We start from the raw sequence: 72,089 nt of genomic DNA, 5'->3' as shown, positions 1-72,089 counted from the left end.
ACTCCTCTGGTATTTTGGCAACTAGACATTTGATAACACATTATTAAATATTAAAAATTCCTTAGAAATAATTTCTAGGTGTCAGATCCACAAAATACACTATTTCTAGATTCTAAAACTCAGCTTATTCCTTTTCCCAAATAATGCATTACTTCACTGGTTACATTTTCCAGTTTCACTAAATGAAGCTAAATAGGAGCATTTGGAGCATTTAATTTGAGTTTGTTTGCAAGTGAAGGGAAGCTTTCTCAGATTCCTGTTTGTATCTACAATGTCTGTGTGTATTCAACTGAGGATTGCTTGAGCTGTCATATAGCCTATACTGCATGAAGTAAGCAGCTGTGGCCATGATTTTAGTATCTGGTTTTTATATTTTTTAGATTTATTAATAAAACAATGTGGCCAGTGTTCTCACTATGAATGAAGAAACAACTTCCTCAATATTTGACTAATTTAATTCTTTTTGGATTAATAATAATTCAATTTGAGAACCAAATCCCAGATGAAATGTGTGTTTTGCAGTCATACAGCTTCAACAGGGACAAAATACTGATACCAAGGGTGAAGGTGTCCTACCTGTGCTACGGCAAACTCAAATGACCTTAAATTATGTAGTTAAAGACAAACGTGTTAAGCTGATAGGTTTCTGTAAAGTTACACTGAAATGCATTTATTCCCTTAGAGAACAATTTCAAATTTAGATTGGCTTCTGCTGATAGTAAAATGAGTGAATGAAAATAGAGTTTGTATTGCTTCATTATTTATATATTTCCTCTGCATTAGGAATAATGAAGACAAAAATCTAGACTTTAAAATTCAATGTGAGATACTTAGGTTTCAACATCTTTTTTTTTCTGAGCCACATCTTTGTGCTCTAATGCTGTCTCTGCTCTTAAATTCAGGTGTTGATTAGTCATATTTTCAGATTTATAACCAGGTACCTGTCCAAAGGTTTCTCAGGATTCTTCATCTAGATAAGAGTTCTCACACCTACTTGCTACCTGAACACAGCCACTGCCTCTCACACAAAGATTCAGTTCTATGACATGAATATTCATTGAAGGAAACTGGGTGGAGTACTTCTAACACCCAGGTGTGGCTATGGAAGCCCGTTTTGATTCTGTGTCAAATTACTGGATTAAATGAGTTTATTCTATCGCTGCCTTTGCCATATTCCTGAGACAGCAGATATGCAGATCCCTAATTCCTCCTGCTCTTTTAATTCATCTTTCAAGATGATAGTTCATCAAGGTCTAAGATATTTTCATGTTAGGATTCCTCATCTGCTTCTTTAATTTTTGTCTGCCTTGCTCAGAGAAATATTAGCAAGACATTCAGCCTAGCTCGTCATACTGCTTTTTCTTACAGTGGTTTATTTTCTCAAGAAATAACAAAACCTGAAATCTGTTTGGGATCCATGGGGTTACTAAATTACCTCCCAGAGTGATGTTTAAATGGCAGAAACAATGCATTTTATACAGTCAGTTGATAAACTTCCATACCAACTAAGTGAAAAAGCAGGTGAGTCACTTTGCAAAGTAACAGACAACAAAATTATCAGTTCATGGATAGGTGAGAGGAACCTGTCCACAGGAGAACAAGTCGCTGCCTTAAAGTTCACCCCAATTTTTAATAGATAAGTCCTTTCAGTGGTTAACCAATCTCCTCCCAGAATGTGAGACCAAAAGAAGAGAAGGCCTCCTTCTCCAGCTTGGAATGAGAAAGCTAAACAAAACCTGGTAGCCAAGGTCCTACAACATGAGTAATGCAGGGGCTGAGAATATTTGCTGGTGCTGGTTTTCTCAAAGGAGAAAAAACCTTCACAGTTTCAGGAGAACACAAACCTGCCTTGTGCAAAGAGTGAAGGGAGAAAAGGAGGGGAAATTATATGACACTGCAGTATCTTTTTCTTTTGAGGTGAAGGGGAGTTAGAGGAAGGCAGTCACTTAAGAGAGGCAGGGGGCTGGGTTTCTCCTTGGTTTTGTTTTGTTTTCTTTTACAGTCTAGATAGTTTCTCCCTCAGCTGTTTGGAACAGGTTATATCTTTCCAGATAACTAAATGTTGCAGCAGGACAAATTTTTATTGTATTACCTGGAAAAAGATAGGGGAAAAAAGCCTGCTCAGTGCTGTGCTGTGTGTCTGGATTCTTGCCAGAGTTTCTATGCACTTAACTACAGTTATGCTCAACCTTTTTTTTTTTTGTTCCCTCTTCTTTGGTGTTACTGTTGTGTTATATAAATTACTGGTAAATTTACTGTTATTCCTTGTGTGGGAAATACGGCAAGGGTCCCTCAGGGTGGTTGTGCATCTCACTGAGAGGGCGTGTTCAGTGCAGACAGGTTGTTTGCTGCCCAGTGGTGGTTCCAGCCACCATCCTTCCCCAAGTGTAACTTGTTTCCCTGAAATAGTGGTCACACTTTCTACCTCCTTTCCAGGCTTAACCATTTGCATAATTTTCCTTTCCTTTTTTCTTTCTTTTCTTTTTATTTTTTTTTTTTTCTGCTAGGAATTCCCCCTTGCTAATAGATTCAAAATCCCTTGATAATCCCTACACAAAGCTGGCATTCACTTACTCCCTTTTCAATTACTCATATTTGTGCTCACTCTGCTAGGGCTACTTTTTAATCATGTTGCTCCCTATTGTCATCCCTACAGATGAGACTGTAGCTTCCCATGTTTTAAATTTAACGTGTAACTTTTAAGGTCTTTATACAGACAGGTCTACTTTTGAGAGTTACCTACATGTGATGTGCCTCTGGTTCACTAATTTATGGGAAATCTGAATAAATACATAGCTTTCATTTAAGTCAATCAAAAATACGGCAATAAATATTTTATAGGCTAAAATATGTGTAGTGGTTTTATTTACATTTTTATTTATAAACATATACAGATATGTATGTATGGGTATATATTTAAATGTAGATATGAACTGAAGGATTTTTGGACGATGTTATTCATAAGCTATGACTTTGGGATTGCTGTCCTGACATATTTGTATGAGTTGAAGAAAAAAGTATATAGAGAGAATGGAAGAGTATATAGAGAAAAAGAGCAGATGTGGTGCAGTATGGATCACATGAGAGTTCTTTGACACACCCAGAACAACTACATTATTCATTGTCTGTATGGCTTTTAATAGGTTGTTGTAGTGCTGATCAGCACAGTAATTCCTTATTGTCCTTTCAGTGTAATTTGTTCTTATTCTTGGGCTGCAACTATGATGTGATTTGGACAAGAAAGTGATGTTAATAGGAAAAGAACACTGAAGTCTTTACTTTGAAATTCATGGGGGGGAAGTAATCAAATTCTCAAACCAAACCAGTTGAGTAGGGTGGAGAAATGTGGGAAGGGAAAAACAATGCTTCATTTTGCCCTGGCCATGCCAGCATTTCTTAAAGGGTTGACAAAGCACTTATACACTTAACAAATATTTAATTTGCTCTGTCCCTTAAACTTTTAGAGTTTTTTAAGATGTTTAGCTCTGAGTCACACTGTTTTGCAATAGTGTGAGATAATTAATACACAAGTATTTTTTCAGATTTATTTAGTTGATAAGTATGCAATTCATAATTAAAAACACAACATCACCATAAACATTAAGAAAAAAACATAATTTAGAGAGTACTGAAATCATTATGGAAGTCAGGAAATACAGAACTGGGACAGAATTTAAATGCGGACAATTTAAGTCACAGTGATGTCTCCCACAAACACTTGTATTTCAAGAAGCCACTGTATATTAATTGACTTGTCCACAGTGTTTCATGAGTAGTGTCATAAACCAATAAACTGAAATGGCATGGCAAATGTTAAAGTCCACAAAGCACAGGGGGAATAATTTGCATATAGCTTCTATCAAACATTTTTCTGCAGAGAGAATATTTAGGAGCATGGTCTACAGAGACATAATGGCAGTGTTGACTACCATAAGTATATTTAACTGAAAGGGGTGCTCAGGATCATGGAAACAAAGCAAAATTGGTCCCAGCATGTCCAGATAATCTTTTTAATACCACCTGCCAGCAAGAACGCACATGTAGGTGAGCTCTTCCTAAAGAATAGCACTAAGTAAGAGTGGAGGACTGAACTTGGCTTTTGTTAATTCTTTCAGTTTTAATAACACGTGGTACTGTCCTTTAACACAGACCTTCCTCAACATTAACATGTAAAAATATCGAAGTAGCAGAGTCCTTATATTACTTTTAATAATGCATGGGTGCTGTTGTACCTGTAGGAATGCTGAATCAGGACACTTGGGCGGCCAGCTGCAGCTGTAAGTCAGCATTAGTAAGGCTTATTGCACTGATAGAACCTAGATACCATGTCTGGTTTTATGGAAAATAATAAAGAGACATGTGATAGGAATTTGTGTACATCAAGCCCATTTGCTTTTGGGCTGTGATAATTGCACATCCATTGCTTTACCTGTGTCTGTTCTTTGTTAAGGACTTGATAGGAGAAGGGAAGAGGGGATGAGAGGAAGGCCAGAGAGGAGAGATCAAAAAGATGGCACAAAAGCAAGCTAAAACCATAAATCAAGAACAATTAATTATTAATAGATTAAATTCACAGCAGATAGGAAAGAAAGCTAACCCAAAAATTGAAGTAGGAGTGTTGAGAACACTGAATAAGCAGTTTCTGTCTTTTAAATGCTTTCATTTACATGATAAAAGGTTTGTGCTTTTCTAGGATTCTGCTGTAAGTCAGAACTACTACTCTGCTTAAAGAACTACAATTCTGATATTTGCATCCCTAAAAGATTAAGCGATTAGTAGTAGAATTGCCTTTCCAACATGATTGATCTGAGACACACAACAGAATTAAGGATTGCTTAGTTTAGAGTATCCATAATGATACAAACCTTTGGTCAAGCATCATTTTGCCCAGGTTTCCCAGGACACAGCAAGCTGCAGCAGAGATGCTCTGGATACAAAGATATGATTCTTTAACAGAAGATGATGACAGGTGTCCTCAACTCAGCCATGTTTCCTAATAGTGAAGAGAGAAGAATCAAGCAACTAGTTATACATGCAGTGTCATACTCACTGTGTAGGCAGAGAACCAAAATTCTGAGAAGTCACGATGTCAAAAAGCTTGGGCATCAGGTCCACTAGAAAACGATCTGACTATTGTGATTTGGCTTTAGCCTGCTGAAGATATGCTCATCCTTTTGTCTTCCAAAAAGTCTGGAAATCTATGGCTAATTACAGCACAAGAAAGGTTCTCAGCTATCCATGACAAAACCTCTCTGAGTATTGCTCAACAAAATTACTTCTCGGCTTAATAAAATACTGTGCTGCTGACTAGACTGATGGCATCATGGCAATTTCCTTGTCGGTTAATTTTTTTTCCATATTCCCAGCTCATTATTCCTCTTATCCCCATTTGAACCACAAATTCACTTCAGTATTAACTTACAAAGGTTTTCATTTTGCTGTTTCCAAAGACACCAACTCCCTTATTTCCTAAAAATAACATCTAGGTTAGATTATGTCCCATTATTATGGCTGGCTCAGAGAGACCTTGAAAACATCTCTTATATTTCTGCTGCTTTTTGGAGATTAATATGAGAGCATCTGAGCTGTGGTTGATTGTAAGTGTACAGGACTACAGCTGTCAACGAACATGGGCCTTAGAGAAGGGCAAAACACAGGAGGGAAAATGGCATGGGGTTATGTATCATTTTCATAGAAGGAACATAGGTCCTGGAGTATTGGTGCAGGAGGAATCTATGTTACAGGCTAATACTTTGGCATTCAAGATGGCAGCGGGTGTACTGAGTCAAGAAGGCTCCCTTCACCCCTTTAGAATATATTTGAAGGTGGGGATACCAGTAAATTCTTACTCTGATAGACATCTTTCAAGTACTCACAAGGTTTATTGAGCAGATTGTTGGGGTTTTATATATACAGTTAAAAACACCCAAACAAACTTGAACTTGTGTCAGACAACTTGCATGTATTTATTCTTGGCTGGCAACTTAAGACAGCTGTTACTTGGACAATTGTCCTTCCGAGCAATTCAATACATTGACCTTGATGCAGGTGAAGTATAAAAAGGTTATGTTCAACTCTAGTTTGGATCTGAATCCTGAATAGTAGTCATATTCAGCTCTGTTTGGAATTGAATTTCATCTGAGTTATTACATGCTCCATGTAATATTGTGAACAAATTCAGTGGAAGCAGTGGATGAAAATGTGTTTCTTATAGAGAGGATTAATGATGGCCTAAAGTCATGTGAGCAGTCGTCCTGGAATGTGATAGTGCTGAGGTCTTCAGGGCTGGGCTGCTGAATAAACTACAGTCGCCCAAGCAGGAACAAAATAAAAGGTCTATCAAACCAGTACACGTCTGTGCTTTGCACGAGTGAGATAATGTGGACAGCCACATACTCAGTGTGGTATTGCCCAGGGAAAGCAATGAACCCTTCATGCATTGCAAATTATTTAGGAGGTCTGTCATCAATGATCAAGCATTGACAGTACAAAATGACTGTGGTAATGGTGACATGGGAGTGTGCACCAGGCAGTCTGGTATTATCGGTGACCATCCTTTATCTGCCCCACCTCTGTGTATCATCATGCCAAACACGCAGCTACATAGCATTTCAACATTTCACAGGTATTACTTATGCTAGTATGTAACTTTTCCTTAGGATGACAGCCGGCACTTTACTGCTTTCTTCCCAAGGGTATACTCCTCCCTTCTCTTTCCCTTAGTGAGTACAGTCCTGTGAAGTTGCTCTTTGAGTCACCAGGGATTTGTTTCTGGCCTCCATGCTGGGCTGCTGTGCAGTAATCTGCACTCTGGAGAGCTGAGGACTTGTCCTGCATCGTGCTTTTCTTGTACCATTTCCACACTTGTGCAATGTGTTGGAATGGTTTTCAGGACTTTGGCAGCTAGCTCTGCTCTCTCCTTGGGTGTGGCCCTCTTTCCATTTTGCCATGCTACGTGACCAGGTGGCTCACAGTACACCTGAGCACCCTCAGATCTGAGCAGGTTGCGACACACAGCTTTTGCTAATAGTCCATTCCTCCTGACCAGGCTTTTGCCACTTTTTAAGCTATGTAAGGTGTGTGACAATTAGAAATGCGTGTATGCATACATATATGTGTAATTTATTGCTCTGTAGTGCCAGCTGCAGTGTAATAATGGGTTTGAAGAGGGTAGTCATGAAAAACTTCATCTTTCTGGTTTTATTGTCTCAAAGACTGAATTAGAGTGAATAAGCTGGAATGCTTCTTCACTTACCTCTTTAAAACAAGCACTCGACCTGCCATGGCTCAAGATCTGCAAAAGCAAAGCATGACCCACTTAAAAAACCAAACTGCCTAAACTATAGTTTCAATAAGATTTAGAGATAGTAAAAGAAATCTACCATTCCTACAAATATAATTTTCAAAATCTCAGGAGGGTAACATTTCACCAGATAAGTTTTCAGTTTGTTGTGGTTACACATAGTAGCTAAAGATTTAAATAGAATGTAATGTTTTCTACTACAGACTTTGTTTTTTATGATGGAAGTTTGACATCTTAATTTCCTCTGAATCATATCTTATGACGTGCAAATGAAAATTTATCGTCTTTTCCTCTCCTGTCTTTATAATTCTCCTCTCCTTTTTTTTTTTTTTTTTTTTTTTTGTTTTGTTTTGTTCTTCTCCTTTTACCATTTTGCTTTCTAGGATATATTTGCTGGGGGAAAAAAAGAAGAAAAAAAAAAGAATAATTGTCTCAGAGGAAAATACAGATTAAAAAGTATAGCTTTTGAAAAGGCTGAAAAATCTGACAAACTACTCCATAAATGTTTAGCAACCAGAGTTCAGATAAAAAGAACATGAAGATCTGTTTAGTTTTTTTGTTTCCTCTGCAGAAATTTGTGATTTTAAATGGGCTCATCATAGGTAATTCTGGATATTTCCCCTCCCTCTTCTCCTGGGGAGCTTTGATGGTTTTGCTCCTGGAAACATGAGGGGTATGTTTTTTGTCTGGTGTGTCAGGCAGTTTTTATTAGATAAATTTCTGACTCTTGGACCTGAAAAAGACTCCCGCTTTCCAACCATGGGAGATGTGTAGACAGTTTGTGAGGGTTTTTTCCCAAGTGTCTGCCGAGCAAAAGAGAAGCTCCCCCCTGCCTGTTGCTGGCTGCTGTTCAGAGCCTTGTGCACAGCTGGGAAACTGAAAAGCTTTGTCAGGTTCACCATGTGGTCAGCTGAGAAAGCCTGGGTTGCAGAAGAGAAAAACGATGGAGTCACCCACAGAAGAAAACGGTAGGTAGCTAGAGAAAAACCCTACAGAGTAGGAGAGATTTGTATTCCCAGCCTTTCTCAACAGGTGCCAAGAAGGCGTGGGAGGGAAGCGGTAGATTAGGAACAGGGGAGAAGACTCACGCCTGCCTTCTGCATACAGGAAACACTTGTTGTCTACCAGGTTTTAATGGTCGACAACCACCTCCCTCCTGCATTCCACAGCACCAGCAAGTAATGGAACGACTTTATGCAAAGGGGACTCCAGGAGTTGCCAAGGGAGTGGTTTTGCTATCCTTTATTTAGAAAGTATCTAAAATAGTTTGAGCCCAACACTAGGATTATTGTAGCTAAAACTGTGGTTAGTTATGATGCTTTAAGGGTTAGCTTTAGAAGTACTTTGTCAAATCTGTTGTTCTAAGCCACAGATACCAAAGCCGGTTGTGGAGTATGTTGGATTGGCCTATATCCAAACTAGCAACTTCAGAAATTCCAGCGCAGGATCAATAACTCTCTGTATTTCTTTACATTTCCTGGAAATCTGGGTATTTCTGAACTGTACAGTTTCAACCAGTTTCATCTAATTCCCTTTTGCATTATTGTTCATCCACAATATATATTTTTAGAGGAAAGACATGATTTGGGTTTTTTAATACCAAGTAGGAATTAGAAATTTCATTCAATTATCCACCAATAATAGTAGTGCTATTTAAATGCTGTTGTAGTTGTATCTCCTCAGTAGCTAACATTTAGCACTTTGAGTGCACAGTAGCATAATGCAGCATGACTGTAGTAATTCATCTGTAATAGCAGGAAAACATGTATCTCTCTTTTTTCTTCACAAGTAATAATATATCCGTTTTCTAGACAGATGCATTGTTTATTTTAATGCTTTCTGCATTAATTAGTTCTGTTTGTAGCCTAAAATAAACACATCTAAGAATAAAAATGCATTTCATGAGAACATTTTCTCTTAGAAGTTTCTCTTGCTTAATGGGAGGGTATTGCGATATGGAAGTAATTGTGGGATTATAAGCAAAGAGTTGGAAGGACTATTCCACTTAATTTACATTTTTGCCCACAACACTATAGGGAACCAGTGGGTTTGGAGTCATTCCCATTTTCTTCATACTGGTTTCATAAAGTTTATTCTAACCAATATTGAGGCACTTCTCTGTAATAATTATTGTGAGAAATAATGTAAATTACTTCCAGAAGCCTTAGGTGAACACTGTCATTTGGAAAAAATGCCAAGTTATAGTACTGTAATTCAGATGTAGAATGAGGTATCCAGCTGATTTTTACAAGTCAGGATAAGGTATTTTAGTAATAACAGTTCCTTGTACTTAAAACTCTTCATTTGTAAATGATGGAAAATCTGTACATCAAAGAAGTTATCAAGGAGTGTAAGCACTTTATACATTTCATAAAAGGGCTTTTTGAAGCGCACAGGCTATCAAACGCAAATTTTCCAAAACAGCTGCTATGTTGGGCACCTCGATATTGGGGGCTGACTTGAGATACATTTCAGTTGAAAGGTTCCAAATGAAACCCTGGTGTAATGTGTAATAGGATTTACATTGCATGATTTTAATCTATTTAATGAGAGTTCTGTGCAGAAGAGAGACTACATTCATTTCATATTTAAATAAACTTTGATTAAATATTGTCTCTTTTTTTTTCCTGCTAAATGGTTTTCAGGGTCAGTACCATTTTTTTTGTCACAGGACCATCGCATCAACTTTCCAAAGCCAGCATGTTAAACATGTTAAACATTTCGTAAACACTTTGTTGTTTATGAAATTTGGCTTTGATCAAATTAGCAGTCCAATTTGCAGTTTGTTTACTGTCTTTATTATTTCACGCCTTAACAACCTCACCTTAGTAACACAGTGCTCACAAGGATGGTTTTCTGCCTCTTGCCCTGTGACAGCCTATATTCTACTGTGCCTGACCTGGGGATAGTCCCTGTGTTGCTAGCAAAAGGCTTTTCCATTTATAGTTTCAGACTATCTGCTACCCAAGGCAAAAATCTCTGGTTTTATAAATTTCAAATTACATAATGAGTTACTTTTAGGTATCTAGAGGTAGACCTGCTGAAAGACACTTCGGCGCTTTAGTTAGTTTAACTAACTCCTGGGCATCTGTTCCCTGGACTGAATTAAAACTGCAGGTGAGACCTAGGTTTCCTACCTAGTACTGTGAGACAATCTATAGCCTTCCTCTGCTGAGCACTTACAGCCAGCTAAAAAGAAACACTGGGCACAGGAGTGTATTAGAAATTCTGCCTTACTCTTGAGATATATAGAATCATAGAATATGATTGCAAGGGCAAAGTCCAACTCCTGGCCCTGCACAGAACACCCCAAGAGTCACACCCTGTGCCCCAGAGCATTGTCCAAACGCTTCTTGAACCCTGTCAGGCTTGGTGCTGTGACCACTTCCCTGGGGAGCCTGTTCCTGTGCCCAGTTATCCTCTGGGTGAAGAACCTTTTCCTGATATCCAACCTGAACCTCCTCTGACACAACTTTAGGCCATTCCTTCAGGCCCTGTCACTGGGCACCTCAGAACAGAGATCAGTGCCTGTCCCTTCTCTTCCCCTCATGAGGAAGTTGTAGACTGCAGTGGGTCTCCCCTCAGTCTCCCCTTCTCCAGGCTAAACAAGCCAAGTGACCTCAGCCACTCCTCATACAGCTTCTCCTCAAGATCCTTCACCATTTTTGTAACTCTCCTTTGGAAGCTTTCTAACAGCTTAAGATCCTTGTTATGTTGTGACACCCAAAAATGTACACAGGACTCAAGGCGAGGCCATGTGCAGTGTCATATAGAGATGCCCAGGAAAAGCCAGCTCAGTTAACCAGCACAGAATAGCCACATCAGTGCCCTCTTTGGCAAAGACTGATAATACACGTGGCTCTGTAAGATTATTTCCTTTTTGCCCTATAATCATTTAATGTAATGCTGCAAGACTTTTTCAAGTGCCATAGATTTTCCAGACTGCTAGGTTCCTATTGACAGCAACACTGTTCTGTGAAAGCATGGGGAAGAGATGAAGATTGATGGTGCTTAAGAAAGAGCTGATTTCCAGAGACTGATTGCTCAGTCTGTGGTACAGATACTCTTAAGTTTGCAGAAAAATAATTGTATTTCCTGTCTCTGGTAACTATATACAAATACTTCAGCTAAAAGGAGTAAGTGTTGCAGTAAGCTGTAGATCTAAATTAGACAATTTATGTTAAATCTATACTAACCAGTACACACCATTTAGAGTTAGTTACAGGACACCGTACACTCACAAAAGAGATGAGAGACCTACAAGCATAGAAGAAAGAGACCTGCTAAATCAAAACCACTTACGTAATAGATTCTTTATCATTGTGAATTGCATTCAGAAATGAAAAAAGGAAAGGGGTTACATTTGTTTGTTGTGGCTTCTGATTAGGGGAGACTTAAAATTAACTCCAAGCCATTCTCTTCCTCTCCAAAATGCTTTTGCCATTTATGCTTTATTGCTTAACAGAAGAAGTACTTTCAAGTTCCTATCTCTTAAAACAAAACATGCCTATGTTTATTTTCACTCTTTACTTTGAAAGAGATAGTTTTGATGAATCTTTACACTAAGAAGATTATCTAGTGATACAGCTCTGATCCAGCAGCAAGATTCAAAATCCTGAGAGTGAGGATGTGAGACTAACTCACATCAAACTTCCTCACTTTCTCTTGTACTGAAACACAGAGAGTTGCAAGTGCAATCATTTATGTTAATACTATTTTTTGCATATAAATTTTTTCTGGATGTCTTTCAGGTTCAGGAGAGTTTAAATATTCTCTCAGTTATTCATTGTTGAATAATCCCTGCTCCTGCTTTTGGTGCTAGTTCTTTTCTATTTTTTCAAGTCCCTTTTTAGTACCATTTTACCACGAATAGCTTGAAAAATACAGATTTAATATACTAACCTAGGAAGGTGAAGAACCAAGGATGCCAACATAAATCAGTCTCTTTCTGCATAAAGGCACAGGTGATTTTTTTTTTCTTTAGCCATCCTAAATCTGGATCAGAAAACAGTAACCAGGTCTGTGAGAACCAACGTGTGTGGTATATTTTCTCCTGCTGCTGCATATCTGTGCTCTGGTATTGCATGTTAATTAATACACGTAAGGCATTTGCCCAACACTAACTTTGTAGTTCTTTGCAATATGTTCTCTGCTTCTGTAGAGCTGCTTACTGAAGGACTTGCTGCCACCCTTCTGCAGTTCTTCTATCCTCTAATTGAGCCCCTTTCATAGTTCTAATTTGTCTGCCAAATGACTTATCAGTTGGAAAGGCTCAAGTCAGATACTACTTCCCTTTTTTTTTTTTTTTTTTTTTTGCTTGTTTTTATCTGAGTGCTGCCAGAAGAAAGAAGGGGTTAAAGCGTGGGAGGATTGCTAAGAAAAAGGGTTTGGTTACTGACACACAGGACTGCATCTCACACACGATAGTTTGTTTATTCTTCTGTAAAGAGCAGAAAGAATTATCATCATCATGGTAAGGCAAACAACACTCTCTTTTATTCCCTTTTTAAACCCCACCAGAAATCTTCATGTTAATACACAGTTACTTTTTTAAAATCATAAATCTACTGATCTCCATTAGTTTTATAGAGCATTTCTTTAACCGACAGATGCTCCTCTTGACAGAAGGGGAGGGGGGAAAGATTTTAGTTTATGGAAATAACTAGCTCTGGGGAAGAGGAGATGGGAGCAGACATGCCTTTTCTGACATGCCCGTTCTTATTTATCTCTCTGCTCTCCTAAATACTCATGTAAGGATCTGTTTCATTTTATCAATGCTTCTTTGTCTTTCCTGAACTTTTTTGAAAGATTTCCATTCATTTGATTTTATGTGATTTGCTCCTTTCAGTTTTGCTGTTCTTTTCTAATACATACAATATCTAAATCTTGGTGTTTGTCACCTAAGAAATATTATGGTATAAAATAATTTTATATATACATCTGTGCTTCTTGAGCTGATTATTTTCTTTCCAAAAAATCCATTAAACATGCAGGCTCATTAGTCTCATTAATCTATATGGTGTTGCAAAAGAGTCAATTTCCAATGTATGTTTGAACTAAAAATCTACTTTTATAGTGAAAAAATAAACTGGAAGCAGACATGTCCTGTTCTCTTGAAGATATGAAATGTTTCACTAAAATACCCTGATTTACAGTATGTGTAAAAATATGACTATTAAGAAAAGTTACGTTTGTTCAACTTCACTCTGCTTAAGTCTCGCATTTATAGCCCCTCATTTAGGCTTACTCAGGTAAGTTCCTGAATCTAAATAATATATTCCCTGCACAAATTGCTCAAGCTGAAATTGTTTAAAATCCAATTATTGCTATTTATATCCTCTATGTGAATAGCAGGCAAAGAGCTGGAAGAGGCAGGGAGTGAATTCCATGCTAGAGTGGGCCTGTTATATTTAAAAATGTGGGTTTTTTCTCTAACTCTGAAGAGGACACTGTCAACCTGGAACATGGTATCTTAAAATAAATGCTAAAAAAAATTTAGAGCGTATATGCCAAACTCTTCATAGGCAGAAGGCGGCAGTTTGGGAGTTAAAATAACATAAGCCATATTTTCCTAATAGTAACCCCCCCCTTTGTGTCTTTGTGAAGGGTCAGCATAAACAATGAACAATGAGTGTAGTGAATTGAAGTAATATTTGTCAAATCCAATTGATTGACAGCAAGGTTAGTTAAACTGGTTAAGTTTAGAGATCATTTAGATTAACTTAAAATATAACTGCTTTTTTCCGTTCAGTGAATCATTGACTGATTCAGAGAATTGACTCAGGTCAAATGTTTTGTTAAGTACATTTTCCCCCCATGCTTTTCAAATAAGAAAATAACAACTAAGCCTTTATTTCCATCTACAATTCACTCCTTCTCTCTCTGCCAGTAGCTATGGCACTCACCTGTAGGAGAGTGGTATGAAAACTCTTTGTAGGACTTGAATGGGTCTTGTGCTTCTCAGACTTTTCTCTCTCTTAGCTTTGATTTGTACGTTGTTCCTTCCAGTTTTTCTACTAATATTTTCACAGCATGTTGAGCCAGCAGTACTCCAGAGCAATTTCCAGCCTCACAAAGCCTGGCACTGTTACCGTGATATATTTGAGTCTCAGTCTCTGCAGAATGCTAAAGCCTGAAGAGTAATAGTTTATTTATTTAAATGTTTTTTGCTAAAGCCCTTTTTGGGATGTCATGTGACTGCTAGAACTTCAAGGCTTTCTGTTTCTCATGGCTGCGTGAATTGTGATAGTATGATTTAAAGATATTTGACATTACTGGCTATCCAGCATGCATTTGTAAGGGTCCTACACTATTAGAATTGTTGAAGACAGAAGGGTCTCAAGTTTTCATGTTACTTGAAATCCAGCCATTTATGATCTTCTAATGAATGATAAAGCTCATATTTACTCTTCACTAAATGGTTTGTTGCTTTTTTCCCCTCTGAAGATGAACATATGCTGGAAAATAAATGTTTAAATTAAAGAACTGTCCACACTAGATATTACCATCTATTAGTTACCACAAAGTTGCTAATGACTAGTAAAAATACTGCTTTTTTCTCTAATGTGTGCTCTAAGAAGTGTTTTCATTTATGTTCAGCTGACTCAGATGAACTCATCTAAGAAAATAACATCGAAATGATCCCTCAAGACACATCCTGAAGTTTTGATTCAACAGATCATAGTAGCTTATGCTCCCTTTTCACTGGAGACCAGCAAAGCACATGTTTAATTGCAGCGTTAAATTAGGGGTTTGGCTGTGGCAACTTACATTAGCTAATGAGAAAAAAAAAACCCAGCCGAAAACAGAGGAAATATTTTAATGCTAGCATAAACAGGTATGAATATAAATACAAACAAAATTTACATTTCTTGGTTAAGAAGGCAGCAGCATTTTGCTTTCAGATTAGAACACGGCTTTCAAGGTTCATGCAGAGTGCTTGAAATGGCTTCCTCCACACTGTCCAAGGAATGGATAGGCAGGTCCTCTAGATTTTTCAGTTGCCCATGCCTTTGATCAGGTATTTCTCAAGCAGCTAATGTTTTAAGAGTAAGAATGCTTGAGCATAAGCACACTGAGGAAGCCTGATGTGCAGAGCAAGGGCATTTCTTGCCTTCTGAAATCAAACACTTCCATGTGGTGCTGTGAAGCCAAGCATTCTCGTGCTGTGCTCTGGCAGGCTGGGTCCCACTTTGGAGTCCCTTGAGATGCTCGGTCTCTGTGCCCTCTTGCACTGGCAATACTGGCTCACCTACATTTATCTGACTTAAAATACAAGCTCTTCAGGGCAAGTACCTGGTCTTTTATGTGTTTTGAAAGAGCTGTATATAATTAAGGTACTTTGTATGAAGAAATTACTTCAAAACAGTTTACATAGGGCAGCTATTTCAAGATCAAGGAAAAATCTTTAGCCTTGTTCCCCGAGGAAACAAGGCTTATGTGACTGGACTGGCTGGCTGTCCCTCCTCACTTCCATTCAACACCTTTTGAACTTGTTGGTTGCAGTTTAAACTACATTTGAAAGGGGGAGACGTCTCAATGGTAATTAAGTTCCCATGGACTTTATGGAAATCAGTGGCTGGGAAGAGAAAAATCTAGATCCCCAGTTCAAATAACTAATTTTTCCAGGTTTAATCTTGCAAACTAAAAACTTGACAGCAAGTGTAATAATGACAGTCAGGTTGATAATGTACTCCCAACTACTTTAGAAGACTGACAGCTATTTCCATCCAGTTATTAATATGATGGTTGACACAATAATAAAGTTCCCCTGTTTTGGTGTTCCTTCCAACAAGTTTTTAGCATGATCTGTTCCATCCAACAGTTTTTAGCATGAACATCCTCCTCACACTTGTTATGAATTATCAGAGAAATCAGTATCTTTCCTTATTACCTTGCATTAAGTGTGAAAATTTTGTATTTTTGCTTATTTTAGCTGGCAGTGTTCATTATTGTCATATTGTCCTTTCCCTATAATTAGTTAGTACTGGCAATACATACATAGAATAAGAAATTAGTAATTGGGCTGCATTATTCATGATCTGATAGGGAAATTTATAGTTGGTTTTGTTATCACTAAAGCGTTTTACCTGTCTGAGCTGTGTGAACTTAATGCAGCCCTTAATATTGCTCTTTACTTAATTGTTTTGGTTCTACTGGTTGAAAAAAGTCCTCAAAGGGAGGGGAAAAAGGCATCAACTTTCTCATTTGTAGATTATTTCACTGTCTAATAAAACCTAAACCCCAGCAAAACAAAAACTTGAGCTTAAGGTAATGACCATAGACTTGCCTATTTGAAGGCCACTGGTAGAAGATCACTGTGTGAGGACACAGGTCTTGGTCAGTGCTACAGCTGCTTATCAGTTCAGTGAGTGACACTCGTTAAGAGAGGTAGGCAGATACAAGGGTTCCATGAATTTCTGTTAGATTGCAACTACCTATTGTCAACTCTACCCCTTCCCCAATTTAGACTCCGTGTTTTTAATGTTTTTTGGTATTTTTCATTTGCTTGGGCAAGCCTTGCTGCTCCACGTTCACTGGCATTAAATAGGTTCTATGTGGCTCTCCTGAGCCAAGACTGTGTAGGCTGTTGATTAAGAAAAAATAACTAACTTTACACTTTTCCAGCTGGAGGAGGAGGTGACTCCATAAAAAAGGTCCTTATTTTCTTCAATAGCCAAAGGGCCAGACACACCGCAGGCCGGGCACCCCGGCCAGCTGCAGGCGGGGTGACCTGGTGTCTCCCCCGCCTCCGCGCTGGGCCCTCAGACGCTCCCAAGTGACACTTGCGTGGTCCTTCCTGTTGAAGCTGTTCCACTTCATATAAGTCATTAAGCATTAATTAGAAGAGGACTTGTAGAGCATTCATTAAACATTAAATACTAATTGAGCGCCCGGGGAGAGCGCCGGCACCATTGGGCCACGGAGTCATTCTCACGCCGGCCGGAACGGGGCCGGGGGCAGGCGGGGCAGCCCTGGCCGCCGGCAGCCGTGTCCCCGGCCCGGGGGCGGCCAGGCAGGGCTGGCACAGACGGCAACCAGCCCCGCCCGCTGGTGCGAGGGGGAAGATGCGGGTTCATCTTCCCGCAGGGCTTTGAACCCAGATGTCCCACGGGGCCCGTACCGGCACGCTTCCCGGGCTTGGGGGAAAGCCACGCCTGCTCCCGGCACCTCCGAGGGGCCGGCATCGGGGGGCGCTCCCCTCAGCCATCGTGCCGGACGGGGACGAGCCGGTGCCCCTGCCCTGCGCCGCCCCTCTCCCGGCCCGGGCGCCGGCTCACGCCGGGCAGCCCGCTCTGCAGCTCGCCGGGGCGGCGGCGTGAACCGCCCGCCTCCAACCCTCGGTGCTTCTCCCTCAACATCAAAGGGCGTCGGTTTTGCCCGGGGCGGCGTTTTGCCCTCAATAACAAGGAGGCAGCCGCAGCGCGGGCTGCTGGGGCACCTACGGGGCGCGGCGCCCACTCGCGCCCCGCCGCCCCCTCGCCGGCCTCACCCGTGGCCGGGAGCGCCCGCGCTTCCCGCCGCGGCGGGGCGGTGGCTCGGGGCGGGCTGCGGGGGCGGGCCGAGGCGGAGCGCACAGACAGCCGGCGCCGGGCAGCGCGGGTAGCGGCGGCGTGCGTGGGGCGGCTTCGCGCAGGGGCCGCCGAGCCGAGCCCAGCCGGGTCGGGTGGTGAGTGTCGGGCGCTCGGCGGGGTGGGGAGGTGAGGTGAGGCGAGGATGCGGCGCGGCCGGCGGCGGGTAAAGCCCGCCACGACACCTTCCTCCTGCTTATCCCGTTTTGGGATGGGGGAGGACAGCGGCAGCCTCGGGCGGCTTCACCCTCCTGGTGACGCGCGGAACGGGGGCTGTGACTCCTCCGGTGAGGCGGTGCTGGGCTGGTTCTCTGTATCCTACCTGCAGGGAAGGGATCGGCGGCCGCGGGGCTGCGCGGAGGGTGCGGGGCCTTCAACTCCAGCCTGCCCTGGGCGCTGGGGGGACGCCGGGCACTGAGAGGGGCGGGCGAGCTGGGCGTCTGCAGCACGGAACAAGTTGGAAGCTGCCGAGGCAGGGTCCGTGCGGCCGAGGGAACCCACTCTCCTCGAGAGGTCTGGTGCGCCGGGGTAGAAAGTACTCTCGGTGTTTTGAAATAGACGTCTCAAAACAAGTATTCATCGTACCGGCATGTAAAAAGGGCTAATGTATTAAAATGCAAATATGCATGTGTACTCGGCGATGCTGTTGCGTGTTTCCTGTTTACCATGTTAATTAGAAGTTGTAAGGCAGAACTTCACCAAGAGTAATCCAGGGCAATGTTTGACCCAGTAATGCTCACTGAGTGATGCAGTGGCTTTTATAGTTCTGGGGTTTTTAGCCCAAAATGCAAGCCAAATATTTACTGAACTAATGGGAAATATATGAATTGTAAGACAACTTACACCTTTGAAACTATTCTCTACCAGCACAAGTGTGAAAACTGACTCAGCCAGTATGGAGAGAAAGTTAAACTCCCCACTCTTGTTTTTGTAAGGAAAATTTTGACCATGAAGTTTGACCCCAGTCTTGCAGGTACCAGGATGCTTTTCTGTAACATTTGAGTGATGTTAACTAATTGTGCAAAATTTTGAGATTTGGGATCTATAAAGCTGCCATTATAAGGCAAGATGAGCACACTTGTAAACACATGCAGGCAAAAACATACAGAAGCATCGTGGAGTCCTAATTGTTTTTCAAGGGTTTTGTTGTTCTTGTTCTTTTTTTAAGAGCTAGTATTGTTCAGTAAACTGTTTTATTTCCATTCCTTTTAATTTAGAGGTAGTCCTAGAACAAACAAATGTATTATAGAAACAATTTTGACATTAACCAAATGTTTGTTTGTTTATTTTTGTAGTCCACCTCACACCTTCCAGATTCTCCGAGAGAAGAAAGTAAAAAGAAACCAGTTTTGGAAAGACTTGGAAATTTGTTTGGTACAGGGAAAAGGAAAAATGTCAAAAGTTCATTAGAACACACTTCACGTCACAAGGGTGAGAGGTCAGGTTCTCCTCACGGGGCGCAGGCAGTGTACTGTAGGCACTTCAGAGAAGGACACGAAGCTCCTCAACCAGAGAAACAAGTGAGAAACGTAAGTGCCCTTCCTGAGGCACAGGAATATAATTTCAGTGGGGAAGTAAGACCGCTGTATCACGATACGATTTCGGAATGGAGCAGTAGGGGAGTCTCTTCTGACAGCGAGTGGTCAGCAGATTGGAGCGGCAGCAGTGAAACCATTAAAAACTCTTTCTGTGAGAGCAGCCTGAATGTGGAAACGCTGGGGTTGGAGAAGGAATCCGTCACAGATATAAATAATTCCACAACTCCAGATTTCATACAGAGCTTGAGAAATCTGTCTAGTGAAGACTTAGAAAAGAGTATCTTAAGTCACAAGCAGCTTGTGAACACGTGGGTGTCTGAGGAGCCTGGGCATGCAAAACCAAAGGATTTGCCATACGAGTTGGAATCTGCAGCGAGTGAACACGCGTATTCTGCTAGAGTGTTAACTGTTGATATCTATCTAAGAAAAACAGACGAACTCCTTAATGAACCCGTGACTCTTATATCAGAAGAAAATAGTAGTGATTTGGACACAATGGATAAAAAATCTGCTAGTAAAAGATCTGGAAAACGGAGAAAGTCTCAGTCGTCTAGTGATATTCCAAATGGAGAGAGAAACCAGACTGAGAATACTGCAAGAGAAGAATCTGGTTTTGAGGATGATGCCCATTCTGAGGTGTTTTCAGACAAGATAATAAACCCTGAACGAAAAGTGAGGTCTCTTCAGCAGACTCCTGAAAGAAATTCCTCTTCCTCAGGTAGTAATCAGGACCTAAAATTTGGATCTGCTCACAAAGGGGCATCTAAAGCTGAAGCTGACAAGAGCAAGCAGCAGATCTCAAACACAAGCTCTACAAGGAGAAGATCATATAAAAAGAATCAGTCGGATAGTGTACCCATCTCCCCTACTGGTTTGAAGAGTCAGGTGAAAGATTACTCTTCAAAAAGGCAACCTTTAACATCGCCAGAGACCAACCCAGTGACAAAAAGAACTTCAGTGGAAAAGGGAGCTATACCTGTGGCTTTTGGGGAAGACAGTTTGGAGTCTCCCAAAGCTTCTTTGGCTGCTAAGACAGAAGACTTGGTGTTTGCTGAAGGCAGAAATGATACCAAGGCAGTAAAGAATGGTAATGGTCCAGATGGAAGAGCTTTCTTGCATACTGATGGGATTAAAAATGGAGACCTGTGTCTGTCAGCTGAGAGACAGACAAATTCTGATTTAGACACCTCGAAGCTGAAGAGTTTGGATGCTTCCAGAACAGTCATGACAAAGATTAGCCTGTAAGTAACAAACTAGTTTACCTTATCCTTGTAGCTGTAATTTTGCTTGTGTCTGTGTTTATGGAAACACTAGCTGTCTATCTGTTATCTGTCTAAATTGTTTTCAGTTAAGAACTGTCTTTAAAAAATAAGTTACCATAACTAAAGCTACCACTTAACAAGCACTGTGGTCTACATGTATTAGAAAAAGAATTAATTTTTTGATTTTTTAAATTGATAGGGAATGTCTTTGTCAATTCCACTCTATAGAATAATTTAACATATATAAAAACTGCTCAGTCATCATCATTGTGGATCAGATCAATTCATCTATCATTGACCTTGATTAATTTTTCTCTCTGTAACCAAATCAGAATGTGGTTGAAGATTTTGTATGTGAAAATCTTTTGAATAAGAAATGTATTCAAGTTTTCTATGAAAAAGCCTAAGTTCTGCTATTATTTTATGAAGAAATGTAGGATGCAATATAGAACTTGATTGTTCAAATGATGTGATGGATCACGCTCCAAAGATTTGATTACATACGGTTGCTTCCTTAAGTATGTGCAGGGTGAATCGCTTAAATTTTGATTCATATGAATAACATCAGATATTTGCTGAATATTAGTTTTCAGTTTTTGATTTTACAGTTGAAGAAATAGTCTCTGTCAAACAGGTGGTCAGAGCTTTCCTTAGGATTATAGAGAAGCGGCTGTACTTATGAAGTTCACTGTTATCACTAGTATGAGGCCATTGATTGATTACTTGGATACTGTTGCATTCTCATCTACAGGCAATGATTTGTTTGCATTATTTGTTTCTGTTTTTTGGTTGCCATGGCTGTGTGCTGTTGCACTCCTCGTTCTGGCGTGTTCAGTTGTAGGTGTGGGGGCACTCAGAATCCTGTAGGCCCACCCGAGCTACATTGAGCGTTGATAATTGTCCTTGTGTTAGAGGGATGTGGAGGTTCAACGTGATGGTTTAAGAGACACGTCTGTTTGCAATTATGCTTCCCACATCTGAGAAGCACAGGAGCAATTTCCTTTGCACAATTTGTAATACTCTACATCTGTGTGGTTAATTTGTAACTTAACTTAAGAAAGCCGAGTACTGAAAGTTAAACAGTGGCTTTTCTGTACTGGGTGATGCTTTGCCATCTGGCCCTATAGATCACAAATCTTAAACTCTTGAGTTTGTATCTTCACAGCTTCAAAGGAAAGGCAGCTTTCATACTGTTTTTTTTTTTTTTCTCTGTGTCACTGTCAATAGTGATGATGAAGGATGATGAAGTTATAAACACCTGCATAGCTTGATTTCATTTTTTCTGTGTATCTCCTGGGCTTGCTCTACAGTGTATTATCTTTTACTATACTCATAAAATAATAGATGAGTGTCCTGTATGAAAGACCAAATTTTAACGAATAAACAGCCTGCTCTATTCATCCCATTTTGTGGGGTGTGTGACGCTGTGTCTTGGCCTTATCTGCTGCTATAGGAACTTTAGCCCTGGGTGGGGACTGCAAGGTTTCTGATGCATCTGATAGTTGTCATTGCACAGCACCACACCATTTCTTTAGCCAGAGTTACATGCTCAGGTGATCTGGTATAATTTGTAGTCATTCATTAGAACATATGAACTATAAACCTGGATGTGGATTAAGGTGCTGTAAAATGGGAAAGGAAAAGATGGTGCCTTTACTAGAAGATGGTGTGTTTTATTCTCTAGTTATCACTGTGAACAGATAAATTTTTCATTTTCAAAGGTTAAAAAGTTATTTTCAGATCATTCACATTGATTCCTTTCTGGTTGAAAAATACCCATTTACTTAGGGATTCCTTGGCCCCTTGTAAAATGGATTTTACATAATACAAGTAGTTCTCCCTTAAAAATGCATGATATCTCTTACTAATGACATTGTGCCAATTCTGGGAATCAGATTTCTTTGGAAGCAATTTCAAAACAGGTCAGTTTCTCCAGTCACCTCCAGAAATGCAGATTTCCTGTATATAAAGATAGCATTTTCTCTCTTTTCTCCATTTATGTCTGTGTACCAGATAACTTGAAAGTCAGAGGATACTTTGCTTTTAGCTTTTGAAAGGGAAATCTGTCAGATTTGAGACTAAAATGAGGCTGATGGTAAATCTTAATTGGCAAATAAAACCTCAGGCAGTAGTCACTTTGATGTGCTTAGCGGAAAACTTGGCTTCAGTTGTCATACTTTATGTTCAGACATGGTTTTGTAGTTGCCTTTACATTTAACCCCACTTGTTAAATTATTCTTCTCTTTTCACATGCCATTTTTCTTTGCTCACCTCAATTTGATATTTTGGCATCAGTGGTTTTTTGGCACCACTTGCAAGCTTGATGTGTGACTCACCCTCCATTTTTGACTGCTGGGAGAGGTTTAACTGCTTGCTTCCACAGCTCAGCTGCAAGGTGTAGCCAAAGAGAAGGATATTGGTATTTCTCGTGTGCCTACTTGTTTCTGGCATTGCAGATCAGGAATGGGTAGTGAGAATCAGCCACACTGGACTGTTTGTAAGAAAGCATTTGTGCTGTTAAGTTTTTTCCCCATACAAGATGAGAGGCTTAAAGGATACTCAAACAACATTTCCTTTTAAACAAGCTTGGAGACCCATTTCTTGCAATAAAGTCCATCTTCTGGCTGTATTTAAAACCAGTATTTCATAGTGTGGAAAAAGGTGTAATGAAAAGATTAGAAGAGGCCAGCTGTAGTGAGTGGAGCTGCAGGGCTGAGCTTTCTCATGCTCTTTGGTCTCAGCTCTTTGGCTGCTGCTGCTGCTGTGCAGAAGTACTGCAGAATACAAAATACAAAGTGTTGAAGTGGTTGTTTCTGCATAAATTTGCAAAGCTTGAAACTATACCTTTGAGGGGTGAGCTCTTCATTTAAAAGAGGTTTTAGGTGTGGCTGATAAGCATCACTGTTAGCCATTAAACTTGCTTGTGTCAGGGCATACAGAGAGACACAGATTTTATGGGGAAGATATGTGTTATGTTGAAATAAATGCATGTAGTAGTGCAAGTGACAGGTCACTCTATTGAGCTTTAGCTCTTCCTCCCCTTCCAACTCACTTCTGGTATAAGAGAGATGTTTCCAAATTGGAATGAGTCCAGCAGTGAGCCATTAAAGAAGGTGACAGCTCTGGAGCAAATCAAGTATAAGGAGAAGCTGAAGCAGCTTGGTTTCTTCAGCTGAGAGAAGAGAAGGATACAGACAGACCTCAATCATCTCTCACTACCTATAGAGAAGGCAGAGCCAGATTTGTCCCTGAGCTGTGAAGGGACAAAAGCCACAGCTGCAAGTTGTAGCAGTGAAGTTTTAATGGGATATGAAGCAAAAATAATTCAAAAAGTGGCCACCCTGCTGCAGTGCTTCACTAGGAAGGTTGTGAGATCTTGACCCTTAAAATTATTCAAAACTTGGTCAGGGAAAGCTTTCAGGAACTTGATCTAACTTTGAAGCTGTCCCTGCTTTGAGTAGAAAGTTAGGCTAGCTGATCTTCAGAGGTCCCTTGCAACTCATAGTCATTTTCCAAAGAGAAAAGTTATAGAATAATTTAACTTTTAAAAGTTTAGGGAAAACCAGTTGTAGTTCAAATGAAAAGTAGTGCCGCAATATATTTAATTTTATGCTGTATGATAGTTCCCTTCATACCTTCCCTCTTTCTGGAACATTTTGTTTTTCTGTTTTTCCTTAAATTTTTCCAAGTGTGTTTTATTAGCACCTATCTGAAGTATGGCCAATGGATTTTAAGTTTGCTATTTCCTCTTTTATCGATCATGCATTTTTCATAATTCTTCATAAAGTTGTGAACTAGCTTGAGTAGGCTGGTAGTTAGAGGGACCATTGTTGGGAAGTCTTCTCTGAAATGACATGATGATAAGGACAGGGAACTGTTGCAGCAAATCCAGAGTAGGGCACAAAGTTGATAAGAGGACTAGAGCATCTTCCCTATGGAGGCAGGCTGAAAGAGTTGGGGCTTCACAGGGAAGAGAAGATTGCATGGAGACTCATAAAAACCTTCCAGTATCTGAAGGTAGGGTTTACAGGGTAGCTGAAAAGGGACTCTTTGCCAGGAACTGTAGTGTTAGGACAAGGAGTACTGGGTACAAACGGAGACACAGGACATTTATGCTGGATATTAGGAAGAAACTTTTTACTCTGAGGGTGGTGAGACGCTGCCTGGGGAGGTTGAGGGTGCCCCAATCCTGGCAGTGGTCAAAGCCAGGTTGGAAAAGGCTTTGAGCAACCTGGTCTAATGGGAGGTGTCCCTCCCCATGGCGGGGGAGTTGAGGCTAGATGATCTTTTGTCTGTAGCATCCTCTTAATAGTCTATGATTCTATGATTTTTAACAGTTGCTCTCTGTATAGATTCATGGATAACTATTTCTGAATCCTCCTGTTATTTCAGTAAGTTTGTTCCTCATGGTATTCCCAAGAAATAAAGCTTGTAAAATGGAGAGTCTTGCATTAGAAGGGTTTAATTTCTTACTTGGGATGGATCACTTGAGGAAGAGGGGAATCGATCTCACATTTTGGGTTGTTCCTATATCTCACCCCTCTTTCTTGTGCTAAAGAGCTGCCTGTGAACTTAGTGAACACAGTTTATGTAGGTAAAAAAAGAAGAAAGCATTTAAATACCACAATCATCCATTGATTGATAGAGCATTTGGAATCCTGGAGATTGCTGCAAACTATTTTCTTTTCATCTCCCACCTTTGTCAGTTTTCATGTAGGGCAGTTTCTACCTGTCCTTCTACTGCTGTGTCCCCACATTCCTCTTTGGAGAACAGGGCTGTCTTGGAGGCGATGGTGGGCTCCTTGACACTCCTTGGATCTGACTGATTAATTTTGAAGCTATCTGCCTTGCATCTTCACAGCTGTTCATACTGTACAGTATGCAGTAGCAAGTTACATGGGCAAATAATTTTTCCTGGTTGTAGGTATTCAGAGAAAAGAGCTTGAAACACTCAGCTGTGCCTTCTGCCACAGCACAGGAGTACTGTGTACATGTACTTACTTTTACATGCCTCTCTGTCCACTCTGATAGAAAAGATTTGTGTTTCCAAATTCAATTCTTGTAAAATTATTAGGCTTAGTTTATACAATTTAAATGGTTAGCTAAGTTTACCTGAAGGAAGTGGAAGAGTCCTCACATGTGGTGTTCTCTTAGCCAAGGTGGTGATGCAATGCTTGGGGAAAGCTAACATTTTCTGCAAGCACTCAAGAGAGTGGAAGAGTTTTCACTCAATTTGAGGTTGCTTTTGCAGTGTAGGTGTAAAAGCTGCAAAGAATCTGGGCAGATGTCTTCAAAACTCATTGGAGAAAATATGCAAATGTTAACCAACTCATTATCACCTTAACGAATTGGGATTTGTTTTCTAAACTCTGTAGGGAATTGCATGTTTATAATTTATTCTACCTGTTCACTACTAAATGTTAATGTCTGTCAGTCATAAGTAGTTGAGTTCTCTGCCTCAGCTGCAGATGCTGTAAGTTGGTGTGTTTGTTTTACTAACTTTAAAGAACTAAGTACATGTTTGAAATATATACTCCTTATTTAGTGTCTAATTTTTTAAATCCATATAGTTACTCCTCTTTCAGTTGATTTTGAGATACCAAAATTTGAATTGAGTCTTTGGTTTATAATTCTACTTTTTATTGTTTTGAAAATTGTTACAAGCCTGTTCAAGATTGATTAAAGATGTCACTCTGTGTCACTTTGCCTCCTGTAGTCCAGCCAAACCGAAGAACATAGAGCTGAATTTTAAAACACCTACGACTCAAGACAGTTTAGAAAGTGAGCAGGACACTCTTGAAAAACCAGTTAATAAAACTAACAGCAACATTGCCAACAAAATTTCCTTGTTTGAAAACAAATGTGCTAACCAGAGCCAGAGACCTACTGACATCCCTGCTTCGAAAAATAATGCTGTACCAAGCACATTCGTTGGCAGAGCAAAGCTGAAATTTGGAAAACAACCTAAAGAAAATGAACAGCCTGATAAAACATTGAATAAGCAAAGCAGTCGCCAGAAGTTATTTGAGAATGGCACACTGGAGAAAGAAAGCACTGCAGAGTTAAAAGGCAAAAATGGAGAAATCTTTACCTCTTATGAGGATATTGGGAAGACAACAGAACTTAAAGTAAAAGCTGCCATATCCCTTTTTAACCAAAGCAGCAAAAGTGATGCTGGTAGTGTCTCTCTGAAGCAACCAGAACCAGAATTAACCACAGCAAAGAAAGAAAGCTCACCTTTTAAATTGCCTTTGCACTCACCTGTAAAAACTGAAAATGCTCAAGATCCTTTCCACCAAAGAAATTACACAAGCTCAGAATTCCATAGAAATGAAGAAAAAGTGCTGCCAAACACAGAGGCTTTATCACCGTGCAATGATGATAAATATCCTCTACCATCTCAGGTTTCCAGATCAGAATTTAAGATGGAAAATGGAGATAAAAAGGTAAAGCCAGGAGATTTGAACTTTGCAGCACTGCAGTATGATGACAGCAATCAAGACAGTGTATTGGAATCAGAGCACAACACCAATACACAAAAGAGCCCAGGGAAAACCTGTAATGGATCTGCTGAAGACGACAGCATTTTTGATTCCCCATCTGACATGAAGGAGTTTGCTGAAACAATAAAAAACTTAGACAGCTCAGTTTGTTTACCCCAGAAAAAGAAGAGGTCAAAGCTTCCCAAGTCTCCAGCACCCCACTTTGCAATGCCTCCCATTCATGAAGACAACTTAGAGAAAGTATTTGATCCTAGTGTATTTACTTTTGGTTTGGGACTGAGGAGGGAAAAAACACAGGATCTGTTACCAGCACAACAAATTAAAATGCAGAGCCTGGAAACAATAGCCAGAGTCAGGCCCAAGCGTGCATCAACAGAGCAAAGTATCATATTCAAAGCTCTGCAGTCATGTAGAGAGGAACCTGCCTTTACTCAGGAAACAAATGGAAAAGAGAACATTGATTGTACAGATGGTGATATTAAGAGATCACGGCTTGAAAAAAGCTCCCTCTTCTCAAGCTTACTGTCTTCTAAAGAAAAGTTTTTTAGCTCTTCAGTCACTTCAGTAAATAACACAACAGCTTTTGCAACTGATTCTTCAGGGATGCCTCCTTTACAACAGGATGTTTCTGGGCCATTCATCATGCCTCAAAAATCTGAGGTAATAAAGATCATTCAGGAAATGAAACAATGTTTGTCGACCTGCTGAATGACTGTTAATTTTGATTTTGCAATTCAGTCTCTTTCAGATGTGAAGTTTCCAAGTTTTGTGGAGAAGTACCTGCAAGCAGATAGTGCAAAAAAAGAACTAAGTTTACAAATGCCCAACTATCCTGAGAAAAGCTTTTCGAGCTGGTTAGGAACAAACAGATACGAATCGAATGTCCCTCCTGGTTTATTAGATGTGGATGTAAGTATTGTGTTTTTAAAAAGCTGCCTGCAAAGTTATCCAGCTTTTATGTTTTTGATGGACAATGTGCATGTCTTGTTTTGTTTCCCCTCTTTGGGATATATATAGATTACAAATACATTGAGGTGAACTTAGGTATGGTACCAGTTTTATCTGAAATTGAAAATGAGATTACATCTATCAGTATGATTAAGGGCTCTTTATTTTGAGACTTTTTGCAAATATGCATGGAAGTATTTTTTGAATATGTCTTCATACTTGATTTTGTATTATATTGAAACAAATCTTATGCTAACTTTAGTTTTTTATTGCAAATTAGTAGAATGCTTTGTGTGAACTTCAGAAAACTTCTGTTGAAGTAATCTCTCTTCTCTTCCAACAAGACATTCAGCCATTGTACAGTTAAATAAGTAACAGAGCAAATTTTTTATTTTAGTCCTCTGTTGTATTCCCATGTATTGGCAGAAAAATATATATGTTCTTTTAAGAATTCTGTAATAACTGGATAGCAGTGATTATTGAAAGTGCTGCTACAGTGCAGGGCTGTCCCTTGCTCTGATTACAAGCATCCCATCTTCATGACTGAAGACAGACCTATGTTTTCCCCTCTGAGCAACTTTAATATGGAATATATTTGTAATTTCTGTTTTTAAAATGATGAACCAGTGACTTGTAGTGTGTACATACCTAAGACTGCACTTGAGAGAATACCTTTAGGCTTCAAAGGGTTTCTGGATTTCTGTGGCAGTGAATTGTTTTGCTCAGGTTAGGAATCAAAAATGTTTCTGTGAGGAGTACCTGCTGTGCATCTTCCACTGAATAAGAAAATGATGATGCAATGGCTAGTGGGTAATGTGAAGGAAAGAGTAAGGGCAGCCCAAAACAATGACTTTGGCATTCCTCAAAACACAGAACAAGTTTTAACTGGAATTGAAGCGCAGGCTAAAAAACCAGTCGTGCTTCAACGTGTCTTGATGATGCCTACAAAAATCTGGTGGTGGTTAAGGACTGTCCTGGGACCACTGCCTGCTCTGCTTATTAACTAATGTGCTCTCGTTAATTCCTTGCACATGTTGCCGGTTACCTGTTCAGGGGCAGGATCTGTTTTTGTCTTTTCGTTTTTGTGAATCATTCCTAGAAGAACAGGACCCTGTCCCAGAATGAACACTCCTGTTCTTCCTAGGAAACCAAACACATCATTTCAATGCTTGCTTTATTTGTTTGAAAGTGACGTGATGCAGCCACAACTTTCCCATATATTCTATATAATGCAATTTACTGCTGACTTCAACATTGTTTTAGATTTTGTATACCTCCATGTGTTTAGTTGTTTTGAATATTTTTAGTTCATCACTTAGTGCTCAGTCTCATGCTCTTTGAGGAAACCTGTTACAAAATTGTTATGCTAGTTAGCTCTTACATGTATGTGGCATCATGCATCCTCAGTATTTTCATATATTTCTTAAAAATACACCATGCTTTATGGCTTGACATTTTTAGACGTTTAAACTCATCTTTATTATTGTACAGCTTGTACTTCATCAGTGGCAGTTTTTACAGTAGTCTCTTGGTATTGAAATCCTGGACTATACAGGAAGATGATCAGGATGATTTATCAGGATGATTTTAATGCATTTCAGATCTGAGGTTAGTTGACTTCAGAGTTTAAAAAAAGTGTATAAATTTATACATTTGTGACAAGATGCTGTTCTGCAAGGGGAAGTAGAGATTGAAGTGATGAGTAGGTATAGTTAAAGGGTTACCAACTTTTACTATTCAGAGTATTTCTTATTTTGTTCTACTAGCCCTTTTTTTTATAGCTGAGTATCTTTATTGAACATGTTTTTGATTTTGTGAGGGTTTTTTGTGATTTTTTTTCTCTTCTCACTCTCTGTTAGACACTTCCAAGAAATGGACAAAGTAAAATCAATCCCAGACCTGGCAAGGTAAGATCAGTTTTAATAGTTTTAGTGTTCCTTTCTATATTTAAAGCTTAGGAAGATAGAACTATATGTTACTGTTGTGTTTTTCTGTTTTGTTGGGTTTTTTTAACACAGCTGATGATATACTGTGACTCAGACTGTCAAAAAGCTGGCATTGAAGTTTTCCATGATGTTCCAGATTGCAGTTCTTGGGTTCTGTCACCAACCATTTTAGTTAAAGTCATCAGAGGATGGTAAGAGATAAATTTTTACTTTCTATGCAAAGATTTTTACTCTGTTCAAAAATGTTTTGAAACAGAACCATGGCATGTGATTCATAGTAAGTCTGCCTTGTAACAATGTAGAGCTGTGAGCAAGAAATAGGGCATTTCACCTCTGCAACAGGAAGGTCTGAGCTGGAAAATCTATTTTGCTGACTAATGGAGTGAGTGTTACCATCTGGCAGGGTGCGAGATGTCACCAGGCATAGGTGTGGGATGAAATGACAGATTCTGTTCAGCTCTTTTGCCCTTCAACTCTTCTGGTCATTAGGGATTCTTGCATAGTGTTTGGATTGGGCTAAAAGGCTAGCAAATAAGTTTAAAGCTAGGTCTTACATAATTATTCAATGACCAAAGGAGTAGGATGGTGCTGTAGAGATAATTGACTGTTTCTCTGACAAAAGGAGGGATTTTGCTCTAAAAGCTATATTGCCCAAGAGTAATTGAAGGCAAGTTCATCTCCTGCTTTCTTCATAGCATCAACAGATGGGCCATTAGTAGTGTGGCTAGCACAGCAAGTTATGCTGTGGCCAGGCTATAATGCAGTCAAATAGCAGGTTCTCAAAAGTAATTATCTGATAGTAAGGTGCAGACACAAGGGCTAGCCACAGTAGGAGGTACTGGGAAGCAAACTGATTGCTGTTTAGCTTCAGAAAACTGGAACAAAAACCTTTTGATCTCTGTAAACCAGGTTGTCTCTTCTAACGTGGTCTAGAGAGACTGGGTTTGGAGTTTTTTCCTCCTTCCACTGAGAGCCTGAGTGAAGGGTTTGTATTTGCAGATGGATAAAGTTCTTACTTAGTTGTATATTCTGTTCTGCCATTAAAAATGGAGTTGTGCTTGTCTTCTGAACAGTCTTATCATCCTCTGGCACATCTACCCCAGTTCTTGTGGAACTCCAGGCTGTTGTTCACAGGATCCAAGCAACTTGTCTGTTTATACATGATGCAGCAGTCTGCAGTGTCATTGTTTTCTCTGATGTACAAATTGGTTCTGATTAGTATCTCATACGAGGTCTGGTACAGAGACCGTAGTCTTTGCTGCCCCAAATTATCAATTTTAAAAGGTGGAGGAGCTTTTTGTGAAAGTGCAGTTCAGTAGTAGACATCTTTGTTTGTATCATTGTTTTTAAAGGTATCACAGAGAGACTGAAAATGGCTTGCATCAGCAGTGTTGGGTGAATAAGCTGTATTGGGGAAATGGCAAGGGTTTGGAAGCAGTACTGTGTATGGAACAATTTGTTAAGTGGGATCATGATTTTTGCAAATCACACTTGATAAAGCACCATGAAAAATTAGATTTTTTAAAATTTATTTTAAGCTGGATACTCTATGAAAAACCAAATTTTGAAGGCCCCTCTATTCCATTGGAAGAAGGAGAGCTGGAACTCACAGATATTTGGGGTGCAGGTGCTTCTGAAGAGCAAAATGACTGCAAGTCTCAAAAGCCTGCAGTGATCGGTTCAATAAGACATGTTGTTAAGGCAAGTAATACAAGTCAAAAATTTTTTCATAGATCTTAATGTATAGTGATGTTTTATACTGATAGAGGGTGTGATTGGTCTATTGGGACACAAGTGTAACACGAGCTACAAGTGCATGAAACAATATTCTATGTTGAATTTCATGTTTAATCACAAAATGCATGTGGGGTCTTTTGCCCAGTGGGGGTTGTGGTAACATCAAGAGGAAGGACAGGGTAGGAACAGAACTTGTTGGGCTTTATTAGAATAGCCACCAAAATGCTACATACAGCATATGCTTTGTAGTCTGGTCAGTGTCAGGAAAAGCATCCCAGAAAACCGTCAATAATTGGGTATTTTCAACATATGAGCTTTTTCTTTTTTTCCAATGCAAACCAAATTTGCACTCAATACAGACTTCAATGTGAAACACCAAACTTTGGTTTGCCTGGTATGGGCAAGCTTACCAGTGAGTTTCACCTGTGATGGAACATCCTTTCTACATGCACTTTTAACCTACCATCAAGTAGTTACAATTGCAGGTTGCCAAAACAAGCACAAGCTATAAAGTTATTTGACTAGGAAAGGAAAAAGGAGGAATATATATTGTAACTACAATTCTTGTTTAAGTTGCAGTTCTCTTCAAGGATGGCTTGTTTGGTGTTATCTTAGGATTTAATTTGCTAGAGGAGATGTTAACTGATGAAAGAAGATGCATTCCTGCCTAGATGGCAGAAAGTAAACAACGTAAATGCTGATTAGAGATGGACTGACTGTCTTGGTTCAGACAGGCAAACTGGCTTAGCTATACTTTTATTATAGGCATCTAATAGCAGTAGTAATTGACAAGGGGGGGAAACAATTTCAAATAAACAGGTGTTTCAAAACTGATTTAGTTATGCACAGTAATTACAGAACTCACAGCACAGATCAAGTGATTATGGCAATCTTCATTTTTCAGGATTACAGGGTTTGCCGAATTGATTTGTATACAGAGCCTGAAGGGTTAGGAATCGTGACTTCCTTTTTTGATGACACTGAAGAAGCAGGGGTGTTTGGAACCACTCAGAAGACTTGTTCTATTAAAGTGCATTGGGGCATGTAAGTATGCAGCTCTGCATGAGTGTGTAGTGTGATGAGAGGAATTTGGTTTAAACCATTGGTTACACCTGTCAGACTCGCGAGCAGGCTATATTTATTTCTAGTCCTATATTTTGGCAGTATATTTGTTGACAGTAGTGTTAGTACATCACTGTAATGCTTCACTCTTGGGGAGTCTGACCTAGAATGTTTTGTTAGAGCTAGATTTTCTTCTGCTTGTGTAGTAAATACTGAATAACCCTTGTGTATTTGTAGCCAAGGAATAAGAGTGTGCCTCTCTTGCTTTTTCTCATTCAGGAAAGCTTATCATAAATGAGGGTGGGGAATTAACTGTTATAATAAGACCATATTTCCCACTCGCTTTCTTCTAAACTTGAAATCATCCTACTAAAAGAAGAAAATTTTTGAAGTCCTTCTGTTATAAACTAAGACTTAGTGCTTTAGAGAGTCCATACATGGCATTGTTGTATTTCACAGTGCATTTTGATCTGGGCTTTTGTGGTGATGTGTAATACAAAGGTGTTATGTCACCTGAAAATAATCTGGCCATCTGAATTAGGAGGATAACATTGTGAACTAAGCAAGCTTTTATGAGAACGGAGACTTCTAAGGAGCAATCCAGATGCTGTTCCAGTATTAGTTTTCATGCCTTAATAAACTAGTAAATCATTATAGAAAACGTGCTTCAAAGTAGTGTTGGGAAAAGTATGCAGAAGAGAGAGAGAGAGGCTCCTTTCAGAAAAAGTGAGACTGGAGCCACTTCCAGTCATCCTGCAGAACTTCTTACAGGATGTGCAGACCTTGGTTGTTAGCTCTTATGTTTGGGCACTGATAGCACTTGCCTTACTGCAAATAGTCTATCAAAAACTGCCCAGCTGAAGGCAGGTGTTACATATCCATTTTACAAAAAAATACGTAAAGCAAAGCTGTTTCAAATCTACCACATGATATACAGACATTTTTGTTGTTAGGCAAAGGGTATTTTATCTGAGTAAATATTTACACCTTGATTTGTGGAAAAAAAAAATGAAGCATTTTGGTATGTAGGCAAATTTGAAGATGTCCAAGTAGTTGGTTCTCTGACAGGAAGTTATTTCTGGTGAACTGCAACCTCAATCCAAATTACATATCTCGCAATAGTAATGTCATCAGATATGTTATTTGCAGGCTGATTGTTAATTCACTTCATCTATGTCTCCACTTTATTTCTGTCTCACTTAAAAGCTATCTGTGACCAGTAAATTTACAAATCTTTTTGGAAGGAGGTAGAGCCTGTGCACATCTGAGTTGTCTTTATTTTGCGTTAGTGTAACAGCATTGTTTTGCTAAATGCATGTGAGCTCTTGCTGTCTTGATATCTCTTTCTTGCATCTGTACCCCTGAAGGAAAACAGACTAATATTTTCTCTAGGAAGTGGAATATATTATTTTTCAACTGTCTTTCTGGATATCTGTTTATTAGTCCAGTGTAGAAAGAAGTTGCTTCCATGAGAAATTTTGCAGATGGCTGCTGCTTTTTTGCATGTTGCAGGGTTAGGGGTTTTTTTGCCTTTAGTTTACAGGCATGACATAGTTCACTGTGTTGGCAGGTGAGGGAGGCTCTGATTCTGAGTCACCTTGCCATGTGGGTGTGGTTGTATCATCTTAAAGTTTCCCAGTGTTCATGCTTAATTGCTGTTTGTTAAAAGCTGCCAACAAAAATGAGTCAATGCACCTTTATCTTCTGACTGTACTCTCTCCTTGTTCTTCCATGTGTGTCAGTTCTTGCAGTGAAGTTAGTCATAGAATCCTGTAGGATGGGAATCCAGTACCACCATTAACCCAACACTGCCAAGTCCACCACTAAACCATGTCCCTAAGCACAACTACTGCACATCTTTTAAATACCTACGGGGATTGTGACTCCACCACTCTCCTGAGCAGCCTGTTACAGTGATTGACAACTCTTCCATTGAATTATTTTTTCCTAATATCCAGTCTAAACCTCCACAGGTGCAGCTTGAGGCCACTTCCTCTTGTCCAGTCACTATCTGCCTACTGCCTCCTTTCAAGGCAGTTGGAAAGAGCAATGAGGTTTCCCTAGAGTGTCATTATTTCCAGGCTGAGCGCCTCCAGCTCCCTCAACCACTCTTATTAGACTCGTGCTCCAGTCCTTTCACAAGCTCTAATGTCCCCTTCTAGACATGATCCAGCTCCTCAATGTCCTTGGTGTAGTGAGGGCAAAACTGATCCTGAAACACAGGATTTGAGGTGTGGCATCACCAGTGTTGAGTACAGAGGGACAGTCACTGCCTTGGTCCTGCTGGCCACGCTGTTGCTGATGCAGGCCAGGATGCCATTGGCCTTCTTGGCCACCTGGGCACACGCTGGATCAAGTATAACTGCTGTTGACCAGCACCCCTAGATCTTTTCCTGCCAAGCAGCTTTGTATCCACTTTTCCCCAGTCCTGAAGCACTGCTTGGGAATGTTGTGACCTGGCACTTTCCCATGTTGAACCTCATCCCATTGGCCTTGGCCCATTGATCCAGATCCCCCTGTAAAGTTTTCTTACCCTTCAGCAGATCACCCAACTTCTTGTCATCTGCAAAACAGCTGAGGAAGCACTCTAACCCCCTCATCCAAATCATTAATATTAAGGTATTAAACAGAATTTACCCATACTGAGCCCTTGGAAATACCACATGTGACCAGCCACAAGCCAAGGGCTTACTGAGTGGTGTGAATATGGGGCACACAATGTATCAAATGTTCAGCTATAGACAGTAATAAAACTAAAGCACCTTGCTTGTTTCTTGGAGTCATGTGTCTGCAATGAAACTACACCAATTTGAGCCAGCTTATATTAGCTTGGAATCTCCCTTTAAAGGGAACAATGATCTTGTTCCTAAAGTAAGCATATTGTCTTGTTCTTTACTGTTCAGAAATGTTCTGGGGGTTTTATGTCTTACTTTTGTCCCTCCACCCCTCTACTTTTAGATGGCTTCTTTATGAAGAACCTGGTTTCCAGGGGGTCCCTTTAATGTTGGAGCCTGGTGAATATCCTAATTTATTATTTTGGGAGAAGAAGGAAGCCTACATTAGGTCCATGAGACCCTTGAAAATGGTAAACTACTACTATTACTTAGAAGTTAAATGACCTATGTTTATGTGTTAGAAATAATGTATTAAGGTGGTTAGATTTTTAAAGACTTACAAAACTAAAACTAACTCTTTTTAAAAAACTAAGATTTTTAGTCTATAAAATTCTTGAACTTACAACATTTGATTGCATGCATCTCTGCCATTAATCTGCCATTTATTTTCACTTGCACTCTTTAAGGACTATTTCACCTTAGTCCTGACTTTTTGTAAAGAATTGATGACTCTTACAGACATCTACAAGTTGTCTAAGTCATGAACAGTTTAATTTTTTCTTCTTTGTTTCTTCTTTTAACAGGGTGGTCGCAAAGTTGAATTCAGTGGGGAGCCAAAGGTAAAAGTCAGTATTATATGTTGATTGTCCAAAGCTGTTTTACAGCACATGAACTACATGTGGGTAGATAAGTATGCTTTGATTGGATACCAGCCACTGATGCTTTACTGGGTAGTTCTTTTGTATGTGACCACACCGTCAAAATACAACTTCTGTTACATTTCTGCATCCATCACATGCATATGTAACAGAATTAACAGGAATCCAGATGATGCAGATGGGTAATGAATGCTCAAGCCCTCACATTGCATCTCTAGTGGAAGGTCTCTTATAGAGGAGAGAGAGATCCCACTAGTTGGTTTCATCATATTGCATTCTCTCTCTGTGTGCCCATGCAAAAGAAACTGTCTGTTGCCAGAATTCATCATCCTCCCTGCAATTTGTATTTTGCTTCATTTCTACTCCAGGTAATTGTTTATGAGAAGCCTTTCTTTGAAGGAAGACATGTGGAAATAGAATCAGAGGTCTTTATGCTTGATGACAAGGAATCAGAAGACAAGACAAGACTTCCACTTACATCTGTGGGATCCATGAAAGTACTGGGAGGCGTGTAAGTGTGGAAAAGTGGTATTTACCCTTCAGCTGAAGTAGTAACTCCATAGGCTGGAAGTTGCAGTGGACAAATCCAGTCCCTGTTTATTTTGTTTTTTGTGATTTTTGGGTTGAGGTGTACACTGGGGTTAAATTTGAAAATATTCATCGCAAAAGAATAAATATTGCATATCTACATCTGCTCCGTGAAAACATGGAGTGGCACTTGTCCTTTTCACATGCTGACTCTGTTGTTGTTGTTGTTGTTGCTCAGTTGGGTTGCTTACGAGAAGCCTGGGTTTGAAGGCCATCAGTACCTGCTGGAAGAAGGAGCGTATCGGGATTGGACAGACTGGGGGGGCTATGATGAGGAGGTGCAGTCCCTGCGACCAATTGTTGGTGTAAGTTCCAAGAACACCTAGTAGGCGTCTCCTGAGTGCTCTGAGATGTCATGTGGCACTTTGCTTATGGTGCTTCTCTTTGTTTTTACAGGACTTCACAAGCTCCCATATGATAATGTACAGTGAAAAAGACTTTGGATCAAAGGGTTCCAATATCAATGTGTTAGGTATCATTTCCAATTTGAAAGATACTGGATATGGGCTGAGGACACAGTCTATAAATGTGCTAAGTGGCGTGTAAGTGATATTTTTATTTTCATTTTAGATATGCTGGTCTTTATAGAAATTGTTGGTGTTTGCAGATGTTTTTCAGGACTCTGACTTCTGTGTGGAGTCTTCAGATAAAATTCTCTGCCCTTGACCGTAGAACGTGAAAAGTAAAGTTTTGGTGAATATGTACAGTAAATAGTCTTTCTTCTTACAATAAGATAAGAGAGTCCCAGGAAGCATTGATGTTCTGATACATATAAGAGTATGAAAGCATGAGATGAGATTTCATCAAGAGAGGAAGAAATAGGTTCTCATGGCTACATTTGTTCGAAGCATTTCAGCAGTGAAATTGTTGTGGAAATAATTTCCAGTTTTGAAACTAATTTCCAGGCTCCTTGCATTTGACCAAAGGTAGATTCCTTGCTCTTTTCACTTGTGTTTTAAATAGAGACTAATACCTTCTGGTAATAGGGAGAGTAAACTCAGAGTCAATTCTGAAAAATGACATTGCTTTTGCAGTGAATCCTGTAGGTTTAACAGTGGTTTAGTGCTGTGCTGTTGGTTTTTATTGTTTGTTTGGGATTTTGTTAAACATATGGTTCCCAAAAGTCTGTATTAGCCATGGCCATTAACAAACCACCTCTTAGTGCCACAAGTACTATCACATGAAGTTGATCAGCTGATAGACTTTGCTGTTTGATTAGTCGAGTCCATCAACTGCAGATTGAGTTTCACAGCCTTGCAGATTGTATCAAAGTATTTTGGAAATGCTGACAAGTATTAGCAATGATGGCTGCAAACACACAAAATTAACTAAAGTACCAAAACCAAAAAAGCATGAGATGTACAGTCTGTCTCCCTGCCTGATATGCATGCAGGTGACTTGCTGGAAGCTCTTGCTGTGCCTTACCTAGCCACACCCAAAATCTTTCCCTGTGTTATCTGTGCTGTATCTCTGCAAGTTTTGTCTGGATAAAGGTTGCAGAATCAAGCTTGGTGGATTCCAGAGGAATGCTTTTAATTTCTATATGAATATGGTGTGACAGAAGGTTTTTTCCTGCCTGGTGACCTTTGAAGCCACTGTGCTCTTTTGTCTTCTGTAATATGCAAGAGACATTCCTGGGAAAGAGTCTTCTCTGAAGGCTGGGAAACAAATTGTGGGTTACCTATCATGCCCTTCATGTAGTTGTTGTAGTAAACGTGTCTGTTGCATCTGAGATAGGAATCATTCATGAGTTTGAGTATTCTAGTAATTAAGAGTGACTTTAACACTGATGGCAAAAGTGGATGGAAGTCTTTATGAACAAAGCTTGTACTACAGATTCTGCTACCACTCCTGTAATCTCACCTTGTAGACTCCAAAAGATGTAATTTGTAGCAATAAGCTTTTAAAAAACTCAGGTGCGTTGTTCATAACAGGTGGCTAGCACTCAGCTGTTAAGAGTCTTGTACAGCCCCCTGGTCCCAGAGAGGTTGTGAGTGTTTGGGGGTTTTGTGGTGATCTTACTAAATGTTTAAGTGTCAGAAAGCTTGAATGATCTGTGTGAAGTCATGTTTGGCAATACAGTGCTTTATTTTAAGTGTTAATCGTCTGTTCAGGTAGAAGATTTTTTTATATCTTTCCTTCCAAGAAATCTGTCACAGAGCGATGAATAATCCATTGAGCAATTTCCTGAGCTGTTTAGGATGTAATGCAGATGATGACATAGTGAACTGTGACAGATTCAATAAAAGCTTGTCATAATATTTTGAAGTAACCTTCCTGGTATTATATTGAAAACACTTAATTAAAATAAGTAAAAAATTTAAGAAGCCCTCAACCTTTCATTTCAATTTTTTAACTGCAGGTATCTGGGGTAAGCAGTTAGAGCAGTAAGATAACAGATGATGTGTATTTCCCACAAAATTAATTTGATTGCTCTGTAATTTAGAGGGTATATCAAAGAAAAGAAAGCCTGACACTGCAGTGCAGAGATACTATGGAACAAGTTCTGAGCTCAACTGCAGCTCTGAACTGTATTGCTGGAGACAGCCCAGTTCTGCATTCGGGGGGTGACTATTCAATTTTGGGGTAATTCAGCACTGGCTGCATTAAAATTTCTAAATTTCTAAATGTTTCCAAGCAATATTTTCATGTCTTTGCTAAATCCATTGTAAAGACATCCTGAAAAATATATCCTGAGGAGATGAGGATTGACTTCTTGAAAAAGTAAAATGTACTTCCTTAAAAATGAAAATGTCTTGCTCTTGAGCATTTTTTGGAGACTGGCCAAACATAAAATTCAAAAATTATTTTTCTGCCATTAGGGTGGGTGAAAGCAATCCAGGCTGCCCGAAAATAGGAGGGGCCTTTCTTCTTTTAAGTAGGGTTTGAACTTTCTGTCCAAACTGACAGAATTTGAAGTGCCGGAAAATTGAGCTATTTACTAGCAACAGGTAACACCCTTTACAAGTTCAAGCAAGTACTAAATTCAAGTGTACTATTTTGATTTCCCCTCTGCTTAGAAACTTCTTCAAACTTTTATTTAATAGTGATCAAAATCACAGGAACTGCATGTTTGAAATGTGCCTTTTCTTTATCCATAAACACACCAAACGTTTGCCAGAACTCCTGGAGAGGCTCTTGTCTTTTAGTTGATTTTCTTTGAACTTGCTGGATGAATCTTCCCGGATTTGTTTATTTCATGTAGTCATCTGTTTACTGTGGTCGTGTTATCAGCCTGGTTTCCCCCTAGTTTTTAAGTAATTGATCCACAGTGTAGATTGGGCTGCTTCTAGAGTATGTACGGACAGTGAGTGATATTAAGGAAATAATTAGGTAATGAGTGGTTCACATACAGAAACCAGAAGGTAGTAAATTTCACCTAGATGCACTCAGGAAGGGAACATGAGTGAAACTGGAGACACAAGGTACAAGAACAAGCCTCCACTGGGAGCTGAAAAGGGCAAGTACCCTTGGTTCCTCCACTGGAGAACACTTCAAACAAAGCTTTAACTTCGCTGTATAGCTGAACTGATGTTCAGGAAAAAATCTTTCAAGGAATCATAAAATTAAAGCTTGCAGGTCCCTGGGATACTAAGAATCACAGTCACAAAGGAGTATGATGAACCCGTTTTCTCTCTTTCCTATAAACAGGATTTTATTACCTCACTCTATCTGTTAATTATTGTACAAATCTGTAAGTGCTAGTTAACTTTCTGACCTCCCTCATAAAGTCAGACAAGGTGAGTCCTGGGCTAACTGAGGGCAAATCTGATTTTTGGTGAGTTACCCATGTCTGGATTATTTTCTTGGCTGTACTTTCAGACCCTGTTTGGAGCTGCACTTCCTAGATGTCATACATAGAGGTTTTTAGAGAAAGATTCTCTGTGTGTAATAGTACTAACAATGTATAATCAAAGCTTTATGCTACTTCTGGCTTCAGGGGTATGGATGGTGCCCAGGAGGAAAGGTCTCCAGCACCCTCCTGCCAGCAGCCTGGGATGGAGCTGTTGCTCAGCCTCACTAAGGCACTTCATGCATCTGGGGGTTACAAAATCTCTTGTGCTAGGAGAGCTCGCTCCCTGTGGGGCAGGATGGTTGCTGCCATGCTGCAGAGCAGCACTTCAGTTTTTGTTGTGCCTGGCAGCTGGAATCTGGCTCTCTTGCTCAGCTGTGGGGACAGTATCTTGCTCTCCAGGCCTTTCTGTGAAGTCAGAAGTTGGATTAAGGCAATGCTCCTGCCTAGGGATAATCTTGAGGTCTGGCAGGTTTAGCTGGTACTGAATTCAGCTGGCTGTCCTTGATGATGTTATTACTACTTTCAGCAGCTTATATGGGCTTCTGAATGAAGTGGAGAAGCATAAGTATTTCACCACTAAGCCCTGACTCTAGGAACTGTCTAACTGCATGGGCTGACTTGCATAGAAGAGTGGCACTTAATTATTTAAATCCCATTTATTTAAATGTAAGCATGTGCGAATGAGATTTGTTGATTACTTCTGCATTCAGGCTTGCTTTTAGGTGGGGGGAACTAAATAAGTGCTGTCAAGGAGTTCTTAGGAGGCTGCTGACATCTTACAGTTGATTTTATATCAGAAACACTTGTTTGCATAGATCTCAATTGAGTAAAACTTCCATGCACCATAGCTGTATCCTGGCACTTGAGCACTGAAAAATCTAATGAATGGCTGCTGAAGAAATTGTTTAAGGAAACCTCATTTTCACTGCTTTTGGTATATGTGATATACAAGTATAGACACACCTGAGACATTTGAACTCTCTGCTCAATTTATTGTACATACCAGTGTCTCTTTGATGAATTACTCTGAGGTGATTTTGAAATGGACCTTGAAATATGCCGTAAGTAATTAGTGTGTAACAAGTTGGAATAATTGATTATATCTGAGGCAAACCAAGAGACGTGAATAGTGATGTGTGTGAATCACTATTTGAATGCTTGCCATGGACAAGTAAAACAAAGTTCATACTCTTGGCGCATACATGTTGATGCACCTTTATTTCAGTTTGAGGTTATCCCACTTCTTGTATCTGCAGAGACTCTGGCATTTGTATCTGGAATAAAACTGCAGCTTAGTTGAATCCAATTGATTGACACACAGAAATTAATGGGGAATTTTGATGTTGAGAGTTATCTTCCCCTGCAGATTTTAAGATCTGTATCATTTTACTACTTTGTGATATGAAATTTTTGTTAATGTAGAAACTCAGTAAGTTTCTGAGCCCAGTGAAAGTGGATTTTGGCATAACCTAGCATATACTCATTATGCACTACAGTGGCTAAAATTAAAAGCAGGTTGATTCTGAGTAGAAGTTTTTCTTGTAGAATCAGGAACTAGCAAGATGTCCTGATTCCTGCATAACTATAATGAACGAAACGCAGCTGCTACTGTGGTCTGATCTCATATGGGCACTAAAAAACAACCAGAGTTGTAAGTATGGGAAAGTTTGGGAAGTACAGCAGCAAAAGACAAGTAAGTTCTGCAGGTTATCACAAAATCAGAGGTAGTATAGATGCAGGAAGTGCTCTGTTTGAGTTTTCAGTATGGAACCAGGGTCAGAAGAACACGGTAATAGAAGATTTATTGAATGTAGTATACTATTCTTAGCAAGACTAACTGATAGCAGATATTTAAGATTGGACCTAAAGACCGCATGAGTAATTGGGCATCAGAGAGATCTATGCAGTGTTTTTGTTGCTTTTCCAATACTTCAAGTGTGTATCATGTCAAAAGTTGAAAGTCTTTCAAAAAGACATGTTCAGTCTGAGACAGAAGACTGGATGCAGATCTCTGAGTTTGTGGCCTGTGTCAAGCATGAGATCCACCTGAATAGTTACAATAACAGCTTTGCATTTAAATACATGGATCTGGTTATATTTGTGGTGGTTTTAGTGCTTAGTTTTCAAGGACATTCTTCTTGCTCTCTCTGATTCCTACCAGGGAACAGTCTCCTCTGCTTAGCATATATGCCTGTTGTTGCAGCTCAGCATCCTGTTGGGGTGTGTATTTGCTTAAACACGACTGAGCCGTAGCTACAGGCAACATTAAAAGTCAGTATTGCTACATTGCTACATTTACTCCTCAGATTACTCTGAAAGTTAGTTTTGTTGAAAAAGCTGTATTCTGATATCTGTCTGGTGGTTTTGGCTTGGTTTTTTTGGTTGTGGTTTTGGGGTGGTTTTTTTTGTTGTTTTTGTTTTTTTTTTTTTTTTTTGTTTTTTGTTTTTTTTTTTGTTTTTTTTTTTTTTTTTTTTTTTTTAAGAGAAGAACTTGACCTTGGTAAAATAATAGAATTGTAAAACATCTTGAAATATTCTTACTGGAGATAACTTTTAGGATATGTGATGTGTCTGAACTTGTGCTTTGCTTTAGCTAATTCACTCTGATTTGTATCAACGTAGTGCAAGAAGGTAGTAAAATTTGCATAGGGTTTGCACTATCAGATACACTGGTTTGTTTAGGGTTTTAACAGCATTACAATTTGGCACTTCAGAAACTTTTTATTTTTTCTTGCATTAAGACGGTATTGAATGTACACATCTGTATATTGGAAAAGTACTGTGACTTCTACCAACCACCCTCCTCTTCTTTCTGTTTTAGATGGGTGGCTTATGAGAATCCTGAGTTTACAGGGGAGCAGTATATACTGGCTAAAGGGTTGTATCCCAGCATTGAGGCATGGGGGGGAAAGAATTGCAAAATATCTTCAGTTCAACCCATTGTTATGGTAAGGAGCTAGTTTTATACTTGCTTTGTAAGTTTCTCTGAACTATTTGGAACTCTATTTTTTCTATCAAATTCAGTTTATTTACATTATTTAAACAATAATTAATAGTAAATTTTGTATGTTATTTTATCACTGTTGAAAATATTTTTTCCTTTCTTTCCCCTCCGAACTTTTGCAGGATATTGTTGGAAGCGAAAGGGGTAAAGTCAAGGTAAGATACTTCTCTAAGCACATGAAACACACTGTCTAGTGTCTGTAACATGTAAATAAAGAAGTGGCTGTTTTGTCCAGGGGAGCACTCAGGTGTTTGCATAGATGGCTGACTAGTCAGAGTGAAAACTGCAGGTGGAGGAAGGCTACTTTCCAAACCTCTTGAGTAAGGCACATTAAGACCCAAGGAAGGTGGGATTTGATACACAATTGCCATCAGAACTTTCTTAGGGCACTGGCAATGTCTTGGTTCAGCAAATGAGGTGTTTTGGGGTGTCAGTGATTGTTTTATAGAGCTGGAGCCTGCAGCCCTCTATGCAGAGGTGACGTGAGGCTGTCACTGAGGTGAGGTGAGGCTCTACAACAGAGATGATGTTTTGGTGAGGGCACTACAGGATAGATGTTGTTCTTGGTACAGCTGACTTAATTCCTTGTGAACCTCTTTCTTTGGTTGAGAGTTTTGCTAGTGGTGGTTGCACTTGAAGGGAGTTGTTCACTCACAAATACTGGTGAGTTGTGCTTAAAAGTTAATGCCATCTTTGTCAATAACATAAGGGCAGGGAAATGGCAGGGAAAACTTGTCTGTTCAGCGAGTTAATATATTTCTACACTGGATTGTCTCCTTTGTGCAAGCACTAATATGTAATTTTGACAGTGAGGCTAATGGGCAGCTTTTTTCATCCTTCTTAATTTCTGAACCTTTTCTGGTTTTCAGGTTTGTCCCTGTACAAAGTTATAGCTATTTTTATTTTCATTTCAGTCAAAGCAGTGAGTATATCACAGCCCTAAAAACTAAGACGACAATTCTTAGCTGTCCTGGTTTGCTACTCCTGATTAGTAGCACGCTTCTCTGGAATCTCCTGCATAGGGATAATGCATAAAGTGTGGGGAATAAAAATCTCAAGGCTGCTTATTTTCAGCTGTATGCATGAAAAATTATTTGCATCTTTACATTATGTGCCTGTTAAGACCCTATCCTAAGGAAGACCTTATCCTAAGGAAACAAAGAAGTAGTGGCTTGCAGCCAACAGAGTGCATCCATCGTCAGCGTGCTCCTCTTTGGAGAATGCTGTACCTACCCACACTCCTATCTCTATTAAGAGTGAATAAAGCTGGTAGGCATGTTGTAATGTCAATGACTTCTGTGTGATCATGGCTAATTATCCTCCAGCCAAATTAGCAAGTTTGCTGCTTAGAATTTTTTTTTTTTTTTAATTTTTTAATAAGGCAAAACACTCTAGGGGATGTATCCTCTCTTATCCTTGGAGCAGAGAAACAGCTACAGACACAGTCTCATGTTGGTTCTAACAGGCTCATAAAGCCCTCTACCCTGGGAATATACACCTTGCTTCTTGGCATGCTATCTGAGTCTTTTGCCAGGATTATACATCATTAGTGTTCTGAGAGGCAGAGAGTTTTCATTTACTGAGAAGAGTGTGCATTTTGAAAATTAAGCAGATTGATAATATAAAAGAAAACTTTTTAATGGCCTTTTAATAAAGGTGTGCCTATTCTGGCCACTCTTTGGGAATTTGAACATCTTACCCAGCAGATAGACCAAGAAGCTATACTTGTCATTGTTCTAATTATTTTGTGTGTCACTTAGTGATTTACAGCCAGAAGTAATTTTGGGAGTTATCTTGCTCTCTTGAGCAAGGATTGTAACACTGACGAGGTGCCAAACATAGATAATCAAGGAAGTCTGGGTGTTATAAGTATGTTTTTATATAATTATAGAAATAATGGTAGAAATGTAACTGAAGGTAGAAGAATTAATTTCCTTAAATATGTTTATAACTTTTTAAAGGTCCAGTTATTTTCAGAGCCTGAATTCAAGGGTAACTGCCAAATATTTGAAAAAAACACAGGATGTATTGATTCATTTGCTGTGAAGTCTTCAAAAATTTTAGATGGCAGGTAAGTTACATTGAATGAATACTGCAAAATCACTAAAATGGTAGAAGTTTCAGAAAAGTAACCAGCTTTCTAACACATGAGGTGGTTTCATGTATGGGGACTTACAGAGAACAATGCTTTGCCGTTTGCACATCAGTCTTTCAGGACACAACATTGTAAATAATGCATCTGCATTTTAGTGGCACAGATGTCTTAAGAGGGAACTTCTCCTTCTTTCTGCAGCTGCATAGTGTATGACCAGGAGGAATTCGCCGGTAACCAGTATGTGTTGGAAGAAGGGATCTATCCTGATCTGACAGCAATGGGTTGTTCACCCCAAGCAGTTCTAAAATCTTTACAGATCATAAATATTGTAAGTAAAACCTATTTGAAATATTGTAAGGATAAGGACAATGATGATTCCCCAGTAAAAATTCTAGGGCACACATACAACAGAGGAGGGTTGGGTTTGGTTTGGGGGATGGGGGTTGGTTGGTTTGTTTTGGTTTGGGTTTTTTTCTATGCATTAGTAGTTAAATGTCCTAGCTGCAGTTAGTCAGGTATTTTTGACCTCTGTGCTGTTTTTGTAAAGGAGAAGATGTTACAGAAGCAACTGCCTGGGATGCCTGTTCTTAGTAACAGCTTATAAAAGAACTTCTGTAAAAAGTCAAGTCTCTTTCCCGGTAGGAGAGACCACTTAGAATGGGTTGAGAAGGTGGTAGGACAGTGTGAAGAAATACCTGTACCATGCACCTTGTTTTTGATGCATATTTAAAAAGCAGGCCTAATTAAGCAACTTTACATGAAATACATGTAATTATAAGACACTGTTGTTATCATCAGGACAATGGAATTTGAGTTAATCACAAAATAATGCACCCTTCTAGATAAGGTAAAGCAACACCCAAAGGAATTTGGCAAAATCAGGCCGCGTTGTTATGTGTGGTGGATAAACTACATTTACATATTTTGTAACTCATCAGTGGCCAGGAATGAGTTTGCTCAAGCTTATAACCAGTCATTATGATGGACCGCTTATGAAATCTGCAAGTATCTTTTAAGACCAAAATAGTAACTAGCAAAATGTGGTCAAGATTCCAGGAATGTATGGCAACATGAGGACATGGTACTCGTTTTAAAAAAGGAGGAGTTCACTTTGAATCTCTTTTTTGAATTTGGCAACGTTATTGCACTTCACTGTAATTTTGGTAACCTGTCAGTGGTGTAGCAGTTGATGAAGGAGAGCAGAAATGTGTCATCCTCTTTCATGGCTCTGGAGAATTTTGATGTAAACAAACAACTGCAGCAAGTATGACTGCTTTCTGAACTCTTTGGCTGTCTAGGAGACAGATTCTACTAAAAGCAGTAGAATTGTTTCTAGGCAAGCTTGGTGGGTGATCACTATGAATTAAAATACATATCAATAGTTCCTGGCTTTAAAATGTTTGTTTCATTTCACAGTTCACTAGGGTTTAAGATGCTTATTTCAAGTTGGAAGGATCAGCTTACTTTTAAATTATTTACTATTTGTGACAGAGACTGATGTGTTAAAACAGAAATGCCAGTTCTGGGCTTCTTTAAGTTGTTTACACTTGTAAAACTTGTTCTAGCCCTACATTTTACCACATTTCAGACAGCAGCACAGAGCTGCATCTGTCTGCAAATCATGTGCTGCTGCTTCCTTCTTCAGAGGCTCCCTAGCTGCAGAGAAGAGGAGAATGGGTTACTTTGCTCATTGATTTATTAGCAAACCAGAATAGAAAGAATGATTATTTCTGTCTTACTACTTACATGGTTATTTTTCATGGTTTTCCTAAAGCTTGAGCCTTATTATTTTAGCTCTTGGTTTCACCTGTCAGACATGTTTTAGGACTGTATTTTGGCAGTGCCAATCTTAATTCCTCCCTACCATCTGCCATTTCTGTAGCTTTCCTCGGGATTTTTCATGACATTTCTATACAGGAAGCACCTTTGCTATTTTAATGTCATGTTACTGTATTTATCTATTTAAACACCCCTTTAAAGGGATCATTTTTTGAGGGACCATGAAAAAAAGGAAATTAAAGGGATATTTGATACACTTGTAAGTGAAAGCTAAAAGGGCTTTTTTAAATAAGAGAACTTACGAAACTATATTAAGGGCTGTTTATAAGCTCAAGGGTTTTGGGGGGTTAGATTCCACTATATCCTGCTTGTGCTTGGTTTGCATGTTCTACATAGTTGTGCTGCATATAGAAAATAGCATTTTTCCTTCTTGAATTTGACACATGTTCTTCCTGAGCATACTATAAAAAACAGCTGTGAATGTGGTTTGTACTTGAACAGTCATCTGTAATGAGAAACCCTGTGGAATAACTAAATGTAGATCTGCAGGAACACCAGCTTGGTACAGTGCAGTACACAGGAAGAACTGACAGAAAATTCATGGGCTGACCTTGCACTTGTCACTGTTTTATATTAATGTGTTGCTGCTGAATCAAAAAAAAATGCCCAGTGTAAGGTGTGGCAGAAAATTGGAGGATTTTCTTTTCTGTTTCTGTTTTCTTTGCAAGAAGATTATTTCTAAAGCATTGTATGAGGCTGAAAGGCTGTTGTCTGAGAAGTTGCATGTCTCAGAGGGCAGGTGCCAGTCTGTAAAAGGGCTTAGAGTTCAGAGGCACTGGGATGTCATCACAGTGTGACTGGTCCCGTTGGACTCTTTATCCCTGGTGGTGCATGACAGTCTAACTGATGTTGCTTTTCATGGTGGGGCTGAGCATATTCTGATTTTGCAGTGAAGGAAAAAGGCCTCTCCTGGAATTTTCCACAGCCCAGCAGCATGTGTGCCATCAGGAAGCAGAGCTCAGCTGCTCTGTGATAAGCTGCACAGGTAATGGTGACACTCATGCAACAGCATCATCTGAGCCCTTAAACATCTAAAGGAAGATTAAAGAGGAATGTAAGCACTGTTAGAAATGGGTAGATGGGAGGTCTTGCCTAAGAAATTCACATGGAAGCATGCATATATGAGCTGCCATGCATGCATGGAGCCAGCTCTGCCTTGGAGGGCCTGTTTCCATGCCTGAGGCTGGATGGGAGTTTGTCGAGACTTTGCGTCATGTCAGGCGTTCCCGATCCAGTTGATGTGTGAGAGTGCTGAACACATGCCAGAAGGAAAGAGCTCTTCTGGCTGTGGCATTGGATTTATGCAGTCGTTGGCTGGAAGATTTGTGAGAAAGGGAGTGGCAGTGTCATTTCTGTCTATGAGTGTACACTGTAGCACCAGGACTCTCAGGCTTAATTGACTTTTACCTGGGGAATTTCAAAACTTGCCTCCCAGCTTCCACAGGAAGGCCTTCATTATGACAGGTTATTTTCAGTCAACTACAGATACCTTGCCCCACAGAAAAGAGTCCAAAGTTCCTTTTCCAGAAGACATTCAAATTGGATTCAGTGTTGCAGAGAGCTTCATGTGGGCAGAATCCCTCAGACACCAGAAGCATTTTGACAGAGAAGGAGAAGAATCATCTCCCCACAGCAATTTGGAGGATTCTGATGTTACAGTTTTCACTTGTGGTGAATTTTTACCTCAGTAGTATGAAACTTGAATCTTTTGTCTAGTCAGAGATTGAAGTTGCCGTAACCTACTGTAAAAGTTAAAAATTAACACAATAAGTGATAAGCAATGCTGACAAGGCTGTCATCATTTGAAGCTGTAGAAATCAATATTATCTTACTGTCTGTTCAGCTCTTTGTATGAAAATTCCCACGAGTGGGGGTTAGTGCAATGGAAGAGAGATATGGCATTGATTAAAATGTATTTTAAAACATACTTAAGGTATTGTGCAAGAACCAACCACAGAGGTCTTTGTGCCTGAAGATAAGGAAGCTTTAAGTTCCATGCAAGCAGATCCCTCGTGTATTTTGTATAAGGGTTTTTTATGACTTTTCAAGTTTAATTAGAGAGTTGAAGAGCAGAAACATTCAGGGTTTTTGATCTTAAACCATCAAGAAGAAACCTCTGAAATAAAAGGGGTATGTGGAGTACTGATATTCACAGTTACCATCTGGAATTCCAACATCCTATAAAAGCACTTATCTTCCTTTTGCAGGAGCTGTCTGAGCCCTGCATAACTCTTTTTGAAAAGACGGGTTTCCAAGGAAAGAAAATTGAGTTCAGTACAGAAATCTTAAATCTTCAGTTCCTGGGATACAATCCTCGAATAGCTTCAGTTCAAGTCCTTGGTGGCATGTAAGTTTAAAATCACCTTTTGATTCTTTAGAATGAAGTACTTACTCAACTTTACAGGTGTAATGGAACCACAGAATGTAAAACTAGAATATCATAATGTGTGTACTGCATTAATGCCATTTCATCTTACAGAGTATTTTCATATCCTGTCTCAACAATATGTTATCACTGACTGATGTCCATTGCTAGGATTTGAAATGAATTTGAATAAAGCTCTCATGTCTTCTCTCATGCCATATTATAAAAATCAGCTTGGATAGCATCCTTAAAACCAACTTCTTGTGCTCTTGGTTTGTGATCTGTGTCATAAGTTCAAAATTTTTTTAATAAGTCTTCATGGTCATCCTTTAACTTTTTAACTTCTGCTATGGACACGGAGGTACAATCAGACCATGATTTCGCCTCTGTTGATGTTAGTAGTAATAGTCCCTTTTACTTCAGGAATGGAAGGAGAATCTAGCAGTTAGATTTGGTAGGTGTTTTTAAGCAGTTGTGTTCACTAAATGTACCCTTGAAGATCATGTAAAAAATACTCTCTGATGAAGTTGAAGAGCTGTTTGGAAGCATTTTTAAAACTATTGTCAGATATTCTAGGATTCCAGCAGATCTGTTAAATTCTCTTTTTGTTTTTTTCCCTGTTGTTAACTTCTACCTCTAAGATACTTGCCCCCAGTTTTGGTGGTTTTTGTAGTTTGGGGTTTTTATGATAGATCCACGTTACTGTTGCTTTGCACATAAATGTCTTCTTTTGAAGAGGCAAATTTCCAAGGTGTGTGCTAAAGAGATGCTGGTGGATAGCTGAAGACTGCCCTCAAGTGGATAGCTAATAACCAAATCTGTAGACCAAATAATTTTCCCCATCTGGATAAGATGGTCAAAGGGTTTTCTTAGCACACTGAACTGAGCTTTGAAACAAAGGTTGTAAGAAAAGGTACATGTTTATATTGTGAAGTTTCCAAAGGTTTCAGTATCTTTCACCATAACCACAATAGTTGATTCTCACTTTCCATAACATGAAGTCAAACATCAAGTTACTTCTTTGCCAATATCATGATTCCAGGTAATGGAATGGTGAATTGTGTCTGTTTCCTGTCCAATGAATATATGGGTGGGTTTTTTTTTTTTTTGGTGGATCACCAGAAACATAGAATATGATATGAAAATTTGAATTTCATTGTAGCAGTGTCAGCTGCTGAAATGTATCAAAATACAGGGTTTACAGCTTCCTTGCCCCTGCTGCCTCCGTTATGGAAGACTATTTCATCTTCACTTCCTTTGCTAAGAGACCTCCATTTATAATTCCTGGAGATAGATGTGTATTAGGCAGTGAAAAAGCACCAAAATTAAAGTGAGTTTACTTCTGGATGGAGAAGTCTGGTGACAAATCAGTCAGAGGAGGGAGCATATTGAGTGTTCATGTACTCAAACCCCCATGGCTACTGGACAGTCCCAGCATATCACTGTGAGAGGACTCTAGAAATTGCACTGTATGGCAGCCTGTTTTGAAGCCCAGACATAATTCACTGGCTGTGCCAATAATAGAGAATCAGAAGTTGGGTTCTGACAGATGACACTCAATGTGTGATTTTAAGTGTAGCTGGATGCGTGTTAGGGAATGCTAAACAAATTTTTTCGATGTGCATTCTTGCTCTGTCTCTTCCCCACCCCCCTTGCAGGTATTTGGAAAGAAGAGAGATGTTATGAAATAAAACCTCTATCAAAATACCCAAGAGAACTTCACTCTGTTGCAGTTTCCAGTGTTTGCTTGTTCCAGTCTGTATCCATAGAGTTCTTTCTCACATGAACCAGGCCTGTCCAAATTCAGATACACAAACCAGCCGGTGCTGCACCTGCAGCAATGTAGCATTTAATACATATAGATCTATGCTCCTTGAGGAGTCACAGTGCCTCCTGAAAACAAATGGTATTTAAAAGCTGGGTTCTCCCAAGAAAATGCTTTGCTTCATTCAGCTTGTAATTTTTAAATAATAGGACTCTAAAATTAGAACTCCTGTGTACCCATCTCAGTGTGGCTGACCTAAATCAGGATGTTATTTTATTATTTTTAAGGCCTGTTACAAAGAAGCTAATTGGCTTTCCAAAGCTAAACACTGCTATGTTGTGGGACAGATTTCTATTAAACTCATTTATTGATTCCAAAGCAGAATTTGACAGTTAAAATATCGTCTTATTTTTTCTCCTCACAGATGGATAATTTATGAACACAGTAATTACAGGGGACGTCAGATGTTGTTAACACCAAATGAAATTCCAGACTGGTATAAAGCCAGTGGCTTTTGTCAGATAGGTTCTCTGAGACCTTTACTGCAGGTGAGTGGGCTTTGACATGAGCTCATCAAGTACTAATTTATATCTTGTCATGGGGAGATATTATGCAGCTGTAAGCAGCATTACAGCCTTGTCACAGGCACGTGACAAACTTCAGCATGGGCAATTGTGTAAAGAAATCCAGAGTTTTGTGTATAATAAAAGCTGTTTGAATATGCTACATGGCTTTGCAGTTACATGGCTTAAACTGTTAATTAAGCATCCTTTAAACCGACGTACAGAAGACAGCATATAAGGATTAATTAAGGATTACTAAATTATGGCTATAACTGCTGTATATAAATGATTTAAAGTTGTTTCATAACTAGAACCCAGACTGGTTGCTGGCATACTGTCTATACTATCTGCATTATTTATGGAACAACAAGAAAATTGGTTAAAAAAAAGATACTTCAGTGAATAGTGATTTTGTGTTGGTTTAAGAGGAAAAGTCCCTCTCTGCTTATTACTTGGCAGAATAATTTGCAAATCTAATGCAAAATTTATTCTTGTCATGCACTCTTAATTTTGTTCTATAAATGTTTTTGTTCTATAAATATGTATAATATTTGTTCCATATGATCTTGAGCAAAGGTGTGGCAGTCCTGCGAGCTTTAACATTTGAGTTCTTGCTGGGCCATATTTCATAGGAGAAACAACTTTTTCTAATTCATAGGTTACTTGTACCTGTAACCAGCTTCATTTGTTTGCTGTCATGGCTTTGTCTTTGTATAGCCTTAGGCAGAATTAGGAATAATGCATTTTCACTGCCCTGCTGAGAGCTTGTCTGAACAGAAGTGTTCATGTGTAAGAGGCCACACAAGTGCACCCTTAATGAAACCCAAGAGCATATATGGAATGGAATTAGCAGAGAGAAGTTATTATGCTCTGCATTAAAAAATTTTAGTTTTCCACTGTGTGCTGATTTCAGTGCATAGGAAAGCCTAAAGCCCTCCATGCTGAGTGGTGAGTTCTCAAGCTTGTCTTGTCCCAATGTTTATGGGCTTCTGAATTACATTCTCAAATTAAGAAGTTAAGCTTTCAGAAAGAAAGAGGGAGGTTTGGGGTTCAGCACTGACAGTAACTGCTCTGAAGTTAACTGAGAGCAGGATGTGTTCACTGCTGAGATTGTGGTTAAAGAGTTCTTTTGTTTTGTGCAGAAACGTGTGTACTTCAGGCTTCGAAACAAGGAAACAGGAAAATTCATGTCAGCTGATGGCAACCTAGATAATCTGAATCTTCTCAGAATACAGGTTGCAGAAGATACAGACTCAGATGATCAAATCTGGGTTTATCAGGATGGATTCATAAGGTGTCGGGTAAGGTTTGAGTTCAATGTGCATTTTCTCTTCCTCTCCAGTAGTAGGGCTTTATGAATTTAATTCCTACTGCAGCATCTTCATTCATTTTATGGGCTTAATCTGTTTCAACTATAATGTAATCCTTCTGTAGGGAGTTGGTTTTTGTGGGTTTTGTTTTGATTTGCTTTAGTCAACTCTGGCTTTTTCAAGTGATATAAACTAGTTGTATGATACTTTTTTGATATAATGGAAATTTTGAGAGAAAGTATTGCAAAAGTATCAAAGCAGGGGAGACCCTTCCTGATAATATTTTGAAGGATGCATACCTTGCAGTAGGACAGTTAGTGTAATGTAGGTTGGTATTTGTACCAGTTTAGAGCAAATTTGGGAGGAAACAGACAGTTAAAAATATAAACATCATAAAGTCACCCTAGGACAATATCCTCTTGTGCATTTAGGCAAGCTTAAAGATAAATCCCACTCTTTTGAGCCATTTAGGGGTGGGGTTTTTTTTCCTTTTGTTTAGGGTTTTTTTTGTTTGTTTTCTGGTTATCCTTGTATTTGTCAAATCCATCATTTCTCCTTTCTTCTGTACAAGTTTCCAAATGAAGCCATACTTTTCTCACAGTCCATAAAACTAATCATGTGCAAATTGTCATTGAGGTGAGCAGAGGTATGCACAGTTCATATAATGTTTAAGCATGAACAGTCTTTGGTAGGGATGCCAGCCAAAAGAAAATTAAGTTGCTTTAATACTGTTAAACAGCTTGACTGCAAAGAATCATGTGAACTTTTTCTATAGGATTGTATAACTTCAAAGAAGCCATTTATAACTATGTCATCTATGCTGGAGGGAAGAATCTTACTGTTAATAAGCTAAGGCATTGTTCGGACATGTTTACAGGACACATGCAGTTGTAAAAGGGATTTATGCAGACAGCAAAATGATGCAAAGTAAGCTAAAAGCTTTAATATGGCATACAAAAGACTTCTCTTTTGATGGTGCTTCTCAAACATGTCAACAAGTTTTCATATTGAGACAGTGTGGTATTATATGGCTTTGGATAAATGCTCCTGGGTTTTGCCATTTTTCTGTATCTCATAAAGCAATTTTTCTGTGCACAGAAAATACACAGCTTATGCTGTATAGCAATCAGGTAGCTTAGTGCAGAGTGCAAGCTGGCAACATTGATCTTAAGTGACTGAACTCTTACAGAGTTCTGTCATCTTTCTGGTGAATGGTAGTAAATCCATTTTGCACAAACCAGAAATTGGGTTTTACCACATATTACAAAGAAAACTGAGCTCCTGGGTGGGTAGCTACCTGCACGGAGGCAGACATAGGTCACTGGAAGAACCTGCACCTTCCTGTAAGCTGGGGTCATCTCAGTGACTGAGTCATGAGATGTGACCTTGAGCTGTGCCTGGGGTTTTCAAGGAAGGGCTGTTTTAAGTATGTGGGATAACCAGTAAGCAAGATATGAAAGTCATTCTGCTCTTTTTTGAGAAATAGATATGAGTGCAGGTCTCCTTACTCTTCATGAGTTTCATGGAGACGGGTGAATTTCTAGTCTAGTGGACCTAATGTCTAACCTCAGAGTTTTCCTTGTCTCACTAGAGAACGCTTCAGATACAAGTGAGAATTTCACAACCAAATCAACTTTCTTTAATTCTAGGTTATGATAGTCAGAAGTATGACTTTCTCAAGACAAAGTGCTTTTAAAAGTACTTGTAAAATAATTTAGGGCCATTTCAACAATGACAGATGAGTGTTCAATCTGCCACAGAAGTGCATTCAGTAGTTAAAAGGCGCAGTTTATGATGATCTACTGAAAATCACTGTTTATCTAGAAAAATTGACTGTTACTTAGTAATACAGCCTTAACACTCTTTTGAAATAAGCTTGATTTTCGCCAGCTCTTTTTTTAACCAAGAAGACATTTGCAGATGTTTGAAATCAAGTTATACAAGTGACTAGGAAAAGAGTGTAGAAGAAATAAGCAAATATTACTGTGATACCCTGTGAAATTCGTACACTTGATACTGTGCAGTTATGTCCTCTTTATGAAAAGGTTATATGCAAAACTAGAAATATTTGGGAAAAAAAAATATGTTCAGAAGAAATGGAGAGCTTCTATGCAAGGAAGAGACAAAATAGCGAGGACATTTTAGCCTACAAAGGGTACACTCTGAGTGATGATGTGCTTAAAGTCTCTGCAAACATTATGCTTTAAAATAATCAAGGAATGAGGAGAGCATCAAATAAAACTAGTTGCATATCAAATTATGTTTAATTTGGTAGTTAGGATTATGTTTATTATGTAATTATGTTTAATGGTAGTTAGGATTTAGAACTGCTTGCCACAGTATGGAAGGGTTACATTACAATACACAAGGGTGTTCACATTAAAGGGTTACTCTGATCTTGGTGGGTAGTGACTAAAAATTCACACATGGGACAGAAAATGAGCATTAAAGATTTTGGGATGCATGGAAAAGTCTCTGGGCTGGCCGAGCCTGGAAGAGATAACCACGAACATACTTCATACAAGAGTACTGTCAATGTAATCTTCCATGGTACCAATGTAATTTTCAGTTACTGGCCACTGCTATAGACAGGTGCAAATTGTTCCTTTTGATCTGATACACCATAGTTATTTTAATGTTCCCATGTAGTGGAGAGTGTCAGCACAAACAGGAAAAAAAGAAAGATGAGTCTTGAGTTTTGGGCAAAAATAGATTCCTGGAGGGAAAGTCATTCCCTCTGATTTGATAAAAAAAACCAGTGAACAGTAGAAGTAAAGCCATTCTGAGTAATTGCTGTTGCCTTTCTAATGACACAGATGGCAGAGGATTGCTGCTTGACAATTGTTGGAAATCTTATAACTCCTGGCTCTAAACTCGGTCTGTCATTTGAGCGGAATGAAGACAAACAATATTGGCATATTAGTCCCGATGGCAGAATTTATAGCAAGATGAAACCCAAGCTGGTTTTAGATATCAAAGGTAAGCAAATGTTATCTCATTACATTGGGTCTTAATTACATGGTATTTGCAGTGGGATACACACTAAATGTGCCTATAAATTAGGAAGGAGCTTTAGTTGCTTTAATCTAGAAGCAAAAAAGACCCGATCAGCTAGTTTGACCTCCTGAATTATACAGGCCCTAAGACTTCATTTCATTTCTCCTACATACAATTTAGTAACCCACAGTACTTGCTTATCTTGTATTCTCAGTGTCCAGTCGCTGTAGATAGCCTCAGTTAATTTCTGGGCAATGTGAATATGATTATTTAAAATGGTGAAGTAAGAACAACCTAACTTTTCATTAACTTTAATTTCTGTAAGTGCAAATTTTCTTAAATAGTAGTTGTTGATGCAATAGCCAAAGGATGTTAGGAAAGCAAAGGCAGACTTGTGCACTGATATGATTAGATGCAAAAAGATGAGGTTCTTTTTTTTATTAATGGTATGCCTATATGGCAAGCGTGAGATTCTGCCATAGCAGCCTGGGGTCCGTGAGCAATTGATGTGTATTTTGGAGTCACTTTTGTCATAGTAATTTGATTTGTGTAGATACTATTTCTGAACTTTGTTTTCCAAGCTTCACAGAAAGTGTAAAAAAGTGGCAATCTGAATGATTAGCACAATTAGCATAATCAGATCGTCTTATATAACTGCTTTTTTGGGTGAAGGGAGTAAACATTTTCTGGATCTGTTCTATTATTTTTTTAACTGTTTTAAGATTGATTATAAATTGATACTGTGACATTAATGATGTCAATTACAACCACCACTATCTCCCAAAAAACCCAAACCAACCAGAAAAATAACACAGTCAACAGTCAGCACTTTAGAACTAAACAGGACTGAACACTGGAATCACAGAATATCCTGAGCTGGAAGGGACCTATAAGGATCATCAAAGCCAACTCCTGGCCCTGTATGGGACACCCCAAGAGTCACACCATGTGCCCAAGAGCATTGTCCAAAAGCTTCTTCAACTCTATCAGGCTTGGTGCTGTGACCACTTTCCTGGGGAGCCTGTTCCAAACAAGTAGAAATACTATAGCATTGCCTTTTCTTCAGTTAATCATGTTAAAAGCAATTATGTATTCTGCATTTATAATTGAAGAACTTTACAATGGATAGGCCTGGTGGTGGGAGTACAGATGCACTCTTAGCTTTAAAACAAAGTACATCTGTACAGTAAATACAAAACAGTAGATACATTTAGCTTTCAGTAAATGTAAATGTAGTTTAGCTTTTTTTTTTTGAGAAAGCCTAGTAAGAACATTGCCTGTTTCTGCCTACTCTGCCGATCCATTCTGGACCACAAACTGTGCGTTAAAGAATTCCTCAGCAAATGAATGCAGTTGTGTAACTGTGCAGTTGCCAATGCCACCTTGTGGATAAACTGCTATAGCACAAAGCCTTGTCCAGAGCACCATGCTATCAAAGTAAATAGTCTCTCTATCCACTAACAAAACCATCCCAGCTTACCCCATCTTAACACGTTTACATTCTATCAGACACCACTTAAAATTTTTTTTGCACTCACAGTGATAACTGAGCTACAAAAAATAATATTAGCTGTAAAGGTCAGTATCTTACATTCATCATAAGCTTTCAGCTGCCAGGCTTGTCTTTTGCTCAGTCAGGTGAGGCAATGGGGGTGCAGAACAAAAAGACAGTGTCCATGGAAGTGTCCTGGTGCTTTGTATAAATGGTTTGCACAGATGGCTACTTCCAGTGGGAATACCACCTGCTCTGCAGGTGTGTTGTACTGCAGGAAATGCACGTGTCCTACATTTCTGCAGTACATACTAGATCTGAGGGAAAAAAACATCAATTCTGACTTTCAGCTTCAGTCAAATGTGTCATTGCTTTCCAGTTTCCTAAGTTAGAATATTAATGGTGCTCTTCTATGAGAACATACTTGGCATTGTACCACGTAAGGAGATTAAGCTCTTCTAAGAAATGTTTCTATTTTGCATTCAGATATGTTCAGCTGCCAGTTTTGCATTCAGATACGTTCAGCTGCTACTGGAAACAGCCGAACATTGGGTGATACATTGTGCATGATGAATTGTGATTCATCTGGTCAAAATAAAGGATTATAATGGCAAGGAGTAAACGAGTGCCAGACCTTGTCTCTGACTTGGTCACGTGTGTATTGTCTGGTAGCAGAAGGACTTACTTCATCATCTAAACATCTTCACTCTGTTTTTAGAGCCAAGTGACAATTGACAATTGTTGCAGGAAAACTGAATAGTCAGGCATGACTTTAGGGAAGTGACAGTCTTCAAGGAGCTGCACCTGACTGTACTGCAGTGTTTCTTTCCTTTTCCATCCAGGCTGAAACAGCTGAGAAACTGAATTGCTAAAGGGGTGGAGAGAATAAGGCAGACTGATCTTGTTTCATTCAAAAACTGTTTCAAAAATAAATTCCAAAAGCAGGCAGTGATGAAAATACGTTTGTCTTCTCAGAGCTATGGGTCAAAGAGAAATTGTCTACACCAGCACTTACTAGAGCTTTTCTGAAACCTAGAGTATTTTTCTCTTATTTCAAAGAGACAAATTTAACCTCCCTACTTTGACATTTCTCTTACAGGAGGCACACAGTATGACTGCGACCATGTTGTTGTCAACACAGTCAGTGAAGAAAAGTTAACACAATGTTGGGAACCACTGGTTGTGTAAACCCAGTGAAGCAAAGACGACATTTGAATTGGCCACTATTCTGGACACTGCAATTGGCACTGCCATCTCTGAAGGATACAGGATCAACGAAGAGAGTTTTGTCTTTTCTTCACAATTTTAAAAAGAACAAGCAACAGAATTATTTCACCTCCCTATCCAAGATTATTTTCCCTATAAAAACTTGAGTATGTCAAAATCTTCCTTTTTTTTTTTTTGTTTTTAAATCCTTACAATTCAGTGTTGGATAGAGATTTGGCAGTATGCCTCAGGCTAGAAGGGAACAACTGAAAGAGACCCCGTGGAGTTACAATCATGTCAGCGAGTAGTTAACCCAGAATAGTCAGTAAATGCAACTTCTTTTATAAAGGACAGGAGTGCAGTGTGTATGTGGGTATAGCAACTTGGACCTATGGCTGTAGTATAGAGAAATATTCACTACGGGAAATTAATATATTTGGTTCACTGGAACAAACTTGTGTTTACTGAAAATTTAAAGACTGCTAGTACAGCTCATCCAAAGACATTTTAACATGTGGCTTCAAGTATAGTTAGTATGCTAATATATTAAGTCCTAAATTAAGAAAAAAATCTAGATTTTTTTCATGTATAGAGGATGTAAAGTAGCAGATATTTTGTTAGAAAAAGAGAGGTCTGGCAAAAGGATGCATTAGAATGTGAAGAATTTGCCCATTTTCTAGGCTGCCTAACTTCTTGAGTTGTGGGTATTTTTCTTCTTTCCAAAGCCGTATTTGTACCTTCTAAAACCGTTTCAGTAAGCAGAGTCTTACTGAACTCCGAAATCATACAGGAAACAAGAATTCTTAGGGAAAGAATTACTAAAGATGACTGCAAAAGCCTGTCAGCACTGTGGTTACTGAGTTTTCCAGCCACTGTCTGTTGGGCTTACCATGGAGAATGCCCAGCTCCCCAATATTTCTGGAGATGTTGAAAAGCAATGTTAGTGGTGGGCTCCTGGCTCCCCGTTGGACAGAAGCGTCAGACTCCTCTAGGAAGGGGCACAGCCAAGCCTGGATACATGCCCAGCCACAAGGGCTGTGCCCATTCCAAGTAAGTGTTACTGGTTTAGTAAAGAGCTTGTGACATGCAGGATGTTCGGATGAGTGCAGGAGGTCCTTCTGTTGCTCTGCTTTGAACCTGGCCATGTTAGTTTTTCTTAATAATATTGGCAAAAAGGTAAAATACAAACTCTGGTACTATGCTGCTGTGTTTTGTTCTGGCTTAGACCAGTGTTATTACAAGCTGCTCCGAGGAGAATCCAGGCCTTTGTATTGCGTAGTAAATCTGTTTAAAATTAACATTTTCATTACTATTGTATTGCCTCAAAGGATACTGGTGCTTTTGCTATTAGCACCCTAGAGGAAGTGCCTTACTAATTTTCTTCCTTTTGTAAAGATGCACCGAAGTTTTGTTGCTCTGAAATGTGCTGCTTTTAGTCCTTAATAGAAAATATGATGTTACTGGTTCCAAACAGTGGTACTTTGTCATATTGATGTGCTCTTGCTATATAAAATATAGCATTTTACAAATAAATATAAGTTAGGTAACGTTTTTATTGAAATTCTTTTTAAAGGTAGAAAAGGGACATTTTATGATTAGTTTTGCTTTCATCTTGTGCCCATCTCTGTCCATAATTCCTCTCCAACAGCCAGCCCCGGAGGAGTGAACACAGTGGAATAGTGCAGGTTCTGAGGAATGGGTGATTCTTCTATGCAAGAAGAATCTTCTGCACATGTTTGTACACATATTTGTGTAAACATTTGGGCCAGTATTCACCCAGCTGCAAACTTCTGTCCCCTGGTGGAAGCACTGCATGACATGGTTTGTGCATCACCACAGCTGCACTGCAGTAAATGCACAGCTTTCACTTAACAAGTTGCCACTTTCCTTCAATCCACCTGCATAATTGCAGGGGAAGTTACTCCATAGCCCATGTCTGGCAAAATGGCAAGCTGAGAAACAGCCCACCAGACACAAACACCCCCTCCAGCGCTTCACCAGCACTGATGAGACAGAGCAGGAACAGGGACACAAAATTGTGCCCACCTACCTGCACATACACTGCAGTCAGCTGAATCTGGGCCAGGAGTTGAGTTACAGATTGATTTTGTTCCATGCTTCTATTTAGATTGGCTATGTCATGAGAGAGTTGCCCTAACAAGATCAAAGTATCAGTCTTGAGACAGTAATGTGACCATTTAGTTCTAAGAATGAAATAGCCTGACAACTAATCTGCATTAGTGAAGGTCAACAGAAGTAGGAAAACCAAGTTAAAACAGCACAGGTTTCATGTAGACAAGTAGATAAGAGAGTGCCTCACCATTTCAGAACTCACACCTGAAAAATGAAAGCTCCAAGATACACAAAAGGAAAATGCTGCAGACTGTTCCTCGTATCCTAAGAGTGAGGGGTGTTCTGCAAAGGCCACAACTACATTTTTAACATGGTTTTAAGGTAGAAATGCTTAAGAGACATTAGTATGTCTTGTCTGCTTTTTAACAGGCGGCATATGAAGGAATCAGAGGCTTTTCTAAAACAAGAGTTACAAGTTATGCATCCCGTATGAGCTTTTAAAAAAGAAACACTCACTACATACCAATTAATGTTCAAGGACTGACTGCAGGCAGAATAATGATTAGAGATACTTTATTGTCTACTAATTACATTGATCACTGTTTTTCCACGTGCATGTCCTCCTTCCAACTTCAGAAAGGCCTCTGGAACTTCAGAAAATGGGAAGACTTCATCAATAACTGGTTGAATCTAATAAAGAAAAAATGTCACTATATTAGGAATAAAGTATTAAGTAATGTATCACCCTCACACTTCAAAACTGTATGAAGAAGTGGGGGAGGTTTCTTTATGGTATTTAGGACAGAACTTGCCATGTAGCCACTAGCTTTTAAGATTTTTCAGGGATACCTCTGCATCCAGAAGAAGGTTTTCTGCTGCTCTTTGTCTGTGTTTTGAAACACCTCTACTTTGGAGCCCTAACCTGGGTCCTCTCCCACTAATGCCACCACATAAGGCTCTAACTTCTATATTCTTTCAAAAACTACACTGTGGTTTAACTTTTTATTGTCCACAATGATACACTTACAGAAAAAAACATTTTTTTTGTCTTATATTTCTCAACTTGTTTTCTTGTTATACTCAAGAATTCTCACAGTGTCAGATATTTTAAAGATACCGATAAATCGGAAGCCTGTCTGCATCAGTACATGGGTCAGTACCCTCAAAACACCACAAATGAAGTACAAAAAAATGTCCACCAATGTTTGCTGCTGAATCAGTAACTACACTTGAAAATTCAGCCACTGTGTATTCCAGGAGGCATAAATCATTATGAAGCCCAGCTTGCATCAACTGCTATTTTGACATTAATTTTGTAGAGTGGCCTTCTGGATTGTTTTAGACTCATTTCTAACAACAGTGAAACTACTTATTCACTCTCCCCATTATTAACTAAGGAGCCTGAAACCCCTATAAGCATTTTCTTTAGATGCCACAGTGTACCAACAGAAGAAATTCCAGCTCTTCTGAAAAATATTTGTCACTGCTGGTCCAAAGGAAGAGGTGATTTTCTACTGTCACGTTCTGAGTCAGCATTCCAAATGCCAAAAAAAATTTGTCTACAGAAGTACCTTTCACACCTCCTACCAAAGATCTGCCTACCCTGAGGTTGGTCCTTTACCTTGGATCCTGTAACACCAGCCCAGTGCATGTCTTTACACTGATCCTAATCCTTTTATCAGAGGAAAAAAATCACCAGTTCACGAGTCTGCAGCTAGCACTTGCAGTGATGAAGATCCAAAGATCCAAACACATTATTTACAGTGCTAGAAGAAGATCCTTTTCACTTGTGTCAGGGGAAAAAGTATCTACTGCATTTTCTTTATAGCTGTGAGCATGCAGCCTCTCTTGTTGAATAAGCCAGAACTGGTAATTTAATCTTTCCTAGCAACAGAGCCAACCACCCAGCACCCTCCCCAACAGCACAACAAATGCTCTCTGATAGCTGTCTGTGCTCAGGGAGGTCCTTTTCTTAGGTCTCCTAATTTCCTCTTAATTTATACACTGTGCCTTACTTTGATGTCCACTCCTTGCACTTAAATAACTACTGGCTTTGCTTGTATGATAACAGGAATCCAAGACATCAGTACTCTAACTTGCACCACATCAATCACTAGATTTTCCTTTTTATTTTGTCATAGCAAGCTTAGCCATAGTGCGAAACTTTACATGGCAGAAAATCAGGAATGAATGAACCTCCTCCAAAGAATGCATTAGAATTTGCAGACAAATCACTTTGAGAGCAATGTGCAAAAACATAACGTCACCAAATCACCAAGTGCCTCAAAGTTGCCATGTAGCAAGGTACAAGGCTTAGTAATTTTTTTCTCTTGTCTGCCTGGACAGTGTCTGTAAACCAGCCCCTAGCAAAGTGAGTAGCAACACACAGCAGAGGAGCCACAAAGGTAGCCCAACTGTGGAAGAAATGTTGGGTATAAATGATCATGTTCAAGACAAACTCATATCTGGTCAGCATTCAGCACAGAATGGAAATGTTGTCTTGGCCATCAGCAAAATCAGAGACATGGACTCAAGGCAGCAAAAACACTGAATTAGACAATGGTTTGGGGTAAACTGAGCATCTGAGTGCAGCTGCAGCTGCTGTGACCATCAGCAGGAGGAGCGTGCTGCTGATCAGTACGGACTGTTTAGAGGAAGACTAACCCTTGCTTTCATAGCAGATGCTTGGGAAAACACAATTCAGGAACTTTGTTGAGCCAAGCACTTGTACAGTACTTATTGTTAGTGGCAGTTGTGTACAAAGCTGTGCTTCAATTAAGAGGGAAAAAAGGGAAACAGAAACCCAGCCTGCTGATGCATGGACACAGATGACCCTGACAAGGCAATAGGCTAGGAGAGAGGAAAAGTATTCAGGGAAGAAAGCAGAGCAGCAGCACATGAGATGTGATGTGCAAGGGATTCTAGGGAAAGGCAGAAGTTAATTTCAGACGTGCAGCAATTGAGAAAACATGAACAAGACACTTTACTGTTCTGCTAATCCACAGTCCCTTACTCTAGGTTACAACTTATAACTCTGTCAGAGTGAGATATGTTACCTCCTCAGCCTGCTGGGTAGAGTTTAAAACATTGCATTTGAAAAGTGGTGACACAGTGATTCAGTAGAGCCCCGAATTCAGCCTCACAGTTCAAAACACCGTGTGTATTGCAGCCACCACATGCTCAATGCCCATCTGCTACATTGATGCAACCTCTAGCTTCATTTAAATGCTGGCTTTAGGCAGTGCTATAGAGAGACATGAATACCAAACTGATGATCCTGGCAATCTAGAGCATTAAACATTTTATCTGGCTGGCTGGACAGTCCCATTGTTTGACTAACCCTGAAAGGGCTGACCATGTTGCAGCACAGTGATTCACTCAGCCTTTACCATAATCCACTGACTAAGATAAAATTTCTTCCTGTGAACAGACAAACAAGTAGGGGAGCGTCTGCTGTTTGTTGAATGTGTGATAATAAATGGAGATTAACTGGATAATAAAAACATTGCCTATTTACAGCCACGCATCAGTTCCTTGCCAGAGGACACCTATTTGTTCAGGGAAAAGGGATTAAACTAAAGTCTGGGAGAGAAAGGATTACACATACCCACACTGAAATGTTTATCTGAAAACAGATTGGGCCTGAAAGGTATTTTCTCCCTCTTCATTCTCTCCAATGCAGGACATGCATAGAAATGCATTTCAGGTCTCTTGCAATGAACTCATGTGTTTGGAAAAATAAAAAGAGTAACTGCTGATTCTGATTAAGGCTATCCTACACACATCACAGAGGGGTGTCCCAGCCACTCCAGCTCCGAGTGCAGTAGGCAGTGAACAGCACTGGCAGGAGTTGGCTGGTCAGCAGGAACACACTCCTGCTCGTGGCAAATTCACGCTCACCCTTGGAGGTCCCACTTTCTGCTGTAACAAGGACACAGTTTTAGGTTATCAGGAGAGGACAAGTGAGAAAACATGAAAGCAATGGAGACGGCTTCGACCCTCATGGTAGCAACAAGTGACTCCAGTAGGTGTGGAGCTTTTTCCTGCCACTGGAGGGAGAGCGAGAGCCTTGAACGTCTCAGGAGAGCGACGGACGGAGCGCAAGCCTAGTTCAGAGCGCAGGAGGACACAAGGGCGGTCTCTCAAAGGACAGTGACAGTGCACTGGCTCTCTTCCAGGTCTGCAAAGGATGGCCGTGTCCGAGCTGCTGGGCAGCCTTGCTTGGGAGAGTGCCTCCTCCCCGCTTCCTATGCCTGGGTGAGGCTGCTCAGGCTCCCATACGCCACCCTCCAGGAAAGGAACAGGCACAGAACAAAACCAGACATCCAAGTCCTCCCGAGGGCTTGCCGTAATGGAAAAGACCTGCCTGCTGATTTGACTAGCTGAGTTAAAAGACAAAGGCCATCTTCCTCCAGAAATTACCACCGGGCCTAAATGCAGTCCATGAGCACAAATGCAGAGCTTTATGGTCTCCTTTGGTCTTTAGGGAGTTTCTCATCAATGTCAACAAGAATTGTGAAGAGAAATCACTAAAAAGAGCAGTGCTTGTCCCGGAACTAAACAACTCGTTACACATTTGTTACTTTATTGTCATCCTGTGGGGAAAAAAGATGCCCTCTTGGGACGCTCCTGCTTTAGCTGAGCATCTTCTCTGCTCCATGCTCCTTGGATCCTAATCTCACTCCTGTCTTCATTCTTTCTTTCCCTTAAAATGGCATGCAACAATGTATACCGAGCCTCATATTGCTTGCCAGCAAGATCAACAAGGGCTAGGGTCAGGCCCCACTGAAGAGAAAGAATGAAGTCCCTACCTTCTGCAACAGCTAGCTCTGGTCACACCTTGTACAGGTAGCCTTGCAAATGCACAGTTCCAGCATACAGCTGTAGCATGGTTTGGGTTGGAAAGGACCTTTAAAGGCCATCCAGTCCAACTCCCCCTGCCAAAGACAGGGACACCTTCCACTAGACCACACTGCTCAGAGCCCCATCTTTGAATGTGTTGTAAAAACCTTTCCTTGCTGGGCTTTTTATTAACTTGTATTTCAGAGAATATGCACTTTCATCCATGGGCACATTAAAAGACAGCATGTACATGATATTTCTGTCCCAAATACCTAAGAGAAGTAAAACTGAGCAAACAATACACCCATAACAAAAATGGTGCTGCAGTGGTTAAGACGTGGGAATGGAAGGCAAGTGTTCCAGGGTCTAATCCCACAACCTCTTACCAACAACTGTATTATCTGGCCTTGTATGTTTCATTAATAAGCCAAAGTACATTCTTTTATATCAAATCTCTAACAGCAGCCCACAGAAACTTATATATACCATGTACAATTATTAAAATGCTAGCAGAAAAATTCCAGTTAAGAAGGCTATCAGGGTACAGTTCAGAGTGCAGAAAAGGCTTCAAAAATCTCTTGTTTGTTAATTAGCCCTGGCAGAACAGCTTCTACAATAAAGAGCAGTAAGAAACTGGGATAAGCCCAGAACTGCAATGCGTGCCAGCCTAGCCTAAGCTTAAAGCAGTAGAAATAAGGAAGATGCTGGATTTAATTACGTACTGGACAATGCTAAAAACTGTTAACTAAAGGAAAGTGCAATTAATCTCTTCTAGAATCCCTGGTAAAGCACATTCTTCGTAGTTGTCCTGATATTTATGCTGGTAATTAAAGTAATCTAGGTCAATGTCACCATATACTTAAGGCAGAACCAACTTTGGTACAGTTAAGTATAAACACGTATTTACATATGAAAGCATATAATATGTAGAGATTAGAAGACTAGTCCTGCATGATCCACATCTTCCCAGTCTCAGCAAACTAAACTCACAGCAGACAAGGGCTGCCTTGTCTGCACTCTACCCCTGCACTAGGCACAATTCCCTCCTACACCAGGAGGTTAGAGCTCAGAACACCAGGACTGACTTACCACACAATTTACACTTACATCAGCTTAAGGGAACACATCTGATTAAATGCCTGGCAGATGATGATGCTTTTTTTCCAGACCTCATTGTGGTGAAAGTGAATTTACATATTGAAACCCTATTTCCCCACAGTATACAAAATTTCCATTGGTGCCCTTCACAGACACTTTGTGATACATCACACACACAGCTCAGCACATCAGCAAGCTACCATGTCCTGGAGGAAAAGGAGCAGGTATGTTTTAATAAAAATCACAGTGGCTTGTTGTTGGTGGCTGTGACAAAATGCAGATAGAGGTTCTTTTTGGAAGAGAAAGGGCTGAACAGAGCTTTTGGCAACTCCTCCTTGGTCAACATCTCTGTCTCTAGCCAACCAACCTGGCAAATGCACTGCAACAGGAAAACACAAGATTAAAAGAAAAAAAAAAAAAAAAAAGGGTGCAAGCTTTGAAGCTTTGCAATTTAGCATGAAGAAAGATGGTCATCAGAACAACCAGGAGTGACTAAAAAGAGTGGGAAGAAGGACTGATCTCTAGTTAATTAGGTACCCTAGTGCCTAATTTTTCAGAGAGACTAAAGCAGATATCACACAAGGGCAAGTTCTCAGGTATCTTAAGACACCTTAGCACAGTCATAAAGTCTGGAATTACTGTAGAGAAGGCCACATCTATAGAGGTCATGTTTGGAGAACATTCAAGGACTCAAGTGTTGCATTCACTGTTTGATATTCATACAGCTGAGAGAAATGCAACAATACGGAAATAAGGGCCAGGGAAAAAGCTATTTGCAGAACTGTAACAAGATGAATTGGAAGCAAATCAACACACAGGTTAGGATACAGAGTCCAGAAGCTGTGATGACCTTATGGCCACCCAAGCAACTCTCAGAACCCATGACATGCCAAAGTGGATGACCATATCCATCCATTTGTGTTATTTACTTCCTGAATAGGAAAGACCAGGAACAGAAGACAGTTCAATTCCACATTTTAACAAGGTATCTCAGAACAAATCACCAAAGGTGAATAAAGAGCATTAGCCCTCATTAGTAGATCAAGAAATTATGGTAGCAAAAGGTTATGTGATTTGTTCAGCACTGCACAAGAAGGCAGCAGCAGGGCCAAAGAACAGTCAGCATCCTGCCCTCTAAACCATAGCAGCAGGTGCTAAGTCCAAAGCATCTAGTACCTTCAGCAAAATGCATAATCAACACTACTTACAAATTACATTAATATAGGCAGGCAGTTGTTCTTCCTGTGGGTGCCTGTGCTGGAACATCTATCTAAAAAGCAAATATCAGAGGAAATTATCTATTCATTTCATGATTGGAGACTCTGCCGTTTAGCCTTCCTTCTGCAAGAACAACTTTCATTCAAGAGCCCATCTGATGCAACAATGCTCTGAAGGAAAGTGTATTAAGTCACCAGAAACACTGCACACACACATGTACTGCATTTAAATAGCAGTGAATTAAAATGAAAATGTCACATTTCTGTTGGGCTGCATGTTAACCCACATCCTGCAGGAACACGCAACACACTCAGTGCTCCTGCTTCTGACACTAAGGAGTCTTCTGAGCCTGCTTTCCTCCACCAGGCTTTAAAAAAGGCAAAGTAATCCCTCAGTTATGAGTTAGAGGCTTCTACCAAGCCTTAGATACTTACATGAATTTGCCCTGTTTTCAGCAAGGACTATATGATATGTCCTTAGGAGGAAAATGCTGGGCATGCAGCAAAAACCAAAACTGTCAATGTTAAATCCACAACACTGACCACTGACCACGAGACTTTCAGTGATGATGCTTCACTGAACAATGTGCCAGCAGATCTGTGTCCTGAATTAAGGGTTCTGTTGATTTCAGCTGTCTTAAGATAGGAATTGTAATTCACCAGGAACATTCTACCATGGAAAGAGACAGAGCTTCTGACACGGGTTTCGTCAACTCATATGGTGGAGCCCACATTAAGCCATTCCTTACTGGGTCATAATTAACTGCTGCACTTCAAAACACAACAGGGATTCTCCAACAGTTTAGAAAATAGCCAGTCTCTCTAAAATTTGTCAAGGAAATACTGGGTTTTCTCCATGCCCATAATTGTTGCAGCAGCCTCCCAGCCCCTCAGTCTTGGAATAGTTTCTTTGCAAGATGTCCATCTGCAAGGCAGAGAAAACAGCTTGTAAACTGAAAATGGTTCTGCAATTCCCAGAACTGACTGATGTGCAGGCAAATTACACAAGGAAAATTATTTTCTGTCTTTGTACTACCAACTCATCAAATTCTCTCCTTCATTTCCCCATTAAGAAAAGGCTGTTAAAAGAACTCCTCCTCAGAGCTGACATTTTGCAAATCTCTATTCCTTGCTGCAAAGATTATCCAGGTGAAAACCAAGTAACCTTAAACAAAATTGCTTATTCTTCATCCACTGAAAGTTTGAGAATCCTTTTGCTTTCACAAAGATGATGAACTCATCAGAACTAAAAATCTCTGTTGGTGCAGAAGGACTGTAAGGAGAAACACTGTCAAATGAAAATTATCTGTAAATGTTTCAGAGATATGCTCTTCAACACTTAACTTACTGTAACATCTCTTTAAACCATCATCTCTTTTTAATTTCTTACATTTAATCCCCCCATAAAATATATTCCTGAAAAAAGGCCTCTCATTTTCAGGAGCTTTATAATTGCTCTCTTACTCACTTCATACAATCTCAAAATTAAAATGTCTTTAACAGAAAATGAAAAAAAAACCCTGTATTACTCAAAAATATTCACTCAAAGGTAAGAAGTTCAACTACATGAGCTCAGTTTGCTGGCTTCCCCAAGCTTCTTTATACACTTCATTTCTTTCTGCTTTTTTTAATTTCTCCTTTATTCTTTCTTATCCAAAAACAAACATTTCACTTACTTATAGGAAATTGTGGTACAATTTCTCCAGTGATTCTCTCCTGCCTTTTTTCCCCAAACACCTACTCTTCTGAATGGATGGTCTGTCCTTTTATGAGAACTCTTGTGTCTAAACAAGAAAGGTCACAGTCTTATTAATATCTGTCTAAATGGAACACAACTGAGTCTTATAAAATTCTGATGACAGCTCAGATGTTTACAACATTACACAAAACAGAGTAAAATGCTGCTAGAATAATGACTCTGCAGACAAACAGTCTGACATTAGGACCTGTTATTGCACAGAGAATAAAAGACCAAGCAAACATCTTTGTCCTCACGATCATCTTACAAGCAGAAGTACATCAGGACATTCATGTATGTATGACGTACATTTTAAGTGGCATTGCAATTCACCTGTCCAGGTTATTAAGCAAAGAACACCGATTAAGCCCTATCTCTATTGCATAAACAGCTGTTTCCCAAGAGGCTTTCATGAGCATAGTCTGCATTTGTTTTGCATACAAGGCAGAAGCAGAACACAAAACAAATTGCAACTGGCTGAGAACAGGACAAATGGTAAGAACAAAGACAAGGGCATTTCTTTTTCTTAGATTTTCTTATAATTTAGCAGTGTGATTGAATGCAACCACAGGATGAGGACCTTCTACAGCTTCTTTCTTGATCACAGGAGTATGCCTACAGCACTGGACATAATGCAAAGCAGAGAATTTTTTATTCTGAGCAGCACACTGAGGTGGCAAAACAGAAGCAATCAGGTCTTCATTACAAGAGCAATTTATTGACTCTTTTCCAAACTCTGGAACATATTGCATACCCAAAAAGGGGGATCAACACTCAGACTTTGAGAGATCTAAATTTCACTAATAAGCACAAATTTTGAGCACAAGATGGCAGTTCACATACTGGAATTCCCAGCAGTTATGACAGACTCTGCTTACTCTTCTGCTTATCTATCACATGTAAAGATTTACAGCAGTTGTCCCTATTCTCTACTCTTGGATAATTTCATGTTGCCAAAATTCCCAAAGAGGACACTGCTGGGGCCTATATCACCACACAATCCAAAACATAGGAAATCAACTGTTCACTCTCACAATATATTTTGCAACAAGCTCATAAACCTGAAAAGATCACAAAAGCAGACTTAATCTGTCTTGGCTCTTCCCTCCAAGTTCACTAAGATTCCCCAGAAGCTTATGAATGCTCACAATATTCCAAGTCCCTGCGCTGAATTAGCACAAACATCAGAATCTGCAGTACTGAAATAATGAAAAACAAGATTCTTGTCACCACTCTGCAATGGAGATCATCTATTACCTGCAATAACCAGAATATTCTAGTTCTGTGCAAACTATGGGCAGAACGCCCAACCACCCAGGCTAAGCAATTTTGCACATCCAGATACACAGCCATGTTTATTCTGCCCAAATGAAACAAGTGAGACCTCTTAAAACATAGTTTTCATGTAGAGTTCATATTAAATTATTCCCACTGGCAAAAATAAGCAATCACTGTATATTACTCCTTGTAACTTTGTAAGCTTGTGTTTTTAAAAAGTACACTCAAGAAGGAGAAGGCAGAACAGTTTTAAGTATTACAAACTCCTAAATTCCATGCAAAAGGCAGAAGTTAGAAACTGGAACAAGTTGATTTTTAACCTGTTTTCCTTACCAGGATTCTCATAACATTTTATTTCTCAACAGTGAACTACACAATTTTTGAGTCCAAGCAGGATCTCTTTCAGCACAGATATTCAAGTAACCATTACTGACATACCTTTCCAGAATCAACCAATTCT

General features: G+C 39.5%; 1 protein-coding gene across 1 annotated transcript; it reads left to right on the top strand.

The window, feature by feature from the left end:
* The first annotated feature begins 19,892 nt into the window (after positions 1-19,892).
* On the top strand, positions 19,893-59,365 carry CRYBG1 (crystallin beta-gamma domain containing 1). Its single transcript, XM_041414889.1, has 21 exons — positions 19,893-20,653; positions 26,391-27,837; positions 27,916-28,086; positions 29,985-30,032; positions 30,144-30,262; positions 31,610-31,772; positions 32,713-32,852; positions 35,829-35,955; positions 36,289-36,324; positions 36,732-36,874; positions 37,130-37,256; positions 37,348-37,493; positions 43,569-43,695; positions 43,874-43,906; positions 45,713-45,822; positions 46,045-46,174; positions 49,893-50,032; positions 52,240-52,363; positions 53,521-53,679; positions 56,505-56,667; positions 59,277-59,365. The coding sequence occupies exons 1-21, from the start codon at positions 19,908-19,910 to the stop codon at positions 59,363-59,365; spliced, it is 4,488 nt and encodes a 1,495-aa protein (XP_041270823.1). The 5' UTR covers positions 19,893-19,907.
* Positions 59,366-72,089: the final 12,724 nt, after the last annotated feature.

Source organism: Onychostruthus taczanowskii, unplaced genomic scaffold, assembly GCF_017590055.1.
Source record: "Onychostruthus taczanowskii isolate IOZ18803 unplaced genomic scaffold, ASM1759005v1 scaffold48, whole genome shotgun sequence".
NCBI classification, from domain to species: Eukaryota; Metazoa; Chordata; class Aves; order Passeriformes; family Passeridae; genus Onychostruthus; species Onychostruthus taczanowskii.
This window is presented reverse-complemented; position numbering and strand designations above follow the sequence as displayed.

Bases quoted from the DNA above. Each gene is read 5' to 3' on its own strand.
- CRYBG1 (XM_041414889.1), top strand. From the start codon at position 19,908: ATGGATAAAAAATCTGCTAGTAAAAGATCTGGAAAACGGAGAAAGTCT. The intron at 20,654-26,390 runs GTAAGTAACAAA...TGCCTCCTGTAG, and splicing joins GTCATGACAAAGATTAGCCT to TCCAGCCAAACCGAAGAACA. The intron at 50,033-52,239 runs GTAAGTTTAAAA...TTCTCCTCACAG, and splicing joins GTTCAAGTCCTTGGTGGCAT to ATGGATAATTTATGAACACA.